This window comes from Condylostylus longicornis, unplaced genomic scaffold (genome assembly GCF_029603195.1).
Source record: "Condylostylus longicornis isolate FDR11 unplaced genomic scaffold, ASM2960319v2 ptg000157l, whole genome shotgun sequence".
In the NCBI taxonomy this organism is placed as follows: domain Eukaryota; kingdom Metazoa; phylum Arthropoda; class Insecta; order Diptera; family Dolichopodidae; genus Condylostylus; species Condylostylus longicornis.
The window spans coordinates 627,153-688,100 of NW_026578125.1; the positions used below are offsets into that span (position 1 = coordinate 627,153).

The following is a 60,948-nucleotide window of genomic DNA, read 5'->3' on the forward strand; positions in this document are numbered from 1 at the left end:
GAGAAATGTTCTTGAAGCAGTGTAATGTTGAACCATTTCTAGAAGCAACAACAATTGCATCTGCATGCAATCTTGCATTAAGAAGAAATTTTTTAAAAGAGGACACAATTAGTTTAATTCCTAAACATGGATACAGAAACTCAGACAATCAATCAAAAGTGGCTATTCAATGGTTAGTATGGGAAGAAGAAAAAAGAAATATAAACATCAGACATACAGCAAAACAGAAAGAATCATTTGTTAACGGTGTAAAAGTGGACGGTTTTTGTTCAAAAACTAATCAAGTTTTTGAATTTTACAGTTGTTATTATCATGGACACCCTACTTGTATACCACATAACCGAAATAACAGTTTGCAAGACGATTCAAATGATACAATGAACACGAGGTATGAAAGAACTATTAAAAAAGCTGAAAGATTATGAAAACTAGGTTACGATGTTATTGAAATGTGGCAATGTGAATTTAATTCATTAATTAGTAAAGAAGAAGCAAGTTATTTAAAAAATCATCCGTTAGTGCAACATGCACCATTGAAACCTCGAGATGCTTTTTATGGAGGACGAACAGGAAATGTCTACAACTATTATAAATGTAAAGAGGAAGAAAAAATAAAATATATAGACATTTGCTCGTTATATCCTTGGGTTTGCAAGTACGGAAAATTTCCTATTGGCCACCCGCAAATTTATGTCGGGGAAAGTATTTGTTCTACTCTAAAACTAAATAACATGGACGGAATTCTTAAATGTAAAATTTTACCACCAACGAACTTACTACATCCCGTTCTCCCACTAAAACAAAACAACAAGCTAATGTTTTCATTATGTCGAAGTTATAGTGAAGAAAAATTCCTTGAGAATGTTGTCCACATTCAGATGAGGAAAGAGCTTTAATAGGAACATTGGTAATTGACGAAGTTGTAAAAGCTATTCAAAAAGGTTATAAAATGTTAGGGGGGGAAACGGGATAGTATGCGATATCACAGCTTATAGGTTCCAGCTATATATAAGCCTAGCCTCTACTATTCAACGCCAAGTTTTACCTTCACGAGGTCCCTCCTGTTAAGCTGAGCAACTCATCGAAAGATCAGGTAACCAATCCTGGTGGTGTAGGTGAGTCGGCGAACAAACAAAACTGGCGGCTTCTGTTTAACTTTAGAGTTCAGAAGTTATTCAACGTAGCGTCTGTCCTACATTAGGCGGCTACAAACAGCGTCTGTTCCCTGAAAGGGCGGCTGAATTAAAAAGAAAGAAAACTACCAAAAACTCTTCAGAAGGCAACGGGAAACCACTGAAGTATTCATCCCTAGAAAACTCACATGGAAATAGCAAACAACACACGGCCCTCAGTCTCCGGCATAAAGAGGGTGCTAAGAATCCCCGGAGGTAAAACCCAAAACAAAGCAAAACAATATCTAAGGATCGGTACCTGGAATGTACGTAGTCTCTTTGAAGCTGGTAAGCTTGCAAACACCATCCAAGAAATGAAAAGACTGCAAATAGATATACTTGGAATTAGCGAGACCTTCTGGCCGAATTCTGGTCAATGCCAAAATGAAGGAGCTAAAATATTCTATTCAGGTAACGATGACAAGCGACATAGGAAAGGAGTAGGAATAATTGTTTCAAAAAATTTCTCAAATTCTGTATCAGATTTCATACCTTACTCTGACAGAACAATGCTCTTAAGATTTGATACGAAACCAATAAAGCTAAATGTTATTCAAGCTTATGCTCCAACAGCTGACGCAAGTGAAGAAGAAATTGAGGCATTTTATGCAGAAATCACCGATTTGCTTAAAATCACAAAACCACACGAACTCAATATAATAATGGGCGATTTTAATGCAAAAATTGGGAGAGGAGAAAGTAACGAGGTCATCAGAAAATTTGGTCTTGGAACTAGAAACGATAGGGGTGACAGATTGGTTCAATTCTGCCAAGAAATCAAATTCAAAGTTACCAACACATGGTTCCACCTACCGCCTAGACGACTGTATACTTGGGCCTCTCCTCAAGACAATGATATGCATATTGTTAGAAATCAAATCGACTTCATTTTGATCAATAAAAGATTTAGCACATCAGTCAGTAAAGTTAGCACTTATCCCGGAGCAGATGTACCGTCCGATCATAATTTACTCCTTGCGAAAATTAAAATAAAACTAGCATCAATTCGCAGATCACAACGTTCTTTTAAGTTAGATCTGGACAAACTTAATATTGATGAGGTAAGGAGTAACATATCGAAGGAGATAAATGACCAACTTCGTTCATTGCAAACTAATAACGCAACACCTTCTTGGCAGCAAACAACATCTATATTAAAAAGTGTTGCAAGAAATAAACTAGGAACGAAAAAGTTCAAAGCAAAACAAAAATGGATAACAGATGAAATCTTAAATCTCATGAAAGAAAGACGAAGATACCGAAACAACAATCGAATACAATATAATCGCTTACATAATTTAATAAGATCTAAAATTAGAAAAGCGAAAGCTGATTGGCTCGATCGTGAATGCTCTGAGATTGAAAGACTGCAACATCTCCACGATGATTTTGGGGTACACAAAAAGATCAAACTTGCTTCTAGGATCCACCGTAAAAAAGCACCATCAATGTTGATTGATAATCAAGATCAAGTCATCACAGAGCCAGAAGACAAGAAAAATACTTGGAAAAATTATATAAATCAGTTATTCTCAGATACAAGATCAAACTCTACTCGTAATTCAACGATTCAATTATCTGGCCCACCAATTACAAAAGCTGAAATACTTAAAGCCATTAGCTCATCTAAAGACAACAAAGCAGTAGGCCCTGATGAATTGCCAGCTGAAATAATAAAGATAATTGACGAAGATAACATCAATATTCTCGTAAAAATATTCAACAACATTTACGATAGTGGGGTTTTCCCAGAGGACTGGTTGAAATCTACATTCATAGCTTTACCTAAAAAAACTAACGCTAAAAGATGCAACGAGTACAGATTGATCAGCCTAATGAATCATGCTCTAAAAATATTTTTAAAAATAATTCATGGTCGAATATACAAAAAATGTGAATCTGAAATGGGAGGTTCTCAATTTGGATTCAAAGAAGCAATGGGAACACGTGAGGCTTTGTTTTGTATTCAGAATTTAGTACAGAATTGTAAAGATGTGCAAAAAGACGTTTTTATATGCTTTATTGACTATGAAAAGGCGTTCGATAGAGTGCAACACGACAAATTGATGAACATTCTTGAAAATATGAACCTTGATGAAAAAGATATACAATGTATCAAAAACCTTTATTGGAAGCAAACTGCAGAGATCCGAGTAGACAACATTACAGCAGATAATTTAGCAATCAATAGAGGTGTTCGACAAGGATGTATACTATCACCACTGTTGTTCAATCTGTATTCAGAAAATATTTTTAAAGAGGCGATTAATGAAGTCGACATAGGCATTAAAGTAAATGGATCCTATATCAATAACATTCGATACGCTGACGATACAACCTTAATAGCTGACAACCTTAATGACCTTCAATATCTAGTTGACAAAGTCAATGAGTATAGCAACATGTCAGGTTTAAGTATTAACATCGACAAAACAAAACTTATGATAGTTAGCAGAAAAGGTAACACATACAATAACGCTGCCATTTTGATTAACAGCAGGCCCATTGAAAGAATATCCAGTTACAAATATCTGGGTTGTTGGCTTGATGAGAGCTGGACTTCCGATAAGGAAGTAAAATGCAGGATTGAAATGGCAAGGAGTTCATTTTTTAAATATAGAAATGTACTCTGTAACCGTGATATTAACATCAAACTCCGATTGCGTTATTTAAGATGTTATGTTTGGTCAGTGCTTACATATGGTATAGAAACGTGGACTCTAAAAATGGCTGCTTTGAATAGATTAGAAGCTTTTGAAATGTGGTGCTACAGGCGTATCTTAAAGATATCATATCTAGATAGAGTAACGAACCAAGAAGTTCTCAATAGAATACAGCAAAACAGAGAACTACTTCTAATCATAAAGCGTAGAAAAATTGGCTATTTTGGCCATATAATGCGTAATCGAAAATATGAATTGCTGCAATTGATCGTCGAAGGTAAAATAGAAGGTAGAAGAGGCATTGGGAGAAAACAAATGTCGTGGCTTAGAAACATCAGGGATTGGACCGGCATAAGAGCAATTGGTGAATTGGTCCACACGGCAAGAGACAGAGATGAATTACGAAACATCATATCAAATATTCAAAATTAGCCAAGTGAGCGCGTAACATCCAGCAGTGGATTGCAGACGAAGAAGAAGAAGAAGATAAAATGTTAGAAATTTATGAAGTTTGGGAATACCAAACTACAAAATATGATAAAAACATGGATACACAGGGCTTATTTACAAATATGATGAACAAATTTATTAAAATTAAACAAGAAGTTTCAGGCTGGCCATCTAAATGTGTCACTAATAACGAAAAAGAAAACTATGTTAAAGATTTTTTGATAAAGAAGATATTCAATTGGAGCATGAAAAGGTTTCCAACAATCCTGGCTTAAGATCATTTGCCAAATTAATGTTAAATTCATTTTGGGGCAAATTTGGTCAAAGAGAAAATTTACAAAAAACATCAATCATTAACCAGCCTAGAGAATTGTACAACCTGTTAACAAACCCATCTATAGAAGTTTGTTATATTTTTCCGGTAAATGAAGAATACGTTATAGTTAATTGGCAGTACAAGGAAGAAGTAATGGATTCCTTACCAACAGTTAATGTGTGTATTGCTGCTTACACAACAACTCAGGCGCGATTAAAACTGTACAGTTACTAAGAAAAACTTCAAGAAAGATTCTTATATTACGATACTGATTCCGTAGTGTATATCAGTCGTGAAGGGGACTTTGAACCTTCAGTAGGAGATTTTATTGGTGACATGACAGATGAGTTAGAATGTTATGGTAAAGATAGCTACATAACAGAATTTGTAAGCGGTGGCCCCAAAAATTACTCATTTAAAATATATAGTACAAAAGATAAAGAAGAGAAAATTATATGTAAAGTTAAGGGTTTTTGTATAAATTATGAAGCTTGCCAAAAAATTAATTTTAACACAATCAAAGAATCTGTGTTAAACCCGAAATCAGACAACGAAATTTATATATTATCACAAAATATTGGGCGCAACAAAGAACGCAAAGTACTATCAACCGAAGTATATCAACCGAAATCAGAAAAACGCAACTTTGCTGTAGATGGTAGCTCCCTTCCTTAGGGATATAAGAGGTTAAAACAAAACTAAATTTGTAAAATAAAACAAAAAACAAGTAAAAACGTTTCAGTCGGTATAAACCGATTGAATTATACCCTGCACCTTTTGTTATTGTGTAGCAATTACTCGAACCTGTGAGATCATTATATAGAAACTTCACGGACATGTCTGACCTATCATTGGACATCCGACTGCCAAGTTTCATCAATCTGACCTTATAATTTTTCAAAATATTTAAAATTAGCTTTTGGAGTTGTATGGTAAGTACCTAAACCTGTCAAGCAATTTCATCAAAACTTCACAAATATATCTGATCTATAATCGGACACACAACTGCCAAGTTTCATGAATCTGACTTTATTATTTTTCCAAATATTAAGAATAAGCTTTTAGACTTGTATGGGAGTTACTCGAACCTGTCAAGCAATCGCATCAAAACTTAAGAAATATGTCTGAGCCATAATTGGACACACGACTGCCAAGTCTCATGAATTTGACTTTATTATTTTTCCAAATATTTAAAATAAGTTTTTGGGGTTGTATGGCAAGTACCCGAACCTGTCAAGCACTTCCACTAAAACTTCACAAATATATCTGATCTATAATCGGACACACAACTGCCAAGTTTCATGAATCTAACTTTATTATTTTTCCAAATATTTAAAATTAGCTTATGGAGTTGTATGGCAGGTACCCGAACCTGTCAAGCAATTCCTCCAAAACTTCGGAAATATATTTGACCTATAATTGGACACATGACTGCCAAGTTTCATGAATCTGTCTTTATTATTTTGCCGAATATAAAAAATTTGCTGTTGGAGTTGTATGGCAGCCACCCGAACCAGTGCAGCTATCTTATTATAATTTTTAGAGCATGTGTAGAATATAATTGGACACATGTATACAAAATTTTATATTTATAGCTTTATTAGTTTTTGAAATATTTAAAATAAACTCTTGGAGTTGTATGGCAGCTACCCGAACCCGTTGTCCGACTTAGTCCAATAACAATAGGGTTCGTCCTTGGCACAAAAGAAAAAACTTGTGAAAGTTTGGTGTCGATTGCATTATTCGTTTTTGAGTTATCGTGCGATCGGACGGACGGACTGACGGACGGACGGACGGACGGACGGACGGACATGTCTAAATCGACTCAGAATTTTACGCTGAGCAAGAATATATATATATGTCCATACCGCAGATGACTCCTTCAAGTAGTTACAAACTCCATACCAAAGTTAATATACCCTTCACGAAGTGCAGGGTATAAAAAAAGAACAAACAAAAGAATTACTTTCTCCAATTTTTATTATTGTACAAAGGTCGAAAAATAAAACTATGTATATAATATGTACTATGTTTTAAATAATACTATTATTTCTTTATTGATCCATGTATTATAATCGTCGCTAAACCCCAACCATTTTACGAAAACTTTATTTCCCTGTTTTTTAATAATTTTTTCTACTAGGTAAGCATCAGGATATTTAACAGAAGTAAGTTCTTCCTTATAGAAACCACCAGAAATAGTATTGTCTTTATAGTCAACTAATTGATATGTAATGGGATATGTTTTATTTACTTTAGCGATTTTAAAAATCTTAGTAGACCAGTTAGGTTGATAACCTTTTTCAAAATGCTTTTTTTATTTATTTATCCTTACATAACCACCAATTTTATATTTACTTTTTTGAAAAATTTTAGGTTCTATATAGATATTTCTTAATAAATATTGTTCATTTTTCTTTATAACTTCTTCAGGCGAAATTTTTATTTTCTTATGTTTTGTTGAATTATACTTCTGTATTAATAAATGTATTAAAGTATGATGATAAAATATGTAACCATTTATAATTTCCATTTAAACTAAAGGTTTTCCACATCATATTTTTTAATGTTCTATTAAATCTTTCGACAATTGATGCTTTCATTTCGCTGAATGAGTGATAATGATTAATTGCTTTTTCTTTCATATAATTTTGGAATTTTGAATTAAAAAACTCCTTGCCTTCGTCAGATTGAATATTTTTGGGTATTGATTTTGATCTTTTAATTATTAATTTTAAAGAGTTTAAAACATTTTCAGCATTTTTTGTTTTTACAGGTTCTGCGTAAGCATATTTTGAAAATATTTATATCCTCTATTGAATTTAGCGTAGGGTATCATTTCAACTAAATCTATTTGCCACGTATCATTTATTCCCTTTTGTTTGAATTTTCTTCTGAGATATTTTTTTCTAGCTGGTCTATGTATCTCCGATACTATTTGAGATTTTGACTTTTTTTTTTATACCAATCAGTCAATTCTGCAACTTTAGTTTTGTATTTTTTTATTGTATAGCATTCACAAGTATCTGGTCCAGATGTAGTATCGTTGTACGCCCAAGGGCAAATAGTAAAATGGCTTCCGTGTATTGAACTAGTTAATTGTAATTTATGTTTAAATGTTTTTAAGTAATTGTTTAAATATAAAATTTGATTCTTATGTTCTTCCAAAATAACAGAATCATATATATTTAAAAACTCGTTGACATCCATTTTTAAAATAAGAAAAATAAAAAGGATTCGATTATTTATATAAGCCGTTGCAGCTTAATAAAATAAAATGAACAAAGTCAGTATTTTTATATTTAAGCATGATTCAAATAAAAAACTTTAGTATACATCAATTTATAATCGTAGCAGCATAACTGTAACGAATCATGCTTAACGTGTTTGTTTTTTATTATTTTTACAATTACTCATGTTTTAAATAACACAAAAATAATGTAAATAAAAGAAAAAAGAAAATAAAATACAAATAACATATTAGTCTAGTAGCATAGTACTTTTATTTATTTCTAAATATTTTTTTTATCTTATTTTTAAGTAAAAACGGAATTTCATAAAACAATCTAGAATAATTAAATTGAAAGTTAAATCGATCTAATGGTACATAAATTTCACTTTTTAGTATCATTTCATTGTTTTCTACACATTGTCTTATATATTTCCTTATATAGTCTTTTACACCTTCTTCAGCCTTGTGGTTGTAATCCATTACCAAATGAATAAAATCAATTAGGATATGAAATTCATCCATCTCTTTTCTCCTTAACACGAAAGTTTGTAAATTTTTTGTTTTTATTCCAAATTGTAGACAAGAAACCATGTTATTTATAATTTTTTTTTTATACTTTGTTTGAAATTGCTGATAAAATTCCACCCAATCTTCATAATTTATAAAAATTGCCTTTTTTCCAATACGGTGTATTGAAAAGGTTACTTCTAATAATTCTACGTGGAATCCTATTACTACTTTTACAGTATGTGTTTTGTTTAAAAAATAAGTATACGCCAACAACATGTTTTAAGAAACACTGATTAAGTAGTGCTGATCTAGCTGTCTGTTTTTAAAATGCATTTTAATTGAGACATTTCATCTTTTATATAACATAATTTTTAGAAACACATGTCTGAATATTCTGCTTTCCAAATATTTTGTGAAATTTTCTTAAAACTATTTGATCATTTTTAATATGGTTGTGTTTCTTAAATTCACGTAAAAAATTATTCATACTTATACCAAAACATCTATGCCATGCATACACGCAACAGTATTCTCCACAAACTTCTGAAAAGGTGCTTTGTAATTGTTTGTCATTGAAAACAATACATCTATCTTTTAAAAAACTTAAAATTTCCTTTTTATTTGGTAAACCTGCATAAGAATCAATTTCAAAAGTATTCAACACAACCATATTTTGGAATATGTATGGCTAACCAATGTTCGCCAGGATCTTTTGCTTTTTCAGTATTTATAATTATACGGGAAGATCTTTCAAGGTTTTTTGGTATTTGATCTAAAGCAAATACACCTCTAAATTTTTTTCTTGTATATTTTTTTTTTTTTTTTTTTCCTTTGTTCATTCCCTGAGGGAACATAGGGCTTCAACAAATCCTCTAAATCGCACTCTATTTTGGGCTAGACGCTTTACTTCTGACCAGCACTTGCCATTGGACTCGGCCTCCCTAAGCGTGGTTCTACGCCATGTATTTCGGGGTCTGCCAACCCTCCTTTTACCTTGAGGGTTCCATTCTAATGCCTGCCTGGCTATCGTGTTACTAGATTTTCGCAACGTGTGTCCCAGCCATCTCCATTTTCTTTCTTTTATGACCACACTTATAGGTTTCTGGTTCGAAATCGCCCACAGCTCATCATTCGTTATTGTTCTAGGCCAGAATATGCCGCATATTATTCTCAGGCACTTGTTGACATATGCTTGGACCTTGTTGATGTACGCTGCAGCCACCATCCATGTCTCACAGCCGTACAGAAGCACCGATTTCACGCAGGCATCGAATATTCTGATTTTAGCCATCCTAGCCTTTGATAGTCTGTGTTTTATGTCCAGCTCCGTTCCTCCATCACCCGCTATGATGCTGCCCAGATAGTTAAATTGTGACACGTTCTCAATATGCCTGTCGCCTAGAAGAAGGGGCTCATTTGTTGTATGTATTCTTAGGCATTTAGTTTTGTTGGCATTGATCCTAAGGCCGACTCCCGCAGCTTCTTTCTCCAATATGCTTATCTTGGTCTGCATATCTGCATGTGTGTGGGCCAGGAGGCAGATATCGTCTGCATATTCAAGATCCTCCAGCCTTCCGGTCAATCCCCATCTGATACCTCTCGGCGCCATATTTACTTTTTTTCATTATGTCGTCAAGTACTACGATGAAGAGAAACGGCGATAGAGGACACCCCTGCCTGACACCCGATGTTATTTGGATGGGTGTGCTTAGCTGGCCGCCGTGTAACACTCTGGAGCTCGTATTCTCGTACATGGCCTGAATGATGTTCACAATTTTTCTGGGGACGCCCTTGTGGTGTAATGCATTCCAGATGGCTTCATGTCTTATATTATCGAATGCCCTTTCGAAATCAATGAAGGTGCAGAAGAGAGGACTATTCCATTCATTGGATTGCTCAATTATAATTCGGAGTGTATTAGAGTGGTCTATGCAACTCCTATTTTTCCGGAACCCGGCCTGCCCTTCTCTGAGTACTTTATCTATTTTCGGCTCGATTCTGCCCATGACAATTAGTGCCAGCACCTTGAATACCGTGTTTAGCAGGGTGATGCCCCTCCAATTCGAGCACTCCTGCAGATTGCCTTTCTTTGGTAATTTTATAAGTACTCCTTCTTTCCATTTGTCATCTATTTTTTCTTCCTGCCAGATCCGCTCTATTATGGGCCCGAGTATCGCAGCTGTCAGACCAGGATCAGCCCTAAGCAATTCAGCCGGTATTCCATCCGCACCTGCAGACTTGTTGTCTTTAAGTCTCATAATTGCGTCTTTGAGTTCTTTCTGGGATGGAGGCCTGGTGTCAAAGTGGCCGATGTTGCCGTAGTCCTCTGGTTCCCTTTCTGGAGTATTTTGGGCCGATTCGTTTGCTTCGTTGAAATGCTCCCTCCATCTTACAAGTTGTTCTTGTGCATTTGTGATCAGGTTACCTTTCTTATCCTTTATTGGGTGGTGCTTCTTGAAGATCTTATTTGTGAGGGCATTGATGCATTTATGTGTGCGTCTCATATTATTCATGTCAGCTGCCATCTGTGCCTCCTTCGCTATCTTATTATGATATTACGATACCTCTTCTTATCCCTCTTTGCCAGCTTCTTGACCTCCCTCGCTACCGAATTGTACAATCTTTTTGATTCTGGGTCGTTATCTTGTTGTAGTTGGATGTGGAGCTTGCGCCGTTCTTCTATTTTCTGCCACGTCTCGTCCGATATCCAGGTCTTCCTTTCAGGGCGTACTGTTCCTAATACGACCTCACTCACTTGTCTGTATATGCCTTGTATGTTTTGTGCATTTATATTATTGGTTTGCTCTGTTATTTTTGATATAAATTCTTGCTTTATATCCATGTTGTTCAGCTTGTGGGTATCTATCTTTTTCTTTCTTGAAGACGTGTTTTGCGCCCTTATGACTGCGGGCTTTATCTGTATGTCTGCTGTGATCAGTACGTGGTCACTATATATATCAGCTCCCCTCCACGTTCTGCAGTCAAGAAGCGAGTGCCTCCATCTTCGGCTCATACAGATGTGGTCTATTTGACCGTCAGGTGACACCCATGTGTATTTGTGTATCGTTTTGTGCGGGAAGATGGTTCCACCAATTATCATGTCTTCACATATGTCTATTAATCTGTCTCCATTCTCATTACGAACACCTAGCCCATGTGATCCTGTTGCAATCGTTTTACTATTTCCTATTTTAGCGTTGAAATCGCCCATTACAATGCATATTTCGTTTCGAGGCATCCTACACAATGTCGTTGACAGCTGGGAGTAGAATGCGTTCTTGTTTTCTTCGCTTGTGGCCTCTGTGGGGGCATAACACTGTACAAGTGTGATGTTTCTTATTCTTGTGCGTATTCTTGTATATTTATTGCAATTTAAATATTTTATAATATCTAAAGTATTCATAAATTTAATTCACTTAAATCATAAACTGTATTGTTTTCTTTAATGTAATACGAAATGAAATCTTTTTTGACTTTTCCGTTAGTCAATATCACATTGAATTTTTTTAATATTTCTTTAAGTTCATAGCTTATATTGTCATTAATCAAAGTTCCAAACGAATAGTTTTCAAAATTTTCATATATTAGTTCCTTAGTTGGAAATTTGTAAGAAAACTCCTTTACAATTTTTTTGCATTTTTCTTGAATCCCAACTAAGCAAATATCTTTTACAACTAAGGTATTCTTGTCGTCACAACAAAACGTTATATCAACAAGTGCATAAGACGATGACATCATCTTGAATATTAAAATCATTTATGCAAATGTTCTATTTATAGGTTTGTGAAAATATTCCTATTTTTGTCCATTTCAACACTTGCATCAAATTCTCCATAGACAATAGCAGTCAACACAGATGATTGCGCTTTAGATAACCTTGCCTCAATTCTAATTGTACCTTGATTAAATACACCCTGACATATCTCATTTCCTGATGCATCTGGTTTCAAATCGAAAGCCAAGATGAAAAATCCACTACTAAACATAGATTTTGATATTTGATGTCCTTTGTCATTATGATAAATTCCTGTGCCAGAAAAAAGTGTATGGTATGCACGAGTATGACAATTATTTTCATCTGAAAAACTTGTTTCAATTGCTGTGTTTGGTACTTGTAAACCATTTACATACAATAAAACCTGGGACATATCAAAATGTCGAAAATTATATGGATTTTTTGATCTTTTTCCAGAGTAGCCAACATTTTCTGTAAGGCAAAAAATTATGGTGTTGGTAATTGCCCAATGAAGACATTATCAAGTGAAATAGTTGATGTATTAGGAGGAATTGTAAAACTTTTTACTTCAACACGCTTGTAATTGTACTTGGCATTAGATTTTTCTAGAACAGCATTATGGGCTAGTAGCACACTTGGGTTTATTGTTACGTGCTTCATAGATAATGTAGCTTCCAAAATTTTTAACTGAGATTCATCAGCGTCGTCTGCAAAAATAAAAAATCTGGTTTTTCAAGTGTTAAAGTAATTCTCACATCAACGTTGTTTATTAAAAGAGTCGGTTGGTTAAACATATCCAAATGTAGTTTACCCATTAGCTCTACGATATTGCTGTTGTGATAAAGTTTTTGACGTTCTTTTGATCCATTATTATCTGGTTTTGCTATGTTTGGTTTATCTAAACACCATCCAGCACACTCTAAATGAGTAGTAGCGGCATCCGTACCATAATTTAATAATGATTCAATGTATGCTCTGTAATGATAATTTCCATCTGACGGGGTAATACTTTTTCCGTTAAATTGAACATTACACTGTTTTATTATTGAGTGTAGAAGATTATTCACTACACTTGGTTGGGGCAATGTTTTTCCGTCGGCACCTTTGTCCTTATTCCAATGATTTCCATCTTTTTTAACAATTTGTACCTTATTCCTATTGCTTAATCTAAGATATGTAGAAGATAAATCTCTGTATGTATCACCATGACCTTATGAGACAAATTCAATAGTTGATGGATTATCTAAAGAAGCAATAGGATTGTATGAAACTTCTTCAGATCTTAAAATACTAGATTAAATTGGCGTTGTTTTAAAAATATGCAATTCATACATTGAATCATAATTAATCAAAAATATCAACTTTTTTTCTTTTGCTATTAACTTTTCGTCGATTTGAAGCAAAATAGTCGATTTTTTTAATGAGGCGCCTTTTTATAGTTTTTCTTTTTCTTTTTCCAGATCCATACATTTCGTTTAATTTACGAACTGCTCCACGTCTCACATTTTTTAAAATTTCTTTACCCCGATCCTAAACTACTTCTCTTATATTTGCTCCAGTTGCAATATCAAATAGAGCATTCGTACTGGAATTAATTGCTTCATTTTTCAATATATTAGCTCCGGAGACAAACAAAGGTTTCAAATATTTAAAAAGCCCCCCAAAAAAGCTTCCCAATCCTCGACCTCTTTGGTAGGCAAGGGCAGAATGAAGTAAGGGCCCGATATCATCAAACCCTTTACCAGATTGAACTAAATAATACTTATAATACAATCGTTCCATAATATAATAGAAAAATAATATAATTTTGCTTAATACCTTTTATTTATACTTTTTTGAAATGTAATACAATTTTTGTAGGAATATTACTATTGGAAAAATTTATTTGTTTACCATATTTATCACATAACATAATAGAAATATTATCAAAAAATTTATTTTCAACTGGAAAATAATGAATATTTTTAAATTCAAAAAAATTATTTTCGTATGTATTCTTTATTATTATTGTTCGTAAACACCTCAAAGCATTGTCACCGACAATTTGTGGTTCTATAATGTCACTGTATACAAACATAATATCTGATATATTTACTGGTATAAAATATAAGGTTTCTAAATAAGACTTGTACAATTGCACAATTCTGTCTTTATATTTTTTAAAATCGGGGTATTTTATACAAATTTGATTAAAACATTCTTTGATAAAAACATCAATTAACCAATTGGTTTTTACACCTATTTATATGTAAACTTCTGGATCGCTGACACATATTTTATCCACTTCACCAGTGTATTCAGTTGGTTCTCCAGATTTTATGTAACTTGAGCTCCTTGAAATATAATCAAAAATTTGCCATATAAGTTGACGCTCACATTCCTTTTTTGTATATCCTGCATCCGGTTCTATATTTTGTATGAGGGTAGGTAAAACAAAAGTTTTCCAATCACAATTGATTTGTTCTTTCCTATATGGAATATAAGTTGTACCTATGTTTTCATATTTTTTTTCTGTACTTCCAATCGTAATTACAATTCTGTTTTCGTCGTTTTCTCCGTAAATGGATGATACATAATCATTTACATACACTTGTGAAATTCCAACTTTCCATTTTTCATCAAGGGCAAATTTTTTATGCAATTTATTAGTAAAAGCTGCCAATGTGTTTTCAGGATAGTAGTTAATGGACGAGTCACTTAATAAAGTTACATAAAATTCATCATTTATCTGTAAGTTGTCCATATGCTTGTCGATTTACTTTTACGTATGGGAAAATCAAGCTGTGTTTGTGTGTCACCAGTTTTAGCAGATCGTAAAACACGTCTTTGAGAATTCCTTAAGTTTTCGGTATTTATAGTTTTTCTTTTTTTAGAGGGGGACTAGGACTGTCTAAAGGAACTGTTATAATATCTCCATTTTCTGTTTCATACATCTGAAAATTTTGATTTCTGATAGACTTACGTTTTCTAAGACGTTCACCAGCTGATGCAGCAGAAAGCGCTGTCGTAAAAACATTTTCATGCAATTCATTATCAAATACATCGTCTGGGTCTTTTTCGAATATTTCCTCCTCGGGGAACTGTATTTTAGCATCCTTAAATTCCACAAAATTCGTTTGGGTGTCTGTGTTTTTAGAAGCAGCTTTTGGACGAGTTTGAGTACTCTTTGTTTCCGTAAGTTTGGGCTCGTACGACTGTGCTGTAATGTTTTGGGGAAAAGTTCTACTTTTGTTCCTTATTTTAAACAGGTTTTGACGATATAAATACCACTTTTGGATATCAGTCAAATTTTTATTCAGTAGAATATTTTTCATCTTTTTATTTAACTCATTTAGCTCAACATCAGAATTTTGTTTTAGTTTTTCATAAAATTCAGGTTTTATTATTACCATTTTATTAAACATTGCGCTATTCATTTTAAGAAACGTCCTATTATTCCAGACAATATGGCTCCAAGAAGGCTTGGTAAAAATCCCCCTTTTTGAATAATTATTTTTCGTTTATTATTTATAGATTTTTTATTGGAGGTTAACGCCCGTAACTCTTTTTTATACTTCCTTAGTTGATTCGTTATTTTTACCGACCGTATTGTGTAAACAAGAGGTAGGTTATGTGATGGCAACAAATTTTGCATATCGAGTTTTCGTTGGGAATGCACTTCTCCATAGTAGGGAAGTGTAAGTAAACTATTTTTAGCAACCTGTCGGTCCGTGGGTCTGTCGGTCTTTCGGTCTGTGTGTGCACACGTGTATCTCAAGTTCTGCTGAACCGATTTTGATGAAATTTTATATGTAAGTTTATTTCCACCATGGCACGGATTGATCAACTTTTGGGACATATCAGGCCTCGGGAACTGCACTTTTTAGCGGGCCTGTTTTACATTTTTGAACATTTTGAAGAAAGTATTCAACCGATTTACTTGAAATTTCATATATAAGCTTTGCTTGATGGTCCGCGAAAATTCGTATGTTTTGGAAGAAATCAGGCATCGGCAACTAGGCGTTTACTATGGGCAAAATATTCATTTTTATGTATAAAAAGAGAAATAACCAACCGATTTCATTGAAATTTAATATATGAATTATATATCAAAACAATGAACATATAAATTTTTTGGAAAGATCGGGACTCGAAAACTGATTTGCGGGCCGATTTCACATTTTTCACCATTTTGAAGAAAATATTTCACCGATTTACTTGAAATTTCATATATGAGCTTTGCTCGACCGTCCGCGAAAATTTCTAACTTTTGGAAGAAATCAGGCATCAGCAACTGGACGTTTTCTACGGGCGAAATATACATTTTTGTGTATATAAAGAGAAATAATCAACCGATTTCATTGAAATTTAATATTTGAATTGCTCGTATTAAAGAAATGAACATGTAAATTTTTTGGAAAGATCAGGCATCGGCAACTAGACATTTACTACGGGCCAAATACACATTTTTGTAAAATAAAAAGAAATAATCAACCGATTTCATTCAAATTTAATATATGAATTTCCTCGTATTAAAACAATGAACATATAAATTTTTTGGAAACATCAAGGCTCGAAAACTGATTTGCGGGCCGATTTTACATTTTTCACCATATCTACGGAACGAATTGATGGGATTTCATGAAATTTGATATTTGAGTTCTGGGCATTACCAAAACTAACTGGCGGGCATTTCAGGGAATTCGGATAGCACAAAACGAAACTGTATTAAGAGCCAAATTTACATTTTTCTAGATATGTTAACTATAAGCTTACAAGTGTCCTTAAAATTGAAAAGAAGTACTTAACAGACATTTTTTTAATATTCTGTAACACTTTCACTCAACTAGACAATACACAATGCGGTCGGTTATGTGCTGACCACATCAGCTTTTTTTTAGTAAGATTGCAATTTCCTTTTAATATATTCAAAGATATTTCACTAAATGTTTTTATTACTTCTGGTTCACAATGCTTAATTATCATTTTTTGAAACCTTGGTTTAGAATTTTTTAATAGGTGCAATATATGTCGATTGATTTTCAAACGTCTCATATTCTTGTGCTAATTGCTCTAACTGATCTTTTGTACAAAAACATGAATTTAGACCAAACAAATAACTTCTTAATCTAAAAAGATCGTTAAGTTTTTGAGTGAGATCTAACAATATATATCCATATGGTTGTGATTGTACCTCATTATATACTTTTTCGAATTCTTTAACCTGATTCGGATATATTTGTCTGGCCAAAGTAATATTTGTGATTTATCTCTAGGGTTTTTGAAAAGTACTAAATATTTACAATTTAATGAAATATCTCTTGAAAATTTTCCTTGATGAAATAGATTTTGTGTTACAAAAATTACGGACAAATTTCTGTGATGTGAACCTCTAGTAAATAACTCACATATTCGTTTGTCCTGTGTACCTAACATCTTATCGTCTAATACTATTAATATAGGTTCATAATTATCATTTATGTCTGGAACAGTAACATAATGCTCAAGACGTTCTATATTTTTGGGAACAGCATTTTTATCAGGATTACACCAAATTATTTTTTCAACACAAGGTTTTATATTGGCTTTATTATTTTTTAATAGATTATGTATAAAAGTGGTTTTCCCACAGCACGATGGACCGGCCACCATCATTGTAAATGGGTGAAAAAACATAATGAAAATAAAAATTGATCTTGTAACCTACATATGTATATTTATAACATATAACATGTCAATTGATCAAAATATTATATAAACCTAGTAACCTCTTCAGTACTTTTATTTTCATTTAAACTTTCATTGAGGACAAGCACTTGTTTTCAATATGAGCGGACAGATTTTTATTGTCGACCTTCAATTTGTACAAGGAAATGAAAAACACTATTTTGTAAAAGAATTAGCTTTACTTGAAAAAGGAAGCATAATCCCCATTGTGTATTATTTTAAATCTCCATACTCTGAACACGAACTTACCTAAAAATCAAAATATAATGTTCAATATTGTGAAGATAATATAAATGGATTAAAATGGAATAGCGGAAATATAGAATATTCACAAGTACCACATATTATTAAGCAAATTTTACAATCAGCTGAAAAGATTTATGTAAAGGGCATTTAAAAAAAGGTATTCTTACAACAGTTCATTGACAACTACAAAATAGAGGATTTAACTGGAAGTATGCCATCATTATTACAAATTGAAAACTATAAGTCTTTATGCGCTATTGCTGCACATAATAGAATTAAAAAATTAAGATGTGCTGTAAAAAACGCAATAAACATTTACATGCATTTGATAAAGGAAAAAATACTGAATTAACTACATAATAAAAATATTAAAACAAAAGTTCACTTTAACTTGAAATTAAAAATTCATTATATGTATGCATGGGATTTTGCTTACAGAATTGCTCGAAAAGAAATATATGTATGAAAAACTTGCACGAAATAGGAACCGGTTTCAAAGACGTATACAAATACTTGAACCAGTGATATCTGCAATTCTAACCTGTAGTCATCGAAAAAAAATATTTAAAGAAGGATTCCAAGAAAAAATATGTACTATATATAATTATATTAAAGAAAAAGTGAAAAAAAAAATGTGTTTTGTAATTTATAGGTATATACGTTCTATAGAACATTCTACTATAAGAAAAATACAAATGCGTAATGTATTAACAACTAGACTTTTTTTGATTAACCAGTTTTTTTTTTGTATTTAAGTACAATCAAAGAAAATGAAAACAAGCAACTAGCTACAATAACAAGAATTAAGGTAAAAGGAAAATAAAAATTATAGGTACCTCATTGTAAATATAACAAGCTTTTCCTTTTTTACTACCAAGCTAAAATTAAAATACGTACTTTCTGATATTTCTGATTACCTTATACTATTTTTAAAATATTTAATTTAAATTTCCTTATCTGCTGGAAAACCCCGGAAAAACTCACATGTAAACAAATCATGCACAGTCTCAAGTACGCTGAACTCGGACAAGTAAACAACTTGCTTTGCAACCTTTGACCTACTTTATAGTTGATTGACCTGGCGGCCACCTTAGCTAGGTACATTCATATGTACATGGGTCATGACACACTTAAACAGGTCATCTACCTATACCAGGAAATAAACGACCCGTTATATAGGTCATGACACACTAACAGGTCATCTACCTATACCAGGAAATAAGAAAGTGAAAGTGGGGCGTGCGGTATGGGCTGATTTTTTCCCAGCACAAAGGCACCCAATACCTACTAACGTTAATATTTCTTACTACTGCTCATTCCCCGGAATCAGATTTAGTCAAGATTTTCATATCGGTTTATACCGATCCACGGAAAGCACGATTTGTTGTGAAAAATTGCTGCCCAGAATAGATAAATGCATTTCCACCTGCAATTGTAATTATTTATGGATTTTAAATTTTGTGTTCAACAAATACATGAAATACTTACGTTTAACTAAATTTCAAATTTAAAAATGCACAGTAATCCACTACAGAAAACAAACAAAAATCCATTGTACTAAACATTGATTTCAATAATGAATGGAATGTGTACAATGAAACTTAGAATGGAGTACAAAACAACTACTTATATGAATTTCACTTTAGAAATTTAATTCATTAGTTTTTCACTTTTGCGAATTGTAGAGCATTAGCAAATTTCATTTCACAAAAAGTGGAATGCAAAATACGGCCATTTACGATGAATTACTGTTTGACGATGAAGACAGTTTTTTTTTGTTTCGAGAAAAATCCATTTGAAAATATACACAATAATGTCAATTGCAGATACATTTATTGTTTAAAATTTAATCTTGATTTCAATTTAATGAATACTTATATTTATTATTTGATATATAAAATGAAGATTTATAATTTATATTAAAAATTTTGTCTTTTGTTCGTATATTTAGCATAAAACAAAGTTATTAATATAATATTTGGTATAAAATAAAAGTGCTTTTCAAAAAATAATATTGGAGTTTATTTAAAAATAAAAATTGCTTAATGAATTGGTAAGATTTGATGTATTTTTTTAAATTTTTATTGTATGTCTAATTAAATAAAATATAATAATATATTGGATTGCGATTATATAAATAGAAATGCCCCGAAAATATAGGGCCGAAGGTTGCATTTCTATAAGAAATAATAGTCTACGAGAAAACGAGAACGTAAATGCTATACTTACGTCTATTTTTCCAAAGAACGAGGTAACAATAACGCATAGCATTTGAAGTACAAAGAACGGACACAAGCATTAGGAAACGGAATTGAACTAATCAATAAAAAGGATCAATTAATTACTTGCTTTTTATTACTTTAATTTTAATAATGTAAATAAACTCCAAAGTCTTTAAAAAAAGAAAATTAATTTTGTGTATGAAATTTTCTGTATGAGTATGTACATACATACTTATATGATGAAATATGTTTTGATATCAAATATTACTAATTTTATTTTTTATGCAAATATGTTATGTAGTTAATAAAAAAGCGAATTCAAATAGTTTTTTTTTCAAAAGCAATTTATTTTATGTATTTACTATTTTTGTTTTACCTGAAAATATAAAAATGTCTGTGGGTCATACGTACGTGCATCTTTTACGTGTGCTAAATATGTGAATGATTTAATACATACACATTTACTAAAATAAAACAAAAAAAGCCAAACAAACAGAAGCAAAAAAAAATTGTTAAAAAATAAGAAAAGAAAGAGAGTGAAAATAAACACAAAAACTAAAAAAGTTATGTTTAGTATTCCAAAATTGATTGATTTTGATAACAGAAAGTTTATCTTGTTGGTACATCTTTGTTTTTAAAATTTTTGATATAAGATAAAATTCTCAAAAAATGTGTTTCGTAACTCCTCCAAAATATTGAAATTTCAAACATATGTAACTACAATACTAGCTTAAGTGCGTCTCAAAAAAATCTAATTTTCGTAGGCACTTATCCGAGTAGAGCTCTTAACCGAACCCCTTTAACAGCGAAAATAAAAGCAATTAATCGCGTTTTCAATAATGTTTAACAAATTGTTTAAAATATTGAAGTAAAGATTAATAACTTAATTGTTAAATTTTTTTTGACATTACGCGTAAATGCACTCTATGAAAATAATTTGTTTTTCAAAAACTTTGGAAAATATTTTTTTTTGTTTGTGTCTGAGACAGAAAAGTGGTTAATTTTAGAAGAAATTGAGAAAAATGTGCTAAAAAATTATTGCATTAAAACGATCGGTGTAGTTACAAAAAATGCAATTAACGAATTTTTGCGACGTCAAATGTAATGGAGAAAGTAATGGTTGTGAAAAAGTTGACGCACTTAAGCTGGAAACGTATTCAACCGAAAAGCAGCTAATCGGATATTTCGCGTTTTTTGATACGAAATTGTAAATCATTTTTGTTTTAAACCCTGAGTTAGCGGATCTGATAGATACATATGGCATTTGAATTTTCTATCAGTTGATAGCTTCAATGCCATATACATTATACCTGTGTTACATATATCAAAGTCTTAAAATTAGAAGCTATAATTTTTTCGTAAGATTTGAACTCTTATTCAGGAGATTACCGTCCCTTAAAATAGTATTTTCCTAGTTTTTCCCGAATGTTTATTGGAAAGGTTTCGGAATATGCACATGTATTTGCCTCTAACGTTTTTTTCTGCTTTATTATGACGTTATTCATATTCTTTTATAAGTTTCATAGTAGAATCGTTCAAGTTTGTACTACAAAGTTTCAATTTTAATCGCTCAGTGGAAAAATAAATTTTGATACCCGTTTTAGTATACAAATTGTGTCTAGTCTATTTTATTTCGGAATATTGAATATAAAAATATACTTAATTTTTATCAAGAAATATGAGCGATATGTGTATAATCAGGCGCGGGCCTGACGTATTCGTCGCCCTAAGCGGTTCCTAAAAAATGCGGCCCCCCTTCAACCGTTTCACCTATTTTATTACTGTGAACAAAATTTAATAGGCATTGCACATTGTGCATCATAAAGCACTTTCTTGTAACCTTATTATGCTGAATGCAGAACTAATTATAGAATTAAAGTCTGGAACTAAACTTTAAATTTTTTGTTTTATAAATTCCAAAACAAGGTAATTTATTCAACTGAATGTTTTTTTATCAAGTTATGATCAGATTTATATCAATCATTTAAACTTGTTTTTTTTAATTTTAACAACCAAAAAATTTACTTTTTGACGTAAGTGAAACTTATTGTAAAAGGTTCTATGAAAATTATATCAAATGAACTTTTTCAAAGCTTATTTGAATATGAAAAAAAGTAAAAATTTATTTTTATTTTTATTTGTAATTTTAAATTTACGAATAACATTTGGCTTTTTATTTCACAAATGCCTGAGAAATGAAGCTGCGTATAAAAAAAGTTTTGTATTCAAAAATTTAAAGAAAATCAAAGCTTCGTTCTAAAATTTGCGACTTAAAAACTAAGCTTTTCATGTACATAGCTATAAGCTTTTATACTGTTCATTATATTTTTCAGATTTTATTAAAATAAATGCATTTACTGGTATTTATAGGCTTGTGGTTTTGAAATTTCAGAATGTCGTTCTGCGTAACTGTTTTAATTTTAGAGAAAAATGTGTGAAACAAATTATGCGCCATTTCATTTTACTCTTATTTTTTGGATGACTTACACTACATCAATTCAACATAAAAATTCTTAACATTCGCTTGATTATTAAACAACATTTTTTCAATTCAACATAAGTAATAAATATTCCCAATTAATGTTTAATTCTGTGATTGATAACAGTTTTAACTCAAAAACGAAAGCAAAACATAGTACTAGTAGAAATTCATAACGATCATGTAATTTTGAAATTCATTCATAATTTTTTGTTGTTAAACAAAAAGAAAACATTGGTATACACAATCTCAACATCAAGCTATGCATTCCTTTATTTAAGAATATTGCTCTCATTCTCTTTTTCTAATTTCTTTCTATTCTCATTCTTAATTTTTGTTTTTTTTTTGTTTTGTTCTTGTTGTTTACTAATGCAATAGTATACAGAAAAAGTAACACATTATAATAATGTGTTTGTTTGTTTGGTGAGTGGGCGACAACTAAGCATAAATAAAATTTTGCATATATGAAACAATTTAAATATAATGTGTCCGAACGAGTGTAGCCAGGGAGATCACTAAACATAATAAAAATTTTGCTTTGTGATATAATTATATGTGTACGAGCGAGTGTTGATAAGGAGCAATATCAGCAAAATAATAATCTTGCTTTATGAGATAATTATATATGTACGCATGAGCGTTGATCTTATTCATATTAAACAATATAAATTATGTGTGCATGTGTATTTTTGAATATTTTTATTCTTTGCGTAACTTGCTTCTATGTATATTATATGAGACGATTTCACTTATGTATATGTAGGATTGAATGTGTACAGCTGTATGAAATAATATTTTCTGTTTATAGGCATAATATACGAATTTGTTCTAGTATGTATGTAAAAGAAAAAAATATTTTTTATCATTGAAAAAAATATTTTGTGTAGTCGTACAATAAATAAAAATAAAGGAGTAGTGTAGAGTAAGAAAATGTATCAATAATTTTTATTCTACGAACATTTCATTGTATGGTGCAAAAGGAAAATATATGAAGATCAATACTTAGTGTTTTGGGTAACTGACCGTTTTTTTCATGCACATTTTTTATATTATTAGGAATAAAATATTATGTTTGTATGTAAGTACATTTTATCAAGTTAATTTCGCTGTAAATTGAATTAAATTTGTATCAATTTTTTTGTTTTTTAAATTTATGGTTTTTTAAAGTTTTTAACGGCGGCCCTGCTTTTCTGTCGCCCACTGCAAATGCATACTTTGCATATATGAAAAATCCGTCCCTGTGTATAATATTTAAACAATCCACTATTTTTTCAGTTATTCTTTATTTAATAAGTTTAAAAATTTCGATCATGTTTCCAGAGTCGGATTATATCCAGAATAAGGTAGTTTAAAGAAATTTACGTCCTTTTTTAATATTGTTTTTATTTCTTTTTGTAGTAAACTGTGCAATGATTCGCCTGTATGTTTATATTTCCATTGGCCTAATTCCGCATTTTTGGATCCAAAAAAATCATATCGTTTGGGGCCACTATTTGGAGAGCTTAACCAAATCTGTTTATTCGGAGTCTGTCTGTTTATCACATATGTTCCAGAAGATCCTAAATTTACTGTGAGAACACCATCCTTTAAAATATATGAAGAAAACATGCAATTAACATATACATATGTACATACTTATTAAGCAAGTGCAGAGCTATAAAAATTCTTAATTGAAATATATATATATATATATATATATATAAATGTATTATTCTTTCTTCACATTACCGAGACAAATTTATTGACATTACAATTTCAAAAGAAAAAGGAAATGCAATTATAAATTTAAGTATGGTGAAGGTTCACAAAAGAACTATAAACACAATAAAGGGCTGCTTCAAATAGAAGTGATGTCATAATTTAGTGATGAACATTTAATTATAATTGAGTGTTGGTTACATAGTGTATTATCCTAGATAAGAATTACAGTGTCTAATCGTTATTCAACGGAAATAAATAAATTTAAGAATTATAAATTCTCTTGATAACCGCTTTCTGAAAATTACAGTATAGTATTTTGAAATTTATGTATATATTATAAAAAATATTTCAATAAATTTTATTTTTTATAAAATTTTTAACAATTTCGGCAATATTCTAAAATAAAAGTGGTAGGTGCCACAATCTGAAAATAGTTACGATTTATTCAACTAACCAATGATTATATGGTATAGAAATTGTATTATTTACAAATCGTTCGGTGATGTGAAATAACCCATTCTTTTTTAAAACCGTTGCAGATACGTGATTTCAAAAGTTAAGTGGAATCTAGTTTTGCCAAACGAAAGTTCTGTTGTGTAAAAAAAATCCACTTCCGAGGTCTGATATATCCCAAAAGTTTATAAATTCGTGACATAACCAAAGAATTCGATATGAAAAGTTTGGCGCCATTACATCACCCCACCTTTTTGTAAGCAATGATATCGTAAAAATTGCAAAAGTTTTTCTACGTTATATAATAGTTAATATTATATAATATTTATATAATATATATTTTAATATTATATAATATTATATAATATTATATATAATATATATTATAATATATATATACTATATATATATATTATTTATAATATATATATATTATTATATATAATAATATACATAATATAATATATATAATATATATATATATATATATAATATAATATATATAATTATATATATATATATATATATATATATATATATATATATATATATATATATATATATATATATATATATATATATATATATATATTATAATAGCATGTCTGTTTTATTATATTTTGTAAACAACATAGTATTTTTATAAAAATTAAATAATAAACACTCTACTGCTAAAAATTATAAGCCACTTTATTAATTGCTTTATTGGCAATAATAATGGGCAATATTTTTATGACATGTGCTTATTATATATTAAAGAAGCTATGCCCGATTTTTTTGTTACGCGGTTTACATTTATTTTACACATGCACTACGCATAGTAAACATGTTTGAACACTGCGAAATACCAAGGGACTTTGAATATTGTACTTTATATATTATTCATCAGACTTATTTGAATATTGTACTTTATATTTTAGTACATTTTTGAAGTCACAGTCATCAGCAAACGAAATTATTAAAAAAACCGCAATTTGTAACAATTTTACAGTTATGTATAGTATGGTTATACTTCATTGTTATAGTTTTGTTTGCTTTGGTATGAAGAACTCATGAAGAAAGTATGCAGATACCATAATAGAATATGCGTTACTCCTAACAAAAACATATGCCGTTTTTTCTTACGTTTAGTAATCGTTAAACATAGCGAAGCACAAAAAACTCCAAACAAAATTATACTTTATATAACAAATGACATACAAAACAGTTTTGATTGTTGCATTTTCTTGTAAATTTCCAAAAAGACACAAATTATAAGACAAAATGAATGACAAAAACAAGGATTTTAATTAAAGTATGTATGTAAAAAAAAGGGTACATCAGAAAAAACAAAAAATCATTCTAAAAAAGATAAATATGTATTAATTTTTATTTAGTTTTAAAATGGAAAAAAAATGTGTAACAAATATGAACAGCAATATTTGTTAAATTTTGCTCGCAGAAAGTTTCTGACCTGAAAAAATCTTGTATATCGAAAAGAATAGAGAAATATTTTATTTGTTTAGATACAGTTATATTTCATAATACTTCTTAATTCCTTCCATACGATATTTTCAGTTTTATGTTATAGCCAGCTCTTGACATGTAGCTACAATTATTGTCAATTCGTTCAACTATTTTGCTTCCTGACTTGGCTTTAATATTAGAATATTTTGTTTCCTTTTGGATTTTAGTTTTTTCTTTTATTTTTGTTTTTTAATTTTAAAAAAAATCTGATGTGGTCAGCACATAACCGACCGCATTGTATATTGTCTAGTTAAGTGAAAGGGTTACAGAATATTATAAAAATGTCTGTTAAATACTTCTTTTCAATTTTTAGGACATTAGTGAACTTATAATTAATATACCTAGAAATATGTAAATTTGGCTCTTACTACAGTTTTGCTTTGTACTACCCGAACTCCCAGAAATGCTCGCCAGTTAACCAGAACTGAAATATTAAATTTCAAGAAATTCCATCAATTTGTTCTGTGATTGATATGATGAAAAATGTAAAATCGGCCCGCAAATCAGTTATCGAGCCCTGATCTTTCCAAAAAAGTTATATGTTCATTGCTTTAATATGAGAAACTCATATATTAAATTTCAATGAAATCGGTTGATTATTTCTCTTTATATACACAAAAGTGTATGTTTGGCCCGTAGTAAACGTCTAGTTGCCGATGCCTGATCTTTCCAAAAAATTTACATGTTCATTGTTTTAATACGGGGAATTCATATATTAAATTTCAATGAAATCGGTTGATTATTTCTCTTTATATACACAAAAATGTATATTTGGCCCGTAGTAAACGCCCAGTTGCTGATGCCTGATTTCTTCCAAAAGTTAGGATTTTTTGCGTATGATCGAGCAAAGCTTATATATGAAATTTCAAGTAAATCGGTTGAATACTTTCTTCAAAATAGTGAAAAATGTAAAATCGGCACGCAAATCCGTTTTCGAGCCCTGATCTTTCCAAAAAAATTATATGTTCATTGTTTTAATACGGGGAATTCATATATTAAATTTCAATGAAATCGGTTGATTATTTCTCTTTATATACACAAAAATGTATATTTGGCCCGTAGTAAACGTCTAGTTGCCGATGCCTGATTTCTTCCAAAACAAACGAATTTTTGCGGACGGTCGAGCTGAGCTTATATATAAAATTTCAAGTAAATCGGTTGAATATTTTCTTCAAAATGTTCAAAAATGTAAAACAGGCCCGCTAAAAAGTGCAGTTCCCGAGGCCTGATATATACCAAAAGTTGATCGATCCGTGCCATGGTGGAAACAAACTTACATGTAAAATTTCATCAAAATCGGTTCAGCCGAACTTGAGATACACGCGTGCACACACAGAGCGACAGACGGACAGACCGACAGGTTGCTAAAAATAGTTTATTTACACTTCCCTACTATGGAGAAGTACGTTGCCACCGAAAACTCGATATGCAAAATTTGTTGCCATCACATAACCTACCTATTGTTTACACAATACGGTCGGTAAATATAATTTCTTCAAGAAATAATACTTATAAATAACACTAACGAATGCTTCGATGTTTATTTCTGTAAGAAAATATTATTTTACTGTGACTTATCATTGAAACAGGAATATTTACAATTCTTTGGAACTGATTACTACTTTAAAAAAATAAAAATTATTTTATTTTTAAAAAAATTATTCATATTTTTTATATAGAGTTTGGAACAAAAGATTGCTGATAAAACTCAGATAAAAAGAAATATGTATAAAAAAAATTTAACTGGCATTTGCCATCGATTTCGAGATGGTAAATTTTAAGCAAGTAAAAAACTGCTTATAATATAGACATTTTAAAGATTAAATTCATACATTATGTAAAAAAAGATCTTAAAAAAGTAAAAGTGGAATAGGCCGTATTACCCACGTGCCGTTAATATTTTTCAGTTGTCTACTTTTTTTACACTATGTTTTTTTTATTGCCTTCCTTCTTTTATGTCGTTCTCTAATTTATATGGTTTTTCGCTATCACATTCCATAGGGTTCTTGTTCATCGTTATTGTCATTTTCATACTCTAGTCTTATTCGCACAACGGTTACTTATGTTTCACAATATATGGAAATCGAACTAATTTATTAGTATAAATTTATTCGATTTTCAACCTTTTTGATGTTAAATTTAAGTACAAAAGTAAAGTAATGATGCATAAATAAAAGTGGGTTAGCCACCTTAAAAAAACCAAATCGGTTAAAATATGTTTGTTTTTATATAATTTGGCAATGAGAAAATTGATAGTAAATTCAATATTTTTTTTTGCTTTAATAAGACACATTTTTTTCTAATATAACCTTAATATTCCATAATTTAACCTTATTTTTTCCTTCGATTTGAAAAGTTAACCAAATTATTAAAATTTAATTTGATATAACTAGAATATCGAACTAAACGTTTTAACGCAAGGTAATTTTTCATAGGTAAAATTGCTGACCATCGCAACTAATCATTAAACCTTATTCTACTGAACGTGTCAGATTTTTTTGGTATGACGAAATGTGATGTAAGAGAAGAAACAAGACTCGAAAGTTTAGAAAGGTTGGAAAAATATCTTTCAATAAATTACTAAAAGAAAAGAGTATAAATAACAAATAGTAAATTAGAGAAAGATGTATTTGCAGTTTTTTTGCGACTAAATGTACAAACAATATATGAAAATATTCAAAAATGCGTCTAGCAAAATAACATTATGGACGCTTCTCCTGACCAATAGTATAATCTGGATATAAGGACCCCAACAGATAGTTTGTACAAAGATTATAATATTATGAATATAGACAAACAACATAAAGTGTTACAAGCTAGTCATATATACAAAATAGTAAACAATTTAATCATAACTAATTCAACACTGCGCCAAGGAACTGATATACATCAATACAACACTAGAAATGCCGAAGAATTTAGAACTTCTAGCGGAACACCTAACATATACATATAGTAACTCCATAAAAGTCTTCAATGAAGTACCACCAGCTATTAAAGAAAAAAATTATGAAACATTCAAAAAAAATATCAAAATGTATTAGCTTAAATTCAAAATCAAATTTGTATTCCTTCTTTTTTTTCTTGTTTTAAAAATTAATTTCATCTCATATTAAACTAACACAATAACTTTTTGAAAAATGTTAAATATGCTTGTATTAACATTCGCTGCAATTAACAAAATTTTTCTTTTTTGTATTCACTCTTTATGAGCTAACGCTCTTTTCTGAGATTATAATTAATAAATAAATAGTGAGACGCACGACTAGTAGAAAATACTTTTGATTTTCCAATCGAAAGTAATTCTTTTAAAGCAGTATTGACAGAATTAGTCTAATTATTTCCTTTGTTCAATAATAAAAAAAAATGCAAAGTAAATTCAACAGGGCGAAGATTAGTGGGCATCATTTTATTGGGACGCAAATAAGGATAGTCACCTGCTGGCAGCGGGGAATTTCTAAAAAAACCTCTGCTTCCGTATCCTCGTTGTTGTTCATGTTTGCTTTTTTCCCGGAAGTTTTCGGGAGAGTTTGTTCGGGATAGCTACGCTAGCGAACTTGTACAGAATATTTGCGGAAAAGGAATTCTTTTAGGCCATTTGTAGTTTTGAACCTTTGAAGTTACCGGTCCGAACGATATAGAACCGGTGGACGTTATACTTCCCTTAACATGGAATGCCGCTAAAGTGGTATACGTTGTTTAAACTGAAGGAAGCTCCCAAAGCTGCTCAAAAGCTTTTAGAACTGTCAGTCTAACATCATTTCTCCTAAATATACTGGAAAAATTAAAACACGTATACACAAGGTTGTATAGCACAACATATTTAATGGAAACGGCCCTATGCTCCTTGACACTCTTATTCTTTAACTATAGGGAATAGAAACTGCCAGTTCTTCAGGATATGAGAGCGATTTCAGTAAAATTAAGTAACGGTCGATCACCCGGGATATGTCGAAATTTTCAGCTCATGACTCCCTGAGTGCCTCAATAGAAAATATTCGTGCAATGAGCCGTGTGAAGCAAGTCTAGGCCCTAAATGGGCTGATGCAAAGTCGCATTAACTTGGCTTCTGACTGCGCTTCTGGTTAACTATCAACTCTCAAAAGACAAAGCTAGTGATTTTCAGCAGGAGACAAAAAGTGCCAAGCGTAACTCTGCCGAAACTACCTTTATCCTTTAGCAGGTAGGCTCGGTTGCTGGGCTTAATCCCTTATTCAAAATTGGAAGTCTAATGTTATAAAAAGAGTAAGGCCGTCGGAAGGAGGTAAGGCCTTAAATCAAACATTGTATATTGACGATACAGCGCGGAGGTAAGCCAGGTCTTGATGTACAGTGTTCTAGTGTGGTGGTCGGTACTCCAGTCGGTAGTGTGGTGGTAAAACTGCGAATCACTGGTGGTAAAACTGCGAATTGAAATATGTATAGCAAGATTTTTTTGAAAACATTCACTAATGCCTTGTATAATGAAACCTTATACAATGTAAACAAATAACGAAAATAAATATTTTGGGATGTTTTATTGCATATAGCGAAATTTTCTACCTTCAGCGGCAATAGATTTTTTTTATTTGAACAAAACCCTTTTTATTAAAACGATATTTCACTGGTGTTTACATATATTTTGTGCACTTTATCAAATACGATTTTCTTGTCGGCTTTATTTTTTTTTATTCATATCATTTAATGCTAATATTATAACTTATAGATTTGTGATATTGCTTTTTACCGACCGTATAGTGCAAACATTAGGTAGGTTGTGTGATGGCAACAAATTTTGCATATCGAGTTTTCGGTGGGAACGTACTTCTCCATAGTAGGGAAGTGTAAATAAACTATTTTTAGCAACCTGTCGGTCTGTGTGTGCACGCGTGTATCTCAAGTTCGGCTGAACCGATTTTGATGAAATTTTATATGTAAGTTTGTTTCCACCATGGCACGGATCGATCAACTTTTGGTATATATCAGGCCTCGGGAACTGCACTTTTTAGCGGGCCTGTTTTACATTTTTGAACATTTTGAAGAAAGTATTCAACCGATTTACTTGAAATTTCACATATAGGCTTTTCTCGACCTTTCCCAAAAATTCCTAACTTTTGTTAGAAATCAGGCATCAGCAACTGGACGTTTACTACGGCCCAAATATACATTTTTGCGTATATAAAGAGAAATAATCAACCGATTTCATTGAAATTTAATATATGAACTCCTCGTATTAAAACAATGAACATATAAATTTTTTGGAAAGATCAGGGCTCGAAAACGGATTTGCGTGCCGATTTTACATTTTTCACCATTTTGAAGAAAGTATTCAACCGATTTACTTGAAATTTCATATATAAGCTTTGCTCGATCATACGCAAAAATTCCTAACTTTTGGAAGAAATCAGGCATCAGCAACTGGACGTTTACTACGGGCCAAATATACATTTTTGTGTATATAAAGAGAAATAATCAACCGATTTCATTGAAATTTAATATATGAATTCCCCGTATTAAAACAATGAGCATGTAAATTTTTTGAAAAGATCAGGCATCGGCAACTAGACGTTTACTTAGGGCCAAACATACACTTTTGTGTATATAAAGAGAAATAATCAACCGATTTCATTGAAATTTAATATATGAGTTTCTCATATTAAAGCAATGAACATATAACTTTTTTGGAAAGATCAGGGCTCGAGAACTGATTTGCGGGCCGATTTTACATTTTTCACCATATCCACAGAACAAATTGATGGAATTTCTTGAAATTTGATATTTGAGTTCTGGTTGTTACCGAAACTAACTTGCGAGCATTTCAGGGAATTCGGGTAGCACAAAGCGAAACTCTACTAAGAGCCAAATTTACATTTTTCTAAGTATGTTAACTATAAGCTTACTAATGTCCTAAAAATTGGAAAGAAGTATTTAACAGACATTTTTATAATATTCTGTAACACTTTCATTTAACTAGACAATACACAATGCGGTCGGTTATGTGCTGACCACATCAGATTTTTTTTATAAATAAACGCTCTTCAAAAAAAACCGTTGTTTCTAAGATGTGTAATTACATTTTTTGCCACGAGGAATTATAACGTATATACACTAAATGCAGTCTTAATATTTTTACTTTTACGTTTACATACGTTATTACGTTTACGTATTCGTTATGTTTGTAAACAGTTTACAAAGTGCGGCCCTCCTGACAAAAATTAAGCTACGGGTAAAAAGTTACTGACGAACTCTTTTCTGTTTCATTGATTTGCGAGTCTACCTCTTATATCTCTTGTGCTTTTATACTTTTGGCCGACCATCGTTTTCTTTCTCTTGAACAAAATTGCAGTGGAAAATTGTCGCATTAAGCTTACTTGTTTTTTATAAAATATAATAAAATATTTTTACAAAATGTGGAAAACTCAGTAGCAGACGACTATTACATTATCTTCTTTCGAGAAGTAGAAGGTACACTTTTTAGAAGTATAGAAAGTATATCTTAAGTAGGACCGATACCAATATTTAATTGCAAAAGTTATCAGATTACTAACTGTATTCCTAAGAAAATATAATCGCATCAAATTTTCAATTAAAAGAAATCTTCTAAAAAATTTAAATCAAAGAAAATTAAGGTACCTGATTTCATAGTTTTTTCAATTTTATAATATCATACTTTATATTTCGAAAATTAATGAACTTAAATAACGATAAATTTTGAAATATGGTTTAATTTACAATAAAATAATTTTTAACAAATATGGTCAGAACGTGCTCGCCAGAAGGCCATCTTGCAGTAGTGAGGGAGGTAAGGAGGATCCACAAACTTGAGAACGATGGCGGCGGATATTGTCATTCAGCTGGATCGGGTCAGTCGCTACGATTAACCGTCACCCGGGTAAGCACTCGGAAATACAACCTTTTCAAAGTGGTAGAACAGCTTGTAACCTGAAGAAGCCTACAATTTGATTTCAGTTACAATTACGTTAGATCATTCCTTTTTCTGTAATTTTTGGCACTCAGGATGTGGCGGTAGTGAAGTTGGAGAAGGAAAATAGACGCACTTGATATACGACTTCTTTGTTCAAAAATTTAAAAATTCATACCAAAAGCATGTGTGGTGACCAGCGATGTAAAAGGCATACAATTGTACAAAACTGCTGATACTGAAACACGACCTTTACCCGATCTACTTTGTCATGGTGTAAGGGCTGAGTAGGGCCAAGTGACTCTCGAGACTTATCCCAAGATGAGATCTGAAAATAAAAAATAATCGGCCTCATCACTCTCAATTTCTCTGGCCCGGATTAAGATGTTATACGACCGTGCGATTACTGCTTAGATGGACATCAATTTTGTGCAACTCGTGACACAGCTATGGAGAAGTTAAATTTAAAGAGAAAGAGTCCCGCACTCATCAAAAACTGGGAAGGAATGTGACTAAGTGAATTCTGAAGAAAATCGAACAAACATCGGGTATGGCGAATTCCATTAAGAGACCAGAATCAAGCACTATCTTCTCGCCTTTATAACGCTTTCTCGGAGGAAAAGAATTTCACCTACAAGTGAGTGAAAAGTATGATAGTAAAGAGACAGATCCAAGAAGTTGCGATAGCTACACAGAAAGAAAGATGTTATGAAGGTGATTCTATAACGCCTCTCTCTAAGACATTTTACGAGATTCTGAAGTGCCATCTAATTACTGCTTTGGTAGATTAGACACAAGATGATCATAAAATTTTGCTGAAAAATTGAACGAAGATTAAGAGTCGATTGATGGAAAACTTTCCACAAGTAGAATGAAGCAACATTCTAAACCCAATCGAAAAAGATTAGTCGATCTTTACACAAAAGTGATGGAAAGGATAGATCACATCAAGCAAGGGCTGCCAATATCTAATTAGACGGTTACCAAACTGCAAAATGAAAAGGTTGATAGGCTGTGATATTATATTTAGTGTTACTGGCGTCTCCAGAACGACAGGATTTTGTAATAAATAACGGTATATCGACGGGTCGATAACTTTCAAAAAATATTAAACGGACACGAATCCCGCGTTGCAGAAGGTGAGTTAAAAAGAAAAAGGTACAGAAGATAAGCCTACAGAAGCTAAGCACCTGGAGGTAAAGCCGAAGCACTCGTGTGTTTGAACCATAAATTCTGCATTCATAAGATCCAAAAATTTTATTGCGAAAACAACTTCATGCACCGCGGCTAGGAAGGAGTCCTCTTGCATCTAAATCACAGAGAAGAGGAGGCAGAGACTACAATGGCGGCCGTTAGCGTAAGCAGTCATGCTACAGATAATCCCAATTAACCACTCTAAAGCAGCGCCGGCTACGATACTTCTCCGTTTGCAAGGAAAGGGAAAAGACGTAGTCTTGATTTGGGGGCTTCGCATTGTATGTGGTAGGATATATTATGTAGGTATGGGTAATATAAAATAGGTATGTGGCAACCTAGCGCGCTTATTAAAAGAAATTTGAAAGTCTGTTTATTACCTAAAAGAGTAAGAGTGAGAAATTATAGTCGGCCACAGCATCACCTGCCCAATAGACCAAAAGCAAAACTTTGATCGTCTAACATGCGAGGCCTGTCAATCTCGCAATAGCATTCTTTTTCTGACGAACGATACATATTTTTGAATTTCTTAAAAGACCGTAAAATGACTGATTGGTACTAATTCAAACACTCGCTAAACGATTTCTTGAGGCCTGTGGCTCTTGCTTGCCGAACAGCATGACCGGGGAATTATCACATGAATTGAACTCACAGGATCTATTAACAATGCTTCCGAGGAAGCACTCCCTGTCACTATATAAAGAAGAAAACGAAAACGCAATGGTAGACTATCTGGTTAGGGGTCCTACGAAAGACCAACTCAACAAAGCAACTTACCAGGGAATTGTGGAATTAGGACTCATATAAAGATAACACCAAGGTGTACAAAAGAGAGCTCAGGAAAGCCCAAATGTGTGAACTGTAATGAGGCACACCTTGCTAGCTATCGAAGTTGTTTGGTTGCAAAAGAATTGCAAAAAAGAGGATTAAAAAAGAATAAAACCAAACAAGATCAAATTAAACTTAATGAGCAAAGAGCTACAAAAATAGCTAGAATAACAACACCTAGCAAGGTGTTAAAGGGAGTATCATATTCACAGGCGCTTCAAAGCAAAACAGGATATAACAATAATAATAAGAACAAAACCCTACAAATGAAAAAAGAACTGACGCAAACAAAATACAAATGATGTATTGTATGCTGATTAGAATTGACGAGATCTCTAAAAGATTATTAAAAATAGAAAAAATAGGGACACCAAAGAAATTAAGAAAAGATGTATGTAAGTGAGGGGCGTATAGTAACTTGGAATGCTAATGGTGTTTTTAATAAGAAACAAGAATTAGAGGTTTTCTCAAAACGAGAAATATAGATATTTGTTTGCTCTCGGACGCTCATCTGGCATATAATATGGGCTTAAAATAAAATGTTATGATTGCTATAAAGCGGTACATCTCAGCAATCAGTCGAGAGGAGGTAGTGCAATACAAACAAAAAATGTATAGAACATAATGAAGAATTCAAGATAAAAACAGCTGAAATTCAGCTTATTTCGATAAAAATTAAATCTACTAAACATGAGTTTAATGTTGGTGCTGTATACTGTCCACCAAATTGCAACATTAAGAAAAATACTTTTAAAGATCTCCTATACAAACATGGATATAGATACCTATCTAGTAGGTGGTGACTATAATGCCAAACATACAGATTTGGGCTCTAAAAACACCTTAACTAGAGGAAGAGAGCTGAGAGAAGCCATTCAAGAACCAGATTGTTGCTATCACTCCATTTGCACTCCTACTTATAAGGCTACTGACACTAACAAGATTCCTGATGTTATTGACTTTTTTATAACCAAAATATCAGAAAACTTTCTAAGCCTTGAAGATAATTACGATTTTAATTTAGATGACTATTAAAGCTTTAGATTGATATTAAAGCTAAGTGAAAAAATAACTAGACCATTATTTAAACCCAGTTTGACAAATAAAGCTACAGATTGGGCGAGCTTTAAATATGAAATAATAAATAATATTGACATAAATAGCCATCCCAAATAAACAACTGATTTAGTAGGTGAAAAGAGAAGGGCCAGACGTAGATGGGAACATTCGCGTCACCCTGATGATAAAGCTGTTTTAAACAGATTTTCCCAGGTGCTTAAAAGAAAAATCCAAGAATGTAAATCGGCAACATATGAAAACTAAATAAAAAACTTTCCTACTGAAGGCGGCAAACAGTAAAATGACACCGATTGAGCACGCTTCGCCACTGATAAAAGCAAATTTTAGGGCTGATTTTATTATTATTTAACTGCAGATCCCGTTTTGTAGCACCTTACAAAGACCCTCAAACTCGGTTAATACCAATTGGTGTGATCGCATGATCCCCAATCTTCTTCTAAATGGGTCCTACAACGCTGATCTACTATGCAATAAGTGGTCTCCCCATCCATGAGACCAACCTCGGAAGAGTGTGGATTTTGGGGTATACAATCATTGTGTTTTGTTCATTGTATTTGTTTTGTTTTATTTCGGAGTTTTCTTCTCCTGGCCTTTGCGAATAATCAGTCGTAGATCAAAGAGTCGCTTATTGTGAGTCCGTTGCGTCTGGATTTCTACTGGATTTTAATTGACTCTTACCACAAGCATACCTTACTGCGGATACTTCACGACCCAATTCGCCGGGCGAGGAGCAATATAGAGAAAGCCGAATTATTTGATGATTACTTAGAAAGCATATTTACACCAAACGGAATAACATTAGATATGGGTTTTGTAGAATCTATTGCAAATGAAGCAAACAGCTCCACTTACTTAAGTAGAAATTGTGGAAGGGATAACATAGGGGTCTCATGCCAAACCATCAGTTTGGATTTAGAAGAAAGCATTCTACAATAGACTAAATCCATAGAATAACGAATATTACAGAAAAAAGTTTAGAAAATAAAGAAATCTGCTCTTCCATATTTCTAGACGTAGCACAGGCATTAAGACAAGGTATGGCATTAAGACCTTATATTTAGGTGAGGACAAATGATACCGTCACCATTTGTAGCAATTTTGAAATCTTACTTAGCTGGTAAATTATTTAGAATTAAACAAGACGCTGAATACTTCACGTTAAGAGAAATAAGAGAAGGTGTGCCTGAAGGCATTATATTGAGCTCAACGTTGTAGCAAATGCTACGGTAGCCAGTTTTGCTGACTATACTAAATTATTGGCAGTAGGATCGAACATTAACGATTCGACAAAAAAATTACAGGAGGCAAGTAACAAAATAAGCCAGCGGACCAAAGATTGGAATATGAAGTTGAATGAAGCAAAATCGGTTCACATAAACTTCACCAATCGAGAAATACTGATTCCACCACAAATTAGCTTAAATGGAACGAACATAGTAATCCATAACGCGGCCAAATACCTAGGAATGACTTCAGATGTCAAGGTAAGGTGGAAAGAGCATATAAAGAGAACCTATCCTACTTAAATACGAGACTTGTGAGAACTATCGACGTGAACTACCTATGAGAACGGCCGAAGTGATAACGAACTGTTAAGTTGCTAGATTGGGTTTCAACAATGATATTTGGGTCTAGTTTCTTTGCCTTGGCCAATGGAATACATAGGACATATTTAGAGATTTTAAAGGACTAATAAGCTTTTAGTTAACATATCTAGACAAATTTGAATTTGGCTCTTAGTAGAGTTTCATTTTATGCCGTCCGAATTATACGAAAAATTCTTCAGTAACTTCTGATAACAACCAGAGCTGAAGTATTTAATTTCAAGAAATTCCATCAATTCGTTCAAAAGATATGCCAAAAATTACAAAATCGGCCCCGAGATCAGTTTCCCAGTCCTGACCTTTCCAAAAAATGTATAAATTCATTTTTTTAACACCTCGAATTTAAATATAAAATTTTAATGAAATCGGTTCATTATTTTTCGTTATATAGGCATAATATTTGGTCCGTAGTAAACATCCAGAGTCTGACACCTGATTTCTTCCAAAATTTAGGTTTCGTGTACGGTCAAACGACGCTAATACATGAAATTTCAAGTAAATCTGTCGAATATTTTCTTCATAATAACCAAAAATGTAAAACACTCTCGCTAAAAAATACAGTCCCCAAGGCTTGATGATCAATCCGTGCCATGATCGAAATAAACTTACATAAAAAATTTCATCAAAATCGATTCAGCCGAACTTGAGATACACGCGTGCACATACAGACCGACAGGTTGCTAAAAATAGTTTATTTCCACTTCCCTAGCATGGAGAAGTGCCTTCCCACTGAACGTGTCACTATGTGCTGTTTTGTCAGCAAGCTTTAAAAAAATATACATACAGAATTTATGTACGTATGTATCTACCTAAAATTTTATTTTTATTGTTCGAGCGAAAAACTGTAAAATGCTAAATTCTAATCCATTCATATGTACATACACATATTTGAATAAAATTATTATTTTGTTTTCGCCTAAACCTTTTCTTTATTTGAAAAATTACATTCATATGTACATACATGTATTTGAATACAATTATTATTTCGTTCCTACCTAAACCTTTTCTTTATTTGAAAAATTTAATTTTATATGTTCACCCACAGTTTAAAAAAAATAGGTATACATTCATAATTATGTAGTTTTGAACTTAAAATTTTATTTTTAATTATTTGAACGAAAAATAAAATTAATTTTAAAATTTTCAATTCTAATATATTCATATGTACATACAAACATAAAGCAAAAACTTAAACAAAATAAAAAAAAATTTCTAAAACAATCCCAAAAAGAAAAATACGACAATATCCAGGCAAGCATTGATCCAATAACCTTCTGGTTATGAAACTACCACGCTACCCACTAGGCTACGCAGTACCTTGAATGTGCCTTTATAATCCTTTATTTTATTCATATTTCACATAACTCTTCAAAAACATTTTTGTTTCCATTGAATTTTTTTTGCGTTATTTGTGTTTAACTAAAACATGAACTAGTGAAAGTTAATTGAAGAAGGTTTAAAAAGTGAGCATTTTAAAATGTTGCTACTAAATATTGTATAGTATTAAAAGTTCAACATATTTTTTTATATCAAATAAGATATACACTTTTCCCAATTGCAATTGGGATCAATCAGAACTGAATAAGTTTACTTATCTAGCTTTGAATGTTTTTAAATATGCGTTTCACTTATATGAGGTAACCAACTTGAATATTTAAATATGAAATGTGGAAGTGAATATGAGCAGATGTTTCATGTTCAACATGAAATAAAACGGTAAAAAAACTAGAACACATCTTCATTTCAAAAGTGTATAACATGACATATTTATATTTCAACCCCTTCTTAGAAAATATTTTGATCTCGAGAATAACTGAATATCTAATTTGGTCATAAAAATTTTGGAACAAATGATTATTTATAATGTTCTTCAAAGAATTTTAAAAGTACTGCAAAATTTAAATTTTTTGTTCTCGCATTAGAAAGTGCTTAAAATTTTAACTAATACTGCATTCATAACTTTTTTTGCCAAAAATGTAGACATCATGAAGTGATAGAAAAACCCTAGAAATATAAAATAGAAAAATAGGAGTTAGTAATAGTATAAACATATGTATGTACATATATTCAATCGAACGCCATGTGAAGTCTCGTTCTGCTTTTATATTAAAAAAAATATAAGTATATAGATATGTATATGTTTGTAGCAGAATGAGTAGAAATTTTCAATGAAACTTATACATAATAGGTCTGTCTGGGGTAAAACTTGCAAAAACTTTTAAAAGAGAAACAATGGCGAAATTTCTTTTAAAAAGAGAAGAAATTCTCTCTAAATTTTTTTTTTATATTTTTAACACTAATCATACCAAGACTTAATATATACCTATTTCTACCATAGCGGGTCAAATGACTCGTTGTGGTAGATATCGGTATACAACAAGAATTACTCAGAATAAACAAAACAAAACAAACAAAAAAAATTGTTATAACTGTACTAATGTCTTTATATCTAACAAGTCCCAATACTCAATTTTTTTTACGAAATATTACGAATTTTTGGCTTCGTTGCTGGTTTTTTCTTTAAATGCCACTGATCGTGTCATATTTTTTATTATTTTTTTCTTTTTTTTTACGTAAAAAAAGAGTTTAATATTTTAAAAAATCTCAGGATATTATACACATTTTTTAAAAAGCTTCCCATTTAAATTCTATTGCACGAAAAAGAAAGAAAGGTAGGAGGAAAGAAAAAATGATAAAAAATTTCAAATTCATATTTCAGTATGGTTTCAAATCTTAATGAGGAAGGATGTATGATTTTTCATGCACATTTTGTATTTCCCAATAAGGTAAGTTGAGTAGTGTCGGCTAACAAAAATGTTAATAAAAGTAATATAGGTTGACACATTTCAACAATTTGAATTATCTCATTTCGGTTATTTATACGTTACTTATAAAATTGTTTCAAATAATTTCAGTTAGTTTTTAAGTTATTAAAAATAAATATGTATGTATCTACTTCCAATCAATTTTTTTTTTTAAATAATTATTTTAGAACCATTTCGAACATATTATATTGAGTGCTTCAAAATTTTGTTGTGTTCTTCTTTCACATTTTATTAGCAGGTAAAGAAGAGAAACTTATTTATAAAATGGCCCTGCCTGTTTATGAATCTTAATAGTAAACGCAAACGGACAAAAATTTACATCAGTACCTTCTACCTGTCGTTTTTCAATCGAAGTTTTTGAGTCAGTTGCTAAGATACTATTTATTTAAAAAATAAAAAAGATATTCGAATCCGGTCATAAAATATATTATTGTCTTTTCCAAAACCTTTTAAATATTTTTTTACTTAGGTAACAAAATTGTTTACAAATAGAGGTAAAATTTGGAAGTGTATTAAAATTTGTATTTAAAAAATAATATTTGATTGTATTTTAGATATTATTTTCTAATTCCCTCTTAAAATTTTTTCTCAACTCACTCAAAGTGAAGTTTTAAAATAAATTACTCAAAAGGTATTAGATCTCAAAGGAACTAATTATTTGTTTTATGTATTTTTGGGTAATTATTTTTCAGAACTTTTCTTATTTTAAGTTTTATATTATTATTTATTAGGAAAAAATATATTTATATGTATGTTACTGGTGTGTTTTTGAAGAAATAAAGTGAACCTGAAATATCTCAGCTACAGAATGGAACATAATTTCAAAACAACAGGCATAATTCTTGCAAGGCTTTCAATGCAAGCACACGCAAATAGTTTAGTATAGTTTTAAAAGCCATATAAATTATAATTATTATTTTTTTGCTTTTTTCTTCAATTTATTTTTAAATTCTATTTTTTATTCAAAAATTTTACTCTGTAATTCAGCACCCTTCTGCTTGGAAGACAAGAAAGGTTGTCTTCGCTAAAAATTGCAATTTTTTTTATTTTTTAAGTGCATTTTTCAGATGGAATTTACCAATGGATTTTTTTGAAATTAATATTTTAAATTTAAAAAAATATCTAGAATCAGTAGAGTAATTGGTCAAAAATATTGAATACTTTCTTTCAAACAAATAAATTTTGGCACCCCTTCCATTAAAATTCCATATAAATTTGGAATTTATTTTTGATTTGCTCTCTGAGCTTGATGGTCTGTAGATATATATGGCATTAGTTTTTAAAACACAAAATTTTACTTAATAAAACTTTAAATCCTGAGGAAATGAGAATAAACATTCAAAAAGTTTATAAACCTATTAATGAGATGTTACTCGCAGTTCAAATAGAAAAGGTATTGATAAAACAGAAACGCGTTATCTTCGGCTGAACCAGAGTACATTTTTCGGGAGAAGAGGTATACCTAAGAAATTTATTGGATGATTTTGATATTGTTTATTATGAAATTGCATATGTATGTAGGTATATTTCTTGAAATATATTTGGTGTAAATATGTATATTATCAGAAAACTGATTATTCCAGAAGAGTTGAAGAATGCAAAAAGTTGCGATAACATAAAACACGAATATACATTCTTCGTATATGAAGAAATTCACGTACATATATCCGAGAAGGATGACTTTTTTTAAAGGTGGTGAATGTAGGAATATGTATGTTAAAGTCCCTTTATCAGATGGGTCTTTAACGTACATAACCCTGAAAGTTGCAAAAATTCTTTTATATAAGTAACATACATACTTGTTTAAAGTTATATACATACACGATTGAAACCAATTATTGGTTTCGGAAAAATTTCTTAACCATTATAAATATTTCAATAACAGAATATTTGCTAAAAAAATTATTCTGACAGATTTGTTTTCGCATAGTAATTTATGTATATAATTATGTACTAGTAAAACATTCTAGAGAAGCAAAAAGTGTTGTGCCTTGCTGTTGGTTCTCCTAAGTAAAAACCTGTTAAAATAGAAATTAAATACAACTATTTAATTGAGGCATAGGTACCAAATTATAGTATATTTTTCACTTCATTAAAAAGTCAAAAAAAAGTTCTTTGCAAAATGAATAGAATGATCCTTTTGGAAAATAAATTGATATTTTTTTAGAATTGATCGGGAATTATTAAAAGGATGACAATTCCTTAACAAATGACCAGAACAAATGTTTTCAAATTAAATTAAAAATAAAAGCTAATATTCTGCTTTAACCGAAATGAAACGGTTTACAAGAGCAGTATTTGCAAATGTTGAAAGTGCAGTTTCTTTCGAAGAGTACAAGTATTTATTTTGACATTTTCATTAAAAACGCTCATTTGATTTTACTAGTTTGACCGAAAAGCACAATAAATATATCAAAGCTCGCAAATAAAACGATCGTAAGTCAAGCCAGGATACATACTACTGAAGGTAGGTAGAAACTTACTGAATTTTTTTAAGTTTCAAATTATTCGTTTACCTATGTATAGTTACCTTTACCTATCTTCTCATTTCGAGAAATACATAATTTCTTTTCAAAGTTTTTATTTTTTCTTACATTGTAAGTAACATCTGATAACTCCACAAAAGTTGCAGAATCCAATAATTCTTCAAAATATTCAAATAAACCTTCTAGAGTTTCAGTGCAAACCCTTTCATATTCAGCATGTTTCATATCTACGAAATCCCACTGCTCATTATCACAGGTAGAGAATCGAATTTGGCTCCCTAAAGCAAGTTTGTTTATAATTTTCATTAACATATAACAGGTTTAGGAAAAAATACTTAAATGTTTCTCAAACTCTTTCTGCGGAATTCTATGCCTAAGTATTATTTTCGAAATCCTGCTTAATCCTTTACAAAGTGAAATCATTTCACGTTTATTAAGAAGAACAGTATGACATTTGATATATTAATATGTAAAATATTTAACCTTTGACAGGGTTGAATCGATCCAAATTAATACAAACGAATTCATACTAGACATAGAAATATAAGGAAGGCTGTCAAATGGAGCTCTTTATCCCTTTTGGTTCACGTGTAGTATTAACAAAAGTGAAGATTTACCTAAAAAGGAGAGTTATATTGGTTATATATTTTGAAAGAAACTTTAAAATAAAATTTTCAAAGTTCTAAATGCAAAAATATCTTCAAAATTAAGGTTCTTTAGTGCTACTGAAATTCCAGAATAAGAATTTTTCAATACTGTATTCAATACTGATTTAATACTTTCAATACTGATTTCAATACTGATTTAATACTTTCCTAGCTTAGTTCACAAAAAAAAAAAAACAAAATTTGAAAAAATTTCTGAAAGTAGTTTTCATTTTGTTGTCTGACTCACTTCGAATTGAATTTTCCAATTGAATCTCAATGAAGATCTTGCAGGTTTCGTGCATTTTTTGTTAACAAAATCTTCGAAATATAGATTTTATTTTGAAAAAATCAAGAAATTTCAGTTAAGTATTTGACAGAACTGTTCACGTGTTTCTCCGGGGCTCCACTACTCGATAAAATCTTCCGGTACGTAAATTTCGTGTACAAAAAGCTCCTTTTTAATAATGATACTAGGAACAATGACTTTATGTCTTACAAGCAACAACGTAAGAGAATAACGTGAAAACACGATCTTATTTTAGGTTGCCTGAGATAAAACTTGAAAAAACTTTCAAAAGAGAAACAATGAAGCTGGATTCATTGTTTGGTCAGTTAAACGACGAGCTGATGTATTTTACATGAAAATTTGAATTTTTGACATTCTATTTATTTTTAGTACAGCATTTTATTTTTAGTACATTTTTTGCTCTCTCTCAAAAATTGAATCAACTTCAACTTTAGTGCGGAAGTTTTTTAAAACGTCAAATTTATAAATACTGAACTATTACAATTACATAAAATTCTTGTCAAAAAGTAATAAACGCATTAAACAAAAAAAGGAAAACGATCAGCTTTTTTCAGACGAACCAATGAACAATCAAGAGAAAACATAGTTCGACTTTAAATAGCTCAGCTTGAAAACGACGAACCAATGAAGCCTGACGAAATTTCTGGCAAAAAATTCTCATTTAAAAAAAATAAGCCGGACGAAAAACTTGAAAAAACTTTTAAAAACTTTATCTAAAATACAATCAAATATTATTTTTTAAATACAAATTTTATACATATTTCTAAATTTTACCTCTATTTGTGAGAAAAATTTTTAAAACTTAATATATTACCTAAATAAAAAAAAATTTAAAAGATTTTGGAAAAATATATTTTTATGACCGGATTCAAATATCTTTTTTATTTTTGAAATAAATAGTATCTTAGCAAATGACTCAAAAACTCCGATTGTAAAATGACGAGTAGTAGGTACTGATATCCGTAAATTTTTTTCCGTTTGCGTAAATATTAAGATTTATGCACAGGCAGGGTCATTTTATAAAAAGATTGCTGTTGTTTCCCTGCTAATAAAATATGAAAGAAGAGCACAGCCAAATTTTTGAAGCACTCAATATAGCATGTTTGAAATAGTTTCAAAATAATTATTTAAAAAAAATTGATTGGAAATAGGTACATACATATTTATTCTTAATAATTTAAAAACTAACTGAAATTATTTGAAACAATTCTATAAGTAACGTATAATTAATCGAAATGAGATAATTCAAATTGTTGAAATGTGTCAACCTATATTACTTTTATTAACATTTTTGTTAGCGGACACTACTCAACTTACTTTATTGAGAAATACATAATGTGCATGAAAAATCATACATCCTTCCTCATTAACATTTGAAACCATACTGAAATATGAATTTCAAATTTTTTTTCATTTTTTCTTTCCTGCTACCTTTCTTTCTTTTTCGTGCAATAGAATTTAAATTGGAAGCTTTTTAAAAAATATGTATAATATCCTGAGATTTTTTAAAATATTAAACTCTTTTTACGTAAAAAAAAAAGAAAAAAATAATAACAAATATGACAAGATCAGTAGCATTTAAGGAAAAAAACAGGAACGAAGCCAAAAATTCGTAATATTTCGTAAAAAAAATTGAGTATTGGGACTTGTTACATGTAAAGACATTACTTTAAACATTCAAAAAATTAGAATGTCATCATTTTCTCTCATTTTTGTTCAAAAAGTATTATCCTAGAAGCTTTACATGTAAAAACTTTATTAAGTTTTTAAAAACTTTTTTATACCAGACAGACCTTTTATATGGGTTTTTTTTTTAAATTGAAATGGCGAGGAATAACAAAACAAATGAGAAGGAATAACAAGACACATTCATACTAATTATAAAACAGTTAAAATTCCGAGAATTTATTTAAAAAATTACAATTGTTTTAAAATTCTTAAAATACATGCAAAAAAGCGGAAAAAACGCAAGCCCAACCTACGCCTTCAATATTTTATATGGTATTGAAAGCTTTTCATTATTTTTAAATGAAGACTTTTTTTCTCATAGGTTAAGTTAATTGAACAACATTTGAAAAATTTCAAAAATTTATGGAATCGCCATGAAGCAAACAAAATCTCTAAAAGGTTTTGGAAAAACAATCGCCTATGTTTACGACCAAATTTGAATATTTTTCTATGTTTTAAATAAGTACTGTATTGCAACAAATGACTTGGAAATTTCGATGTTAAAATAACAGGTACTTACTTGAATCTTTCCCGCTCATGTAAAATTTTTAGCGTTTAAAATTAAAATATGTATGTCATACAAGCACATGCAAAGCCGGTTTGTTAATATATTACTGTTGTTTACCTGATAATGAATATGAGGGAAAAAGAAATCAATTTTTCAAGCACCAAATATAAACTAGATTTGAACTAGATTTGACTTTATTTGAAACAATTCTATAAGTTCTTTTGAATAACTGAATTTAGATTATAAATCAAATCACTCCCCTGGTTAGAATACCCTAGTAAGGCCACCACGCAGAGAGACTATAATTTTGCTCTTATGAAAAAATTTTCAAAAGTAAAATATATTTTATAAAATATTTTTAAAAAGTTTTTTCATTTGAAATATCTGTAAAAAATTAAATTTAAGCAGAATTCATTAGTTTTTTTTCTGTTAAAATAAATTTATTTCATAAATTGGAATTAAATATACATATTTTTATATTACAAAACCTTACGGCACTTGAAAATGAACATATTTTTTTTTTTTATTTTTTGTACTACTTTGGGTGTCACTTGCAGTACACTTTTTGTTGATGACGATGATGGAAACAAACTATTATTCAATTTGAAACATTGTTGCCGTGACGTTTTATTAATCTTTTGAATTTTGGATACGAAATGACACCAAAACTATGTTCTTTTTAACAAATTAACTAAACTTCACATTTGTGTTCAATCTTTTTTTTTTTTCATCGAAGGAATGAGGAAAACATGAATGCTACTATTATGCCATTCCCTGGAAATCCATAGTTAGTTATGTATTTTATCACAAAAATCTCCTCCTCATATTCTGATACACTCCTCAAATTACAAAGACCAACCATCAAATTTTCTTTAATATAGATTGAAAGAGATGTAACGCTCCCTGATTTGATGAAGCGCTTTTTGCGCTAAATCAGAAGGCAAGGTCCTCTTAACTCTTGCAGGAGAATCCCGGATAATAAGAGGCATCTACGTTGACATGTTGCCCCCAACGAGCTCTATGTCTCCCCGCCCTTTCTTTAATTTCGTCAATTACACATGGAATCTTTAGATCTATCTGCAAATCTCCATTTCGCATATACCAAGGTGCATCCACCATAGTCCGCAAAACACTATTCTGGAACGTTTGTATTCTCTGGACATGGATTTGTTTGGCACGTCCCCACAACTTTATACCATACAACCAAACTGGTTTAATAATTTGGTTATAGAGCAGGATCTTATTCTGTATTGGCAATCTTGACTTGCGACCTAGTAGTTAATACATTTCTTTATATTTTAATTCTAATTCTGCCTCTTCTTAACCTATTCCTTCCATTTTAGCTTAATATCCAGTGTCAGTCCTACATACGAGTATTTCGCCGCATTTTTCTACGCAACATTTACCCCATTTAAATTAAAACGTGGGGGTTTACAACAACATTATTTGTAAAATTTACTTGTGCAGACTTAGTTTAATTTACTTTTATTTTCCATTTCTTTATCAAAACTATTGCTTGCCTGCTGCAACTTTCCTGCGGCGTCGTCAATATTTGCCATAATTCCAGTATCGTCAGCATATGCAGCCACAATTGCGTTTTCTATTTGAGGCACATTTCTTGTAAAGAGTAGATATAGTATTGGACCCAAAATACTGCCCTGAGGCACACCTGCTCTTATTTCTCTAAACGCAATTCGACAAAATTGGTCAAAATTGGTAGCAGAGAAATTGGTCTATAAGACTTGATCTCATTTAAAGGTTTTCCAGGATTTGGTATCATTATAACTTCTGTCACCTTAATGCAAAATTCGTTAAAAAAATCAACATTTTTACACCCTTTTACGGTAATTGCTTCAGTATTTCAGAGGTAATTAAATCATAACCTGGTGCTTTCCTTGACTTTAAACTTTTTATTTCTTCCACTATTTCTTTTTGTGCAAATGGAGCGATAACGTTTTCTGCTCTTACATTTCCCATTGCAGTATTTATGTTTATCATTTGGCCTAAAACTTTGTTCAAGATGATCCGCAAGTATTTCAGCTTTATCCATATTTTCTATTTCCCATTGTCATAGTTCCCCTAATAGGGGGGACATGTAAAATTGGCTTTTTAATATTTTTGCAGCCCTCCATAAGGAATTATTACTTTCTTGTTCGGCTGACAAATTTTTAATGTAATTCTCAAATGAATCTTCCTTGATTTTTCTTATTTTTCTTTTTAGGTTCTGAGTGAGTCGATTGAGCGCAGCTTTATCTGCCGGATCTCGTGAGTTTCGCCATTTGCGTCTAGCTCTTTTCTTTTCGCTTATTATATTCAGTATTTCTCTTGGGTAAGTCATATCCACGGATTTACATGTATTCATATTGTTTTGTATTATTCCAGGCAGCGCTGTGTATGATTTTATTAAATTTCTCTACATCAGAATTCAAATCATTTTGGGTTCGTACTTTATTTCTTAAGCTTATTTTATTCTCTATCTCTTCTTTAAAACTAGTCCAGTCAGCGTATGGGCTTATTTTGTTTCTTCGTAACTGTCTCAGTTAAGTTTAATATAACTGCAGAATGATCCGAATCCAAATCATAGTTATCTTATAAACTAATGAAATTTGGCGAGATTTTCTTGACAATAAAGAAGTCTTATTTCTATCACTTGGCCAATATGTTGGCCTACCAGTGAATTGGGAGTGACAACAAATCTCTTTAATAGTTTTTCTTAGCTCTCTAGCTCTTGTTGAGGTCATTCTAGATCAATATGTTTGGCATTATAGTCACCTCCCAGAATATCTTTAAGGAGATTCAGGAGATCATTGAATGAACCACACTTTATAACATGTCCCGGAGGAGAGTAAAGTACACCAACATCGAAATTTTGTTTATGAGACTCTATTCGTACAACAACGAATTGTCTAACGTCTCTTTCTACTTTTCTTATTTCATTATGTTTTATATTATTCCTTATCAAAATAGCGCAACCATCTCTTGAATCATTATTAGGATGCGCCGCTTTATATTCTATGTAACCATTTATTTTTATATCTGTTTGCTGTTTTAAATGTGTCTCCGTTACTAAACATATATCCATATTTTGGGTCCTTAGGAATATTTCTAATATACGTCGAAATTCTTATTTTATCTTCGTCCATTATTATACCCTGCACTGCGTGAAGGGTATATTAACTTTGGTATGGAGTTTGTAACTACTTGAAGGAGTCATTTGTGGTATGGACATATATATATATTCTTGCTCAGCGTAAAATTCTGCGTCGATTTAGACATGTCCGTCCGTCCGTCCGATCGCACGACAACTCAAAAACGAATAATGCTATCGACACCAAACTTTCACAAGTTTTTTCTTTTGTGCCAAGGACGAATCCTATTGTTATTGGACTAACTCGGACAACGGGTTCGGGTAGCTGCCATAAAGCTCAAAGAGTTTATTTTAAATATTTCGAAAACTAATAAAGCTGTAAATATAAAATTTTGTATACATGTGTCCAATTATATTCTACACGAGCTCTAAAAATTATAATGGGATAGCTGCACCGGTTCGGGTGGCTGCCATACAACTAAAACAGCAAATTTTTTATATTCGGCAAAATAATAAAGTCAGATTCATGAAACTTGGCAGTCATGTGTCCAATCATAGGTCAAATATATTTCTGAAGTTTTAGAAGAATTGCTTGACAGGTTCGGGTACCTGCCATACAACTCCAGAAACTAATTTTAAATATTTGGCAAAATAATAAAGTCAGATTCATGACACTTGGCAGTTGCGTGTCCGATTGTAGATCAGATATATTTGTGAAGTTTTAGTGGAGTTGCTTGACAGGTTCGGGTACTTGCCATACAACTACAAAAGCTTATTTTAAATATTTGGAAAAATAATAAAGTCAGATTCATGAAACTTGGCACTTGTATGTCGAGTTACAGGTCAGATATATTTCTGAAGTTTTGATGAAATTGCTTGACAGGTTCGAGTAGATACCATACAAGCCTAAAAGCTTATTCTTAATATTTGGAAAAATAATAAAGTCAGATTCATGAAACTTGGCAGTCGGATGTCCAATTATAGGTCAGACATATCCGTGAAGTTTCTATAGAATGACTTCACGGGTTCGTGTAACTGCTACACAATAACGAAAGGTGCAGGGCATAATTCAATCGGTTTATATCGACTGAAACGTTTTTACTTGTTTTTTATTCTATTTGGCATACATAAACGTTATAATGCTTGACTTCTAATTTGTACAATCTCAATGAGATTTCATTCATAATTTTTGTCATATTTTACATCATTTGCATTATATTTATATTTATTTTCAAGTTTTTGAATTGGTAAATCTCTCTGTTCTTTGGTATGGTTATATGTTATATATATAATATAATATTATATTATATTTTATTATATAATATTGAATATAATTTTTAGCACTTTTCCAAAAAATTTTTGAAAAAAAGTGCTTATTAGTTTCACTCTGTCCATCACTCCATTTGTCCGTGTGTCTGTTTACAAAACTTCTACACCCTTAAAGATAGAAAGCTGAAATTTTGTACGTATATAGATCTTTACTAGAAACTTATTTCCGTAGAACAAAATTTTTACCTATCTCCCCCCCTGTAGAAGTTATACCCCCCCCAAAAGCCTAAAAATGGCCTTATTCAACTATTTGTTGCAATGAAACCATAGGCATGTATGAAATTTTGCAAACGCATAAAGACAGCGGCTTGCTTCCCCTAGCGCAGCATACTATAGTTAAACTTTAGAAAAACAAAATGGCCGTTCAAATTTACCGTTATTTAAAGTCTTCTTTTTTCAAATTTTTGATGTTGTTTTTCTTCTAGACCCCAGCCGGTAGAAGCTCGAAATTTTAGGAGCTTCTAGACATTAATTAATAGCTCATTTTGTTAGAAGAAAATTTTTTCCATCTCCACCCCCTCTCAATTTATCGCCTCTTGAAATTTGTAAAATTTGAATTTTTGACACCTTATATTTCCAAAACCGCAAGCTTTTTCAAATTTCTAATCTAATTTAATAAGCACTTTTTCTAAATTTCCCTTAGAATCGAGCATTATGTTAATCCCACTTTATATTAATTTTTGCTTTATTTCAAAGACTGCATGTATGCATCATCCTAAATATATGCAATCCTAGAAATAGTTTTGTATATGAATGAAAATAATTTTAATAGTGTGGTGGATAGACTAAATACATAGACTGTATTTAAAAGCAGAATTTTCACTTGTTGAAGGGAAAAGTGCTACAATACAAACCATTGGTTTGACCCAACTTTATTTATAGTGACCTGACCGGGGTTTGAACCCGAGACCCTTCGGTTAAAGGACCGGTGCAATAACCACTGCACCAATGGCCAGGTTCCTCCGAATATCCTGCGAATTTTCAAAGATTAACATGAATAAGATTAACAAGTGGGATTATAGCGATCTTATTCTCTTTATTCTGCTTTCTAATTTTATTAACTACTTCAATAAATTTAAAGTCCTTTTATTTTAGATCATTTTTAATATCTTCAGGTTGGCACGAAGGATGCAAGCCTCTACCTATCACCTTGAAGGGTCTTGTTATTTTATTTTCGTAGGTATGCCACTCTACTTTAGATTCATTTATTTTTTTTTTGTTAATTCTCTGTAATCTTGTTCTTGATCAACATTGATTTTAAGTTGATTATTATTCATCATGTTGACCCTAAAGTTTATTTTGGCTTCTTTTATCTGCTCATCGCCTTTTCTGCTCTTCGCCTTTTGCTCTTTCTCTTGAGATTCCAAGCGGTTTCCCGAGCCACATCCTCCTCGTCTGTGCAGCATTCCATTACTTAAACGTACTTATTTCTTTTATTGTATTTACATGACTTGATTCCAATTTTGGCTTATTATTTTCCTCTCTGAGATACTTCATTCTGAGAATTACATTTCTTAATTCTTCAGTTATCAATTTTTTGATCTTTTATTTCTTTAACTGCATCCATATTGGAATTTTTCTGTTTGTCGCCTTTGGACATATTTTCTTTGCTTTTACCACATGTTGGCGTCCGCATGACTCGAGGTGTTCTTTTAAAAGGGTCGGTAGTAGTAAATTGATGCAATACGTAGTCTCCCCCAGAATCCGTGAGACCAACCTCCGGAGAGTGTGGGGTTTCCAATTTTACTGGATTACTACCTGTAGTATAAAATCCTTTTGTTTTGTTCGTTGCATTGATTTTGTTTTATTTCGGAGTTTACTTCTCCTATACTTTGGCAATAAATACCTCGTGCAAGCACACGCCCAATTTCTGCCGTCCCTCAGGAATCAGTCGCAGACCAGACAGCCGTCCATTCTGGGTCAGACGCTTCTGGATTTGTACTGGATTTTAGTGGACTCTTACCACAAGCATTCTTACTGCGGGTATTTTGCATCCCCACCCGCCGGGATTTATTCAATCTAAAACAATATATTTTATAAATAATTCATACTAGTATTTCGTTTTACACAAAAATCAAAACACATTTGGAAGCTAAATGTTATGAACATATGCATAGTACTATTTGATAAAATATTTGAAATGAAAAATTTTTTAGTTAACTTTCTTTCCATGTATTTCGTAATTTGTAGGAAAAGATTGTAAATATATAAAAAAAGTTTTTGTCATTTGTTAAACATAAACTAATTTTGCTTAGGAAAAAAAATCCTGGCAAAATGATATCATCCGAAGTACTTTTACTTTAAAACAAAACCAATGTTTTCTTTCCAAAATTAAAAACTAAATAAATTTACGAATTATGAAATTTACTACTATTGAACAAATTCTTCTGTTGAATACACTATTTCTTTTGTTTATTAAAATGAATTTTATAACATGTATCCGTTTTTTTTCAAACGGGAATAACAATTTGGAACTATAAATCTTTTTCTTTTTATAAAAAAAAGTGTTTGTTTTTCGGTTTGTTATATTTTTTTACAAGTTTATATGAAATAAAAGTTCTTTTTAACACTTTTATATTAATAAAAGTGTTATATTTGTATGTATAACTAAATATTTTATAATTTTTCAAAAATGAAAAAATTTTTTTATTTACTCTTTTCACCTGCGTCACTTACTTTTTCAAGAAAAAAACACAACATTTGATATTTAATGTCAATTTCAAATTGACAATACTTGGAAGAAAGAAGGTAAAACTTATTTGAAGTTTTTCGCTTCACTGTGTATTTATTCAGATACAATTTTGTAGACAGTGCAACCGAGATAAAAACAGCGATGGTCCTTCCTTTAGCACTTCTAATTCGTTGATACTATCAATGGAATTTACAAAAAACAAAACGAAGACAATAAATCGGAATGTTTCGTAAAAAAATTGAGCATTGGAACTTGTTAGATATAAAGACATTAGTTTACTCATAACGAGTGTATAATGTAGATGTACTTTACATCACGTTCCCTACACAATGCATCATATTTCTTGCACAATGTTACAAACCTTTAGATGATTGTTGAGAGCAAAATATATTTGAGTTATGATAAATTTATTGGACTGCTAATCTGACTATAAATTGTAAACGTTTATTCTAAACATAAAGAGTGTGTAATGATTAATGAAGTAAGGTAAAATTAAAGGCATGTAAAACAAAAATTAAAAAAAATACGGTTATTATAAACACCTTTTTCTTAAGCTTAAAGTCTGTGTTATAATAAAATTGTTTACAATTGTCAAACCTTAGAAACAAGTCACAACTATGGTATTTTAGTGTGTCCGTTAAAAGTTTTCAAATATTCAAAATTTCTGGTCCAATTGTAATATAAATGTGGAAGTGATTATTTTGGTCTGGAAGAAACAAGCTTAAAACTATAATTAATACTATTATAGTAATGTTAATTATTTATACATTATTTGCAATATATGTACATACATTTTTATATTATGATTATTTTATAATATACAAACAATACATTTTTAATATTGTGATTGTTCGAAATTAAAATATTGAAACTACTCTTAAAATAATCTCCCATTTGATTATATTTGATATCCGGTTTGCTTAAATGAATTGCCAAAGTACAATTCTATCTCTCTAATTGTTAAACCGAAAAATAAGCAAAAAAGTGACAAAACAAAAAGCGATTTAAATTCGAAAGTAGACCCAAAAAATTTGAAAATAAGAAATGTTGAAAGTAAAAATAATGGTCTTATATTAATAGATTCACAAGAAAATCGGGAAAAAATAAAAACGGAGTTAGAAAAAAAATGAAAAGTGGTTATGAGATTAAAATTCCAAAGGAAATTAAACCAAAAATAGAGATAGTACATATTATGAACAATATGTTTAATGAGAGTGAATTAATGTGAACAATATGTTTAATGAGAGTGAAAAACTGAAAAAATAAAATGAGGTGTTAAGTATGGGTGAAATGAAAGTAATAAATTTGTGGACGGTAAAAAAATTATAATAGAGAAATGCAAAATGCGATTATTGAAGTAGATAAGGAATCTTTTCCTAAAATATTAAACATGGAAAAATTGTGTATTGGTTGGGAAAGATGCAAGGTATTCGACGCCATTTCGGTACAAAGATGTTTTAAATGTAATGGCTTTAACCACAAATCGACGGAGTGTAAAAATGAAGAAATATGCTTAAAATGAACTAAAAATCATAAAACGAGTGTATGCAGTGAGCCACCAATTAATATCTGTGTAAACTGCAAAAAAGTTAACGATAAATTTAAATTGGGCTAAGATATAAAGCTCACTAAGCAAAAAATGTGAGGTGTATAAAAAAAAATTGAATGAACTTAAACAAAAAATAGGGTACTAGCAAAGAATCTTGATGGGAATGCTTACTCTGGATTCATTTTCAATAGATAATCATCATGTTAAAAGTAAAAATTTTAATAGTACTAAAGAAAGTGATTTAAAAAGAAATAGTAATAATAACAAGATTAAGTATAATACTAGTATTAAGGATGATAGGGGAAGTGTTCAAAATAATGATTATAGCAATAATAATGATAACAATAATAATACTAATAATAATAATAATAATAATAATAATAATAATAATAATAATAATAATAATAATAATAATAATAATAATAAAAATAATAATAATAATAATAATAAGAATAATAATAATAATAATAATAATAATAATAATAATAATAATAATAATAATAATAATAATAATAGTGATAATAATTATAATAAAAACAAAAATTTGGAAAACCAAGAGAATAATATTATCAATATCAAAGATAATGATAAAAATTTTAAAACTAATACTAATAACGAGACTAAAAATAGTCAGTGCAGTACAATGACAAAAGAAAATAAAAAAAGTAAGCAAAAAATAAAAAATGGGAGTATTTAAAAATTATTCTCAAGTTGTGGTTTAAAACAAACACGAACACAAAAGTTTATACCATTAAAAATTGCAATAGTAATGAGGTGCCAGAAAACAATAAAGTAAATAATAGCAAAATAGATAAAAACCAGATTTGTAGCAAAACTCAAATTGAAGATAATAATAGCAATAACATAATAGATAACAAAAAGAGTCAGCAAAATACTGGAACCAATTATGCAAATTGGGTTAAAAGTTATACATTTAATCCAGCTATGGAAAAAAGAGATATAAGAGGAAGTAAGAGCAGTTTCATTGATCCAATGAATCCGCCTATCGTAAAGCTTACAAGAAAAGCTTATGAAAATGGTGATGAAGTTTACGTTTCATCTAGATTAAGAGACCATAGAATATACAGCTATCTAAGATTGTATTTATCGTATTTTTATGATCAGGATGATATCTGCCACGATGGAATGACGCAAACAAGTCTTAAAGTATTAATTGATCAGGAGGGTCTTCCAACAAATCATCGAGAATTGCGGAAAATATACTATACATATCATGCTAACTTAGGGATTTCAAAAGACGATGTTGATAAAGATCTCAAATCGTACAGAAGTCAGGTTCATAATAAATATAAGGAACACCTTGTCCGAGTAAGGGAGAATTGGAAAAAATATTTCACATGAAAACCATAATGAGTACATTAAGAGAAGTAGTACATACTGGTAACCTGAATATTTTATACATGAATATTTGCAGTATAAGGAGGAAACTCTTTGAGTTAGAAGCATTAATCACAGAACAGGGTAATACATATATAGTAGTACTCACAGAAGTGTGGATATACAATAATGAAGTTAAACACATAACATCCTTAACTTCGCAGCGATATATAACTGTAGAGAAGTAAACAGTTATATAAGTACCACCACCTGTACTGCGATTTTTGTAAGAAACAATATCAATTTCATATCAGTGATATGTAAGGAAGATAAATACAATTTTACAGTAATTGAAATTTCAAACTCCAAGCCAAAATTAAGAATTGGAACATTCTACAAAGCTCCAGTGGAAAATAGCAATGTATTTACAGAATATTTAGAAAATGAATTAACGGACAACATGAATCATATATTTTTTTTACAGATACTAACATCAACCTATTTGATAATAACAATATAGTTGTGGGGTATAAAGATATGATAGCCGCTGCATGATATTACTTCATCAACATAGAGATAACCGAAATTGATGTACTGATTAAAATAATACAAAAAGCTAAACAAATGTGCACAAAAACTACGCAAATCAGAACGAGAAATAATAGTTGGATAACACCTTTTATATTGGAAAAATTAAAACATAGAAAATCTCTGTATGATATACATAAGAAGCATCCAAATAACGAAAATAAAAAAGCAAAATATATTAAAATTAAAATGCAAGTGGAAAAATTAGTGAAGGAGGCTAAAAGTAAACATATAATCCAAGGAATTGAAAAAGCAGGAAGCGATTCTAGAAAGTTATGGAAAATTTTAAATAACACTGTAAGTAATAGGAATGATGAAACGCTAGAGCATCCAGCTTATGTAATAAATAAAAATGGAGAAAGATGAAGAACAGAGCATGACACGGCGGAGACACTAAACATGTTTTTTAATGAAGTAGGTGAAAATATTTTGGAGCAGATCCAGAAAAAAAAGGTGAGAAATCAGGATGTTCACAGAATACATAATAATAAAACAATTTTTCTTGCACCAGTTCCAGAAGCAGAAATTCAACAAATTGTAGTGAATTTGTTTATACATACTCTTATGCACTTTCTTTCAAATAACCTAAATTTCTCCATGAGGCTGGAGCTTATATTGTACTCTTTAGATATACCATATAAATGTGTCGGTTTAACTAGACTTTGATTAGATATACCATATGACTTTAACTCTGGTGCTGAGTGTATTATTGTAAAATAGACTCTTACACGCGAAAAATGCTTTATTACCATTTTGAAGTGACCTTTTAACATGTTATATATTATATTTTATATTTCTATGTAAATGGACTCTAAGATATTTTACGCACTTTTCGTTTCTTATTGTTGTGTTATTTGGGCCCTTCATTCAAAATTTCTTCAGTTAGTTTTCAAATTACAATTTAAATACTATTAATAGTATTACGAAAGAGTATCGTTTGGCATTTTTCACAATTTATTTTAAGCAATCATATCTTACAGTAAACGACAATTATATTTTGTGTGCTTAGCCGTATTCTCTTTTGATTCTCGTTTGTTCAATATGTTTGAAATCATCAGTAAAAGTCACTATTTATTCTATCTAGAATCTTTAATAGTTCCAATATGATTTGATATTTTTTATTATTAGAAACTTTTTTTTATTATTTGCTATCACATAAAAATTTTTGTTATTTATCATTCTATGTAACAAATGTACTAGATGTTGAGGGAATTTTAAATTTAACAGCTTGTATATTAACCCATCAATCTACACAGAATTAAACGGCTTTTCAAGATCAACGAACAACCTACTACGGCAAAACCGTCGTTTATATAACAACATATGTATATCTGACGTTACTTTAGTAATTGCATGTAATGTGCTATGCTTATGCCTAAAGCAAAATTGATTTTCAGATGTTATATCATTTTCGTTATTATAGCTTCGTATATCTTACTTATATTTGGCAATAGATTGATTGGAGGGTAACTGTTAGGATCCGCAGGATCCGTTTCTGTTATTTAATTAATGTGACTCGTGTTTTTTCCTATATGCTTGGGAAATATGGATAATTAAGTGCATTGTTGGAAATAATTTTATAGCTGTTTATGATTTTGTCGCTTATGTTTTTCGTAACTATGTTAGGAATACCATTTTTTCCAAATATTGTTTTATTTTTTAAGTTTTTAATTATATTTTTATTACCGATATGGGTGTTCATACCGTGACTTCAATAATGTGCTGAAGACGTAACTTTACCAAGTACCACATTCCAAAAAGTTAAGTTAAAGCTCTTGAACAAAGTTTATCTATCAAGAAGTAGTTCGACTCTCCGTTACCTCACACTAATGTAATCAGTCACCAATATTTGTTTACAAAAAATTCCCTTAGCTAAAAGAGTTAAGCAGCAGTGTTTCCACTCGATAAAAATAAAATGTGGCCAATTTCGAGACAAAAATGTATCCAAAATGTATCCTCCCTTCTAAAGTGGAAATATTATGCTAAGTCGTCTTATTTTGTACAAATAAACTCATAATTAATATTAATTTGCTTTAATTAACAATGTGAGTTTTGTTATTTATAGTAAATTCTTTAAGAAATCACGCGCAACTTCTATTGCATTTTAAATGTAAAACTTAAAGTCAGAAAATATTATATGTTCCGCAGCTGTTAAACTATGCGGTAAAGATGATTTACCACGAAAACGGACAAATTTTAAAAAATATGTACAGCCAATACATTTTCTATTAAACCTATCTTATACCAAAATATTTCTGGTACGTTCTCGTCTTAATATTCTAGATTTAAATACAGGAAGAGAAGATACTCATTCAATAAAGTATCTTTCAAATATCAAAGGAGAAATCAAATTTATCTCTGCGCTACTTATAGTTGCGTTAGTTATTCGTATGTTCAGTAACCATTCAACGCATATAGGTTTCCTTATGAGGCTAGTACGCTTTAAGTTAACATATCCAGAAAAATATTAATTTAGCTCTTATCAGAGGCTTATTTTATGCTAACCATTTGGTCACTGGAAAATTCGTCAGTTAGTCTCGGTAGAAAACAGAACTCAAACTGTTAATTTTAATAAAATCCATCAGTTAGTTTCATAGATATGATAAAAGATCCCTTGTTCGGTTTTCGAGCCCTGACATTTCCAAAAAATTTATAAGTTCATGGTGTTTACACTCCGAATGTAAACATTAAATTTCACGGAAATTGAGTGATTTTTTCTCTTTATATGCTCGAAAATTTAAACTTGGCTCTTTTTTTTTGTTTTATTTACTTTATATTTACATTATGTCGGATGTGTCGATCAACGCGACTGTAAACGATTCGAACTCTAATTATTATATACATATATACACATTCATATATACATAATTTTTCTATTATAACATAATATAAATGCATAAAACTTTTTTGATTACTTACGTTTATGTAATGTCTTTACATCTAACAAGTCCCAATACTCAATTTTTTTTACGAAATATTACGAATTTTTGGCTTCGTTCCTGTTTTTTTTTCTTTAAATGCTACTGTTCGTGTCATATTTCTTGTTATTTTTTTCTTTTTTTTATGTAAAAAAGAATTTAATATTGTAAAAAATCTCAGGATATTATACACATTTTTTAAAAAGCTTCCCTTTTAAATTCTATTGCACGAAAAAAAAAAGAAAGGTAGGAGTAATGTCTTTATATCTAACAAGTCCCAATGCTCAGAGAGAAACTTGAAAGCACACCTTATTTTATATGGCCTTTTTTAAATCGAAGTGGCTATTTTTTGAGAAGAAATATTAAAATAAATTCACACTTATTATAAAGCAGGTAAAATTTAGAACATATATTTGAAAAATTAAAAAAATATATTAATATTTTCATTGATAATTATTTTAAAATTTAAAAAAAAGCGGAAAAACAACAAACACAACCTTCGCCTTCAACGTTTTATTTGTTACTGAAAGCATTTCATTATTTTTAAGTGAACAGCTTTTTTTTCTCATAGGGTAAGTTAACGCAAGATATGGGAAGTACCTGTGGTGTCAAGTTGAAAATATAATTAATGAAAGATAATTCTTAAATATTGATATAAATACATAGTAAAGAAAAAATTTGAAGAGGGAATTAGAAAATAATATCTAAAATACAATCAAATATTATTTGTTAAATACAAATTTTATATAAACTTCAAAATTTTACCTCTATTTTTATTTGAAAAAATATTAAAAACTTGCTATCATTTATATCAATTACCTAAGAAAAAAAAATATTTAAAATGTTTGGAAAAAACAATCATATATTTTTATGACCGGATTTGAATATTTTTCTATTTTTGAAATAAATGGTATTTTACCAAATGACTCGAAAATTCCGACTGTAA

The 60,948-nt window shown here is 30.5% G+C and overlaps 2 protein-coding genes across 2 annotated transcripts; one reads left to right on the plus strand and one right to left on the minus strand.

The window, feature by feature from the left end:
* Nucleotides 1-1,486: 1,486 nt before the first annotated feature.
* On the plus strand, nucleotides 1,487-2,936 carry LOC129616014 (craniofacial development protein 2-like). The gene is made up of 2 exons (XM_055531434.1): nucleotides 1,487-2,881; nucleotides 2,925-2,936. Exons 1-2 carry the CDS (start codon nucleotides 1,487-1,489, stop codon nucleotides 2,934-2,936), a joined length of 1,407 nt encoding a protein of 468 aa, XP_055387409.1.
* Nucleotides 2,937-24,006: 21,070 nt separating this feature from the next.
* On the minus strand, nucleotides 24,007-43,784 carry LOC129615999 (frataxin homolog, mitochondrial). Its single transcript, XM_055531418.1, has 3 exons — nucleotides 43,646-43,784; nucleotides 43,419-43,588; nucleotides 24,007-24,316 (listed from the first exon to the last, which is right to left on the minus strand). The coding sequence occupies exons 1-3, from the start codon at nucleotides 43,731-43,733 to the stop codon at nucleotides 24,041-24,043; spliced, it is 534 nt and encodes a 177-aa protein (XP_055387393.1). The 5' UTR covers nucleotides 43,734-43,784; the 3' UTR covers nucleotides 24,007-24,040.
* Nucleotides 43,785-60,948: the final 17,164 nt, after the last annotated feature.

Coding starts and splice junctions, on each gene's coding strand:
- LOC129616014 (XM_055531434.1), top strand. CDS start 1,487: ATGAAAAGACTGCAAATAGATATACTTGGAATTAGCGAGACCTTCTGG.
- LOC129615999 (XM_055531418.1), bottom strand. CDS start 43,733: ATGATTTCACTTTGTAAAGGATTAAGCAGGATTTCGAAAATAATACTT. Junction 43,589..43,645: donor AGAGTTTGAGAAACATTTAA/GTATTTTTTCCT, acceptor AACTTGCTTTAG/GGAGCCAAATTCGATTCTCT. Junction 24,317..43,418: donor TATCAGATGTTACTTACAAT/GTAAGAAAAAAT, acceptor TATATTTTAAAG/GATGGTGTTCTCACAGTAAA.